This window comes from Olea europaea, chromosome 10, assembly GCF_002742605.1.
Source record: "Olea europaea var. sylvestris chromosome 10, O_europaea_v1, whole genome shotgun sequence".
NCBI lineage: Eukaryota > Viridiplantae > Streptophyta > Magnoliopsida > Lamiales > Oleaceae > Olea > Olea europaea.
In genome coordinates this window covers 27,403,489-27,475,209 of record NC_036246.1, presented here as the reverse complement: position 1 = coordinate 27,475,209, position 71,721 = coordinate 27,403,489, and the positions used below count along the sequence as shown (strand labels likewise).

General features: G+C 34.9%; 6 protein-coding genes and 1 long non-coding RNA gene across 13 annotated transcripts; 5 read left to right on the top strand and 2 right to left on the bottom strand.

The window, feature by feature from the left end:
* The first annotated feature begins 1,106 nt into the window (after positions 1-1,106).
* On the top strand, positions 1,107-3,545 carry LOC111401693. 2 transcript variants are annotated; one of them, XM_023029555.1, is made up of 2 exons: positions 1,107-3,100; positions 3,251-3,545. In XM_023029555.1, exons 1-2 carry the CDS (start codon positions 1,432-1,434, stop codon positions 3,406-3,408), a joined length of 1,827 nt encoding a protein of 608 aa, XP_022885323.1. In that variant the 5' UTR covers positions 1,107-1,431; the 3' UTR covers positions 3,409-3,545. The 2 variants fall into 2 exon arrangements, with proteins under 2 accessions (XP_022885323.1, XP_022885322.1); XM_023029554.1 differs by having other exon boundaries at positions 1,107-3,545.
* A 14,048-nt stretch (positions 3,546-17,593) lies between these two features.
* Positions 17,594-19,089, top strand: LOC111401692 (gibberellin-regulated protein 14-like). Its single transcript, XM_023029553.1, has 4 exons — positions 17,594-17,701; positions 17,777-17,833; positions 17,944-17,986; positions 18,591-19,089. Exons 1-4 carry the CDS (start codon positions 17,645-17,647, stop codon positions 18,869-18,871), a joined length of 438 nt encoding a protein of 145 aa, XP_022885321.1. The 5' UTR covers positions 17,594-17,644; the 3' UTR covers positions 18,872-19,089.
* Positions 19,090-36,058: 16,969 nt separating this feature from the next.
* On the bottom strand, positions 36,059-37,319 carry LOC111400478. The gene is made up of 3 exons (XM_023027892.1): positions 36,777-37,319; positions 36,409-36,675; positions 36,059-36,307 (listed from the first exon to the last, which is right to left on the bottom strand). Exons 1-3 carry the CDS (start codon positions 37,317-37,319, stop codon positions 36,059-36,061), a joined length of 1,059 nt encoding a protein of 352 aa, XP_022883660.1.
* Positions 37,320-41,657: 4,338 nt separating this feature from the next.
* On the top strand, positions 41,658-49,004 carry LOC111401691 (calmodulin-binding protein 60 A-like). Of its 3 annotated transcripts, XM_023029551.1 has the most exons (8): positions 41,658-41,787; positions 41,882-41,970; positions 42,877-42,961; positions 44,312-44,364; positions 44,588-45,075; positions 45,629-45,789; positions 48,034-48,234; positions 48,337-49,004. In XM_023029551.1, exons 2-8 carry the CDS (start codon positions 41,957-41,959, stop codon positions 48,919-48,921), a joined length of 1,587 nt encoding a protein of 528 aa, XP_022885319.1. In that variant the 5' UTR covers positions 41,658-41,787; positions 41,882-41,956; the 3' UTR covers positions 48,922-49,004. The 3 variants fall into 3 exon arrangements, with proteins under 3 accessions (XP_022885319.1, XP_022885320.1, XP_022885318.1); XM_023029552.1 differs by lacking the exon at positions 41,658-41,787 and having other exon boundaries at positions 41,794-41,970; positions 48,424-49,004; XM_023029550.1 differs by lacking the exon at positions 41,658-41,787 and having other exon boundaries at positions 41,794-41,970.
* A 6,487-nt stretch (positions 49,005-55,491) lies between these two features.
* LOC111401690 (uncharacterized protein At5g50100, mitochondrial-like) lies at positions 55,492-58,337 on the bottom strand. Its single transcript, XM_023029549.1, has 8 exons — positions 58,176-58,337; positions 57,442-57,581; positions 57,135-57,242; positions 56,713-56,769; positions 56,457-56,522; positions 56,270-56,330; positions 56,063-56,106; positions 55,492-55,829 (listed from the first exon to the last, which is right to left on the bottom strand). Exons 1-8 carry the CDS (start codon positions 58,315-58,317, stop codon positions 55,791-55,793), a joined length of 657 nt encoding a protein of 218 aa, XP_022885317.1. The 5' UTR covers positions 58,318-58,337; the 3' UTR covers positions 55,492-55,790.
* A 292-nt stretch (positions 58,338-58,629) lies between these two features.
* LOC111401689 lies at positions 58,630-63,217 on the top strand. 4 transcript variants are annotated; one of them, XR_002704081.1, is made up of 4 exons: positions 58,630-58,779; positions 58,909-58,972; positions 60,963-61,082; positions 61,367-63,217. It is a non-coding gene; the product is annotated as an uncharacterized LOC111401689 (long non-coding RNA). The 4 variants fall into 4 exon arrangements; XR_002704080.1 differs by lacking the exon at positions 60,963-61,082 and having other exon boundaries at positions 58,658-58,779; positions 61,367-61,469; positions 62,079-63,217; XR_002704079.1 differs by lacking the exon at positions 60,963-61,082 and having other exon boundaries at positions 58,665-58,779; positions 61,367-61,469; positions 62,579-63,217.
* A 3,276-nt stretch (positions 63,218-66,493) lies between these two features.
* Positions 66,494-70,258, top strand: LOC111401688 (LIM domain-containing protein WLIM1-like). Its single transcript, XM_023029547.1, has 4 exons — positions 66,494-66,848; positions 68,792-68,888; positions 68,977-69,107; positions 69,748-70,258. Exons 1-4 carry the CDS (start codon positions 66,711-66,713, stop codon positions 69,946-69,948), a joined length of 567 nt encoding a protein of 188 aa, XP_022885315.1. The 5' UTR covers positions 66,494-66,710; the 3' UTR covers positions 69,949-70,258.
* Positions 70,259-71,721: the final 1,463 nt, after the last annotated feature.

The following is a 71,721-nucleotide window of genomic DNA, read 5'->3' as shown; positions in this document are numbered from 1 at the left end:
CAAATTACAATTAATATCTATAATTTCATCATAGGTGAAATATGTCACATGTCACACTGCACAGCAATGAGGTCACAAATTAGCAAACCAAGTTACAGATAATTATGGATAAGACTATCACAAGTCGGGTCACAGATTGGTATCATTCAGACTACATAGTTGACAAGGAGGGTCACATATGCTCGAAACGAATGACGAAATGTTTAATTTCTCCAGTAATTTTTTTTTATGGAATCGACACCGATCTCTGTGACCCGATAGAAGAATGAAATCAACCAATTTTCAGTAAAATCAATCGGCAACATCAATTTCGTTGCCATGCATAATGAAATCCGATATATTTTTTTGAATTTTGGTCACAGAGACATTTGAATTTTCAATCATTATTGGGGGGGTTTTGATTTGGGGTATTCTATACCCCTGAAACGTGATTTTTTCCCATTTTTAATTTCAACCTCGAAATTCAACCTAAACTCAATTTCTAATTTCATCTCTTCAAATTGTTAGACCTTGCTTTTGCGGTTTATTTTTTATAATAAAGATGTTTACCGTCTTCTCTTAATTCAACACACTTCCACTGTAGTGTATGTGGCAATTCTGCCAAAATCTCTTTCTTAGTTCGGGAAAGAATCCGCACGAATCGGATTATTTGAGCAACAAATTGAGAGTAGCATTGGAGCCGTGGTGAATGGAGGGTTGTTTGATTTGTGTAGCCTTGAGTTCTTCTTTATTGGAAGCGAAAGGAATAGAACGTGAAATGGGAGAAAATGGTGATACAACATTTTTAAGAATTCAAATATATTTTTTATCTACACATTTTATAGAACCATAAAATAACAAATTTAGTATTCATACATATCGCAGGACCTAATTTTTATAAGCACTTAAAATTATTACAAAAAAACCATTTGGTCCATTGGGAGACATAGCGGCACATAACTAATAGGCCGGGATTTGTACCAAAGAAAGAGACCGGAGACCAATTTTTTTAAATAGTTTGAGGACTAACACTGCAATTTGCCTTTTATAAACCAAACATTGCAGTTCTTCTTCCAATAAATATGGTTACTACACTTTTTTCATCAAAAGGAAAAAGAGATATTTGCGTTTCACCATTCTCATAAACACTCACCAAACATAAAAAAATAACTACTCTCAATCCCCGCCACCAACATCGCCGTTAACAACACCTCCACCACCACCATCACCATCACCTCCTCCTCCTCCTCCCGATTACCCATGCATTTTTCAAAACTCTAATAAAAAACTCAGATTATGTAGCTTCTCACCATTTCATGTACGCATAAATCAGACCCACAAAATTTTCGAGAATTGAAGCATCAAAGTTATACAACAACCCATTTTCCGTTAATTTTTTTATTTTGGTTTTGGATTGGTTTTGAGGAGAAGGGTCCGCTAATGTGATCGTTCATGGCGGACATAGTGAAACAAATCTTAGTTAAACCAATTCAATTGGCCGATCAGGTGATAAAAGCCTCCGGCGACACCATCTCTTTCCGGCAGGAATGCCTCGAAATCAAGGTGAAAACCGAGAAACTCGCAGGGCTGCTCCGGCAAGCCGCCAGGGCCAGCGGCGACCTGTATGAGCGCCCGACCCGGCGGATTATCGACGATACTGAGCAAGTACTCGATAAGGCCTTAACCCTCGTGTTCAAAAGCCGGGCCAATGGATTAAGAAAGGTTTTCACAATTATCCCCACAGCAGCATTCAGGAAAACCTCACAACAATTGGAGAATTCCATAGGTGATGTTTCATGGCTTCTTCGAGTCTCAACCCCGGCTGATGATCGGGCCGATGAGTATCTCGGGCTGCCCCCTATCGCGTCGAACGAGCCGATTCTGTGCTTGATATGGGAGCAGATTGCGATTTTATGTTCAGGTTCGTTAGAGGAACGTTCTGATGCGGCTGCTTCACTTGTTTCCCTGGCTCGAGACAATGATAGGTACGGAAAATTGATCATTGAGGAAGGTGGGGTTGCACCATTGTTGAAATTGGCCAAGGAAGGAAGAATGGAGGCTCAAGAAAATGCTGCAAGGGCAATAGGGCTATTAGGCAGGGACCCTGAATGTGTAGAACCCATTGTTAATGCTGGTGTTTGTTCAGTCTTTGCTAAAATACTCAAAGAAGGGCATATGAAAGTTCAGGTTGTGGTGGCTTGGGCCGTATCGGAATTGGCTGCGCATCATCCGAAATGCCAGGATCATTTTGCTCAGGATAACACAATAAGATTGCTTGTTAGCCATCTAGCATTCGAGACGATTCAAGAACATAGCAAGTATGCCATTGCGAGCAACAAACAAGCCATGTCGATTCACACGGTTGTGATGGCTAATTCCAACTCGATAGACCAGACGAGTAGTAATAGGAACGAGGATGAGTTTCAAAGCACGATTTCTCATCCGACTGGGAATGACACGACAAGCCAAATGCACAACGTTGTGGCGAATACTATGGCTATGAAATCGAACGTGCCTTCAAAAGGGAACGTGCAGCTTCAAGCTAACAATCCCAAGGCAAATCATAAGAACACGAAAACAAATCAAAACCAGGTGCACCACCAGAATCAGCAGCAGCAGAAGCACCAAGTTGCCTTGACAGGAACTAGCATTAAGGGTAGGGAATTTGAAGACCCTACTACTAAGGCAGAAATGAAGGCAATGGCTGCTAGGGCCCTTAGATACCTCTGTGCTGGGAACATTACTATTTGTCATAGTATAACCGAATCCCGAGCGCTTTTATGCTTTGCGGTTTTGTTGGAGAAAGGCCCTGATGAAGTTCAATACAATTCCGCCATGGCATTGATGGAGATTACAGCAGTAGCCGAGAAAAACGAAGAATTGAGACGTTCAGCTTTCAAACCTACTGCACCGGCTGCTAAAGCAGTAGTCGACCAGTTCTTGCGAATCATCGACAAAGCAGACTCGGAACTCCTCATTCCAAGCATTATATCTATTGGGAATTTGGCCAGAACTTTCCGAGCAACAGAAACAAGAATTATTGGTCCATTGGTGCATCTCCTCGATGATAGGGAACCCGAGGTTACAAGTGAGGCAGCGATCGCATTGAGCAAGTTCGCATGTACGGATAATTTTCTCCATGTCAATCATTCTAAGTCCATAATTGATGCAGGAGGCGCTAAGCACCTAATCCCATCTATATACTTTGGTGAGCAAATGGTACAAATTCCTTCATTTATATTACTATGTTACCTTGCATTGCATGTACCAGATAGCGAGGCGTTAGCCAATGAAGATGTGCTCATCGTGTTGGAATGGGCAACGAAGCAGAATCATTTGATGCAGGATTCGATGATCGAGAACTTAGTTTCTGAAGGGAAAAAGAGATTGGAACTCTACCAATCCAGAGGCTCCAAAGGGTACCTCTGATTTAATCACATTGTATAAATTTTGGATTCTTTAATGTCATGTTTTGTCATTCTCATAAACCAATCGTGCAGCATAGTATTTATCATTCTTGTGGTTATTGAATACATTCTTTGTTTGAAACAATTTGTCAACTTCAAATTCCATCACGTTGTTTTCAATGCTATTGCAGGTTTTTTCCTGAAATGAAAGAGATCTTCATTCAATCAAGTCGCCCCGAACACTAGGCGATAAAAGTAAAGAAATACAACTTATTCAATGAACTAAATACATATCAAATTTAGCAAACAACGTGAGAATAGGATTATTGCAAGTTTATGTAGCGCATGTAAAATTTTGCCAGTCGTCCAAGCCCAAATAGCCCGCCCCTGCTCATATTTGGCAATTTATTGGGAAAATGACCGTCACGGTTCCAAACCTTTCACTTAGTTACATCTGTAGGGAAAATTCCAAGTTTCACCAGTTCGGTCGATCGAACTTTTCTGAAATTCGGTAAGTTTATGAAAAATGAGGAATCCGGTATTCTCAATTTCAATACCGTCTATGCCTTTTGTCCGATAAGATGATATATAACAGCAAGTTACAGTCGTACAACTAATTGAATAATAACAGAATGAACAACAAATCAATTATTGAATTTACTGCAATAAATAACAGAACGAATAATTGAAATTGCAGGAAATGAAATTTCAAACCGAGGCCTGTGTGACACACAATTTCCTTAAAACAGATTCGCCCCCTCACCGTCCGTGCTTGAGATTTAAAACGAGCGTCCGTTTCCCAGGATACAACGGTAAAATCAGTAGCTTCCGAGCACCCCAGAAACCACTCCGACGAATTGAACTAGTGCTTGAACTACACCACCACCAAGACAGAAATGCAGAAAAGACAGAACTCTATGCAAATGAATTTTTTGTGTATTCTAAATTTGAAAGATTTTGCTTTGGTGTATTGAAATGAGGAAAATGAGCCACTATTTATAGGTTAGGCTACCATTAATGGCAATGACCTTTGGAGTTTCTCATCTTTTTCCTATGTGGGACACATTCATTTTTCCTACATAAACTCCCTTTTGAGTGGCACACTTTGAGCCTCAATTTCTCATTCACCCGAGCATCATCTTTGATAAGTAAGTATATGATTTCAATGTACTCACGGAGGAGAACACAAATCAACTTTCATCTTCTAAATTGAACAACCGGGTCCCACTCAAAACTCGTGCCAAAGTCGGCCCATAACTTAGTTTTTTTTCCAACAATCCTCCACATGAATGAAAATTGGGAACAACTCATGCATGTGACACATGATGACTTGTGAATGTGACACATGACGACTTGGTGATATAGTTTAACAGTTGAAACATGCATAGGATAGGTAGGTGTTACCCTTTGAACCTTCCCTTGTGAAAGCATATTTACTTCACTGGCTGATCAGTAGATGCGATGTCCTTGAACTGTTCTGCCGTTTATGTAAACGATGATACACTTCACACGGGATTCTTCCTAACACATTTCAGTTCTCATTACTATGTTCGTTTTGGCCATGAACGTACGCTTGGTTCTGTGAGAGTTCACAAGAATTGTGCCCCACACAATTCCCTTAGAAGCGGCCCCACTTCTCTATCACATAGGTGATTTCTTATTACAAGTAACCTGAATTATTTGGCTCGATTTTCAACGCATAAGAATCATTAAAAGCCTATTGCTTATCCTCCATCTTTACGGGTATCACTGTCGCATCACAGGAATGGACAGGAGGTAATATCCCCCACAGTGATCCTATCAAGTCTTTACAATTAGGTTTTCCCTTTGAACCTAGAACCTGGGATCTCCAGTCAACTAGGTTGGGTTTTCCTTTGTATTAACTTATCCATTCAAGGGCTTAAGTCCCATTCCTCTCGATGGTTTCTCAACTAACTCTCTATTTAACCATTTGGTTAGCGGATCCGCAATGTTATCATTTGACTTTACATAATCAATAGTGATAACTCCAGTTGAGAGTAGTTACCTAGTGGTATTATGTCTACGACGTATATGTCTAGACTTACCATTATACATGTTGCTCTGTGCCCTTCCAATTGCCGATTGACTATCACAATATATGCAAATTGTTGGCACAGGCTTTGACTATCTTGGAATATCCTCTAAGAAGTTGCGTAACCACTCAGCCTCTTCACCACTTTTATCTAGAGCTATAAACTCAGATTCCATAGTGGATCTAGCTATCACTGTTTGTTTAGAAGATTTCCATGATATAACTGCACCTGCCAGTGTGAACACAAATCCACTCGTGGATTTTGAGTTTTTTTATGTCGGATATCCAATTAGCATCACTATATCCTTCAATGACCGCTGGATATCTGCTATAGTGCAGTCCAAAATTACGAGTATATCTCAAGTACCTTAGTACTCTTACTATTCCTTTCCAGTGATCAGCTCCTGGATTACTCGTGTATCTACTCAGTTTGCTCACTGAGTAGACTATGTCTAGTCTTGTACAACTCATTAAGTACATCAGACTTCCAATAATTCTCGAGTATTCTACTTGAGACACACTTTCACCTTTGTTCTTAGATAGATGTTGACTCGTATCTATCGGGGTTCTAGCCATTTTAGTATCATCCTTACTGAACTTTCCTAAGATTTTGTCCACATAATATGACTGGTTTAGAACAAGACCATCCGATGTTCTTGAAATTTTGATTCCAAGTATAACATCAGCTAGACCCATGTCTTTCATGTTAAATCTCGAATTCAACATTGTTTTAGTGGATTTGATCACCTTATCGTTGCCGCCAACAATAAGCATGTCATCAACGTAAAGACATAAAATGACATAGTCATTTTCAGTGTCTTTAACATAAACACATTTATCACATTCGTTGATCTTAAATCCACTCTCTATCATGACACTGTCAAATTTCTCATGCCATTGTTTTGGTGCTTGTTTGAAGCCATACAATGACTTCACTAATTTACACACCTTCTTTTCCTGCCTTGGAAACAAAAACCCTTCGAGTTGTTCCATTATAGATTTTTTCATCTAAATCTCTGTTCAAGAAGACAGTCTTAACATCCATTTGATGTATTTCAAGATTTCGCAAAGCAACAATCCCAAGTATCATTCTAATGGATGTTATTGTGACGCCCCGAACTTAAGTTTCGAGTGTCACGTACAAAACATAATAGCTTCTGCTTTTGGTACATGTAAATACTCTTAAATAGAAGTATTACTTGTTAGAAACTTATTTTCAACTTGGTAAAATGTCTCTAATAAATTTTTAATGGCCCGTAGAAGCGCATGTCGACAAGAAATTATACTTTACATATACGGACTCTGCACTGCCACGGTTAGTTGCGGCAGCAAGTTCGACTATTTTTATAAAATTCATCCCAACTCCGTTTTCTATGAAATTCACGACATTAGAAAGATATTTTCAAGTAGTTTTCTAGGTTAAAATATAAAAATTTCCAAGATCATATAATATGGGCGTTTTACTGAAAATAGTGAGGTATTGCACAGAAATTCATATCTTAGGCTACAGTTATCCAAATTGAGTGATTCTTGTGCCCATATTAAGATAACTCAATGAGGAACGCAGTAATATTTTCAGATTCTAAAATGAACGTTTATAGAGTCAAAAATAATGTGTTGAAGTTGACCCAAAAACTGTCCCATTTCTGCCTTTTGTCACTTGCAAGGAGAAGTTTTTAAAAAAAGGTCTCTTAACACAACATAGAAGATATAATTGCATAATTTACTTCCGGTACCATATTACATCATGTCTCATATATGTTTTTATACAATACCATAAGAAAACATATGGAAAGCAGTCGGACAAAACATGCAAAAACAAAACTTCGATGTAAAACAACCTTGTCCTTAACCCATCATCGATTATGCCGACTGACTTCCACCAACTCCGCAATTATGAATCTGAGAATTTAGTATAGAACACTATGAGTATAAAGAATACTCAATAAGATACCATGCTTGGATTTTAACATGTTAATACTATACAAAAGAATGCAATCAAACACATACTTGCACATTCCGGCTTGCCGGTGCCTTTCGGACTTGTCCTAAGGCATAAATAGATTTCTAACTTTGTGGACTTGTCCACCACATTCATATTATGGTTTTTCATGTATAGCTTAAGCATAAATATTATCATGAAATCATACCACTTAAGCATAGAAAGTATCTTACAATAAAACTTGAAGAAATCTTAGTTGAAAATGAATTGAGAAATGCTAGGCTAGTCCTCTTCTTCCCTCACGTTTTCTGCCCTTTTATAAACAAGTGTTAAGTTGTTTTTCATGTAAGGGAAATAAAGGGCAGCAACACATCTATTTATAGGTGAGAAAAATGATAAATTTTGGGTGACTCTTCAACCAATTCTACACGTGGGCAGCATGAAAGAAAATCTTAACTTCAATTAAACACCTATGCATGCCTTAGCCACCACATGCTTAAGTTAAAACATCTCATGCATGCCTTAGCCACTTCATGCTTAAATTTAAACAATTCATGCATTGGCAAGTCACCTCATGCTTAAATTTAAAACACCTCATGCATATATGTTTCATCAATTTTCGGCCAAGTTGGAGAAACAATGTTTAACTTTAGTAATTAGGTGTAAAATGGACATTTATCCCAAACCCCTAATTAACAAATTATTTGGAAAAACTTTTAATAAATCAGCCAATGCAAAATTTGGCAATCATAAATAATTTTTTGGTCATACTAAATTTTGAAAAGTTAAATTGCTATTCTAAAAGTTAAAGGAGCACAAGATTCAGAGTATTACAGTTATTCTCGTTACTGGAGAATATGTATAAAAGTAATCAAGGCCTTCCCATTGTCGGTAACCTTTTATTACCAACCTGGCCTTATACTTTTCAATAGTTCCATCTGCTTTCATTTTTCGTTTGAAAATCCACTTGTAGCCTAGTGGTTTACTTCCTAGTGGAAGATCCACTAGCTCCCATGTATGATTTTGCAGGATAGAATCTATTTCACTTTTAATGGCCTCTTTCCATTGAGGTCATTCCGAGGAGTTCACAGTCTCTTGATAGCTTTGAGGTTCGCTTTTTAGCATATAGGTCAGAAAATCCAGACCATAAGATTTTTTTGTCATTTTCCTTATGCTACGTCTAGGTTCAACCTCAACCTTCTCTTCTGGTTCTTGGTCCTGACTATGTTCAGTCATAGTCTCATACGTCCGTTTAGAAGAACTTGCCTCTTCTTGGGACCTGCATAGAAACACATGTTCAAAGAACGAAGCGTTTCTCGACTCCATTATCGTGTTTCTGTGTATATCTTGGAATACACGAGAAATCGATAAGCACTACTGTTATGTGCATATCCAATGAATATGCAGTCTACAGTTTTCGGGCCTATCTTCACCTTCTTTGGTGTTGGGACAACCACTTTAGCAAGACACCCCCATACTCGTAAGTATTTATAGGAAGGCATTTTTCCTTTCCATAACTCATAAGGGGTCTTCTCCATTTTCTTTCGTGGCACCTTATTCAAAAGGTAATTTGCTAATAATACAGCATCCCCCACATGTTCTGAGATAATCTAGAACTTACTAGCATCGCATTCATCATCTCCTTTAAGGTGCAATTTTTCCTTTCAGCAACACCATTTTGTTGCGGTGAATACGGTGCGATGATTTCATGTATGATTCCGTGTTGTGCACAGAATTCAACAAACGGTGCTTCATACTCACCACCTCGATCGCTTCTTAGCACCTTAATTTTCTTGTTAAGTTGATTTTCAATTTCATTCTTATAGAGAATAAATTTCTCTATCGCTTCATCCTTGCTTTTTAGCAAATACACATAGCAGTATTTCGTGCTATTGTCGACAAAAGTAATGAAATACTTGTTGCCACATCTTGTTTGTACAAATTTTAAATCACATAAATCACTGTGAATTAAATCAAGTGATTCCGTATTTCGTTCAATTGACTTAAAGGACGACCTAGTCAATTTTGCTTCAACACAAGTCTCACACTTATGTTTGGAATCAACATGGAATACTGGTATGCATTTCAAGTTAACTAGCCTACGTAAAGTATCATAATTAATATGTCCTAGTCTACCATTCCACACATTGGAAGACTCAAGCAAGTAAACAAAAGCATTCACTTTATTATTCATTTTTGGTTTAACAACCATTACATTGAGTTTAAACATTCCATCGAAAACATAACCTTTTCCGACAAACATTCCACTTTTCGACAATATGACCTTGTCTGACTCAAACACAATGCGGAAACCATGCTTATTCAAAAGCGACTTGTACACAAGGTTCTTGCGGATTTTCGGTACATACAGCACGTTGTTGAGAGTCAGCTCTTTTCCCGAAGTCATCTTCAGAACTACTTTCCTTGGCCCTTGATTTCAGAAGTTGCTGAATTTTCCATGAACAACTTCTTTCCATTCTCAACTGCTTCAAAATCAGTAAATAACTTTTTATCAGAGCACACGTCTCGTAGCTCCAGTATCAATCCACCATTCTTTTGGGTTAGAACCCACCATGTTTACTTCAGAAATAACTGCTGTGAGACTCATCTCCGACACATCATGTGCCATGTAGTCAACCACATTTGCTTCTTTCTTCTTCTTTGACAATTTGCACTCCGAAAATTTGTGGCCTACTTTGTCACAGTTGAAGCACTTCCCTTGAAATTTCTTCTTAGGAATGCCCCCTTTTGGTCCCAGCTTGATCCCTTTTTCCACCGGATGACCCAGCTTTGGTTTTGTAGTTCTTACTAACTTGACCATGTTCAACAATATTGGCCTTAGCTGCACCATGATTAAACCACTTCTTTTCGGAACTCTTGTTGTCTTCTTCAATTCGAAGTCTAACAGTCAGTTCTTCAACGTTCATTTCATTTCGCTTGTGTTTCAGATAATTCTTGAAATCTTTCCACGCGGGAGACAATTTTTCAATGATTGCAGCCACTTGGAAAGTTTCACTCAGAATCATCCCTTCGACATGAATTTCGTAAAGAATCACTTGGAGTTCTTGCACTTGACTGATTACAGTTTTGGAGTCCACCATCTTATAGTCTAAGAATCGGCCAACAATAAATTTCTTAGCCCTGGCATCCTCAGTCTTATATTTCCGATTCAAAGACTCCCACAACTCTTTAACAGTTTTCATGGTGCTATACACGTTGTATAGCGAATCTGCCAAATTGTTCATAACGTAATTTCGGCATAAGAAGTCTGAGTGGTTCCAAGCATCAACAGCACTGATTGCTTGAACATCCACCTCACCCTCTTGGAGTTTTGGAGCACTTTCAGTCAAGAATCTCGAAGATTCAAGGTGGTCAGATAGAACAGCATTTTCTGCCGCCACCTCTTGAAATTCAAGCCGTTGAATTTCTCCGGCTTTTCCCCATGGTTAACCGATACATTAACCGGAACATTAGCCACATGTTGGCTCACAACACGACTTGGCACTTAAGCCGCAGTTTGAGCCATAACAGAGCTAGGCCCTGCAGCCATATCTGTACCCATAGTGGAACTAGGCCCTGCACCCATCGTAAAACCCACAGCCTGAGTTTGGGTACCTACAGCTTGGGATACATCCATGCTGGAATCCATGTTGGTGGAATCGGTTGCCATTTCGTCTTCTGAAAGAACCAAACAACAAATTAATATCCACAATATAACAAATATAAAAAACTAATCAGTTCAGAAATAATCAATATAAGAACCCAATTTTTCCTTTCTGAGAATTTGTTTTAAGCTTGTAGGGAAAATCCCAAGTTTTACCAGTTCGGTCGATCGAACTTTTCTGAAATCTGGTAAGTTTATGAAAAATGAGGAATCCGGTATTCTCGATTTCAATACCGCATATGCCTTTTGTCCGGTAAGATGATATATAACAGCAAGTTATAGTCGTACAGCTAATTGGATAATAACAAAATGAACAGCAAATCAACTATTGAATTTACTGCAATAAATAACAGAACGAATAATTGAAATTGCAGGAAATGAAATTTCAAATCGAGGCCTGTGTTACACACAGTTTCCTTAAAACAAATTCGCCCCCTCACCGTCCGTGCTTGAGGTTTAAAACGAGCGTCCGTTTCCCAGGATATAACGGTAAAACCAGTAGCTTCCGAGCACCACAGAAACCACTCCGGTGAACTGAACTAGTGCCTAGACTACACCACTACCAAGACAGAAATGCAGAAAAGACAGAATTCTATGCAAATGAATTTCTTGTGTATTCTAAATTTGAAAGCTTTTGCTTTGGTGTATTGAAATGAGAAAAATGAGCCACAATTTATAGGCTAGGCTACCATTAATGGCAATGACCTTTGGAGTCTTTCATCTTTTTCCTATGTGGGATAAATTCATTTTTCCCACATAAACTCCCTTTTGAGTGGTACACTTTGAGCCTCAATTTCTCATTCACCTGAGCATCATATTTGGCAAGTGAGTATATGATTTCGATGTACTCACGGAGGATAACACAAATCAACTTTCATCTTTCAAATTGAACAACCGGGCCCCACTCAAAACTCGTGCCAAAGTCGGCTCATAACTCAGCTTTTTTTTTTTTTTTTTCAACATCTTTAACCCCCTAATATTTTATTTATGGTACAGTCCAAAACCTTTAAAGTTGATTACAATTAGAGGAAATTTTTTCCATCCAGTTGACCATCGTTAACTATGGAAATAAAATTCTCATCCCTTTTGACCAATTTTAGAAGGGTAATATTGTATGGATAGCTCAAAAAAACTTGTTAAACCCAATATATACAACTATGTGAAGCCTTGTCTTTAATGGAGTGAGAATTAAACGGAGCAGGGATCGTTGCCCCGAAATGGGGATAGAGCGAGTATGGGAATCATGATCCGCCAACTGCCAGTCACGTTTAAAGTCTATTTTAAATTTTATTTTTTTATCAAACAAAATAAAGAGTTACATCATTCTTCTTAAAGGGAACATGGGCTGTTATTAACAAATTGGGGAAAAAAAGCAATGATTTATTAAAAAAAATTAAAAACAATAAACAGGGCAGTAATTCTTCCTCATGATAATATCATCTGAATTATGTTTCATGCATATTAAATCCTTTAGGAATAACATTAATAGTCATGTCAAAGTGTTGATTATAACATATTTCAAATTTCATTTATCATCAAGATAACATGGTATGGATTCTTGATTCCATCCATCATGATCTTTGGCGAATTCATTATGGGGGTGTCTGGAAGCACTTATTTTCAAATTATAATCAGAATTTCATCCGTTATCTACAGGAAAGGAGGCCCACATGGTTGCAGCAATTGTTGACTACACCAATCGGTCAATTATAAATTATATTGAAAAAATCATGGTGTCCCTACACTTTTTAAATTCAATACAATCACAAGGATAATTTTGACATTTCAAAGAAGAGGTGAATGACGGGTGTAGCTTTTGTCCCTTTTTTTGCCAGAATTCTTGCAGATGTGGGGCCCATTAACCTTGAGTAACGGTCAAATTTTCCATAAAAATTGTTCCCAGACACACGCTATGTTGAGAGACGTGCATTACATATTATGACCTCATTTTTCTTATGTGCTTTTCGTGTAACTTTAGATTTTTGGACTGCATGTCCAGAAATTTCAGGTTTTTCTAGTAAATTCAATTTATGATTCTATTCCTTTTATTTTGCCAATCATTATTTTAATCGATATATTTCGGCACATTTATTTTGATTCCTTGCCGTATGATGCAGTACATTATGTGCAAAATTATTGTCAACAAATTTTTCATTTTCAATTCTATTTTTTTTATAATGACATAACTTTTTGAGATATCTTAATTTTCAATGTATCATATACCCAAATCACTTCTAGGATTTACATTTTGTTATGTCTATATACTTTCCAAAAGTATACGCATTTTGTTTTATGTCCCATTTCTTGTTTTAAGATCTTTGTTTTAGAATCGAATGTCCTCATACTTCAAACGTGTCATAAATTTATTAAATATAATATTAGCTAATTGTCCTTCAGAACGTTAATTCCAATTGCAGCTCTTAAAACTGGTGTGTAAGATATTGTTGATGTTTTTGGTCAATAAATGCATCTAAATAAATCATCATTCGAACTTCTGGTTCAAATTATCTTTTACGAGAATTTAGATAATGATACATTTGTACATTATTTTCAACTTCTTAATTCATTTATCTAATATTGAGAGAATTATCCAATCAAATTAACAATTAGCAAATCGTTTTATAAAATATCACTCATTAGAATTTGATATATTGTTTTAGGTTTCAAACTATTCAATTATTTTCGATATTCTCTACTTTTCATCTCAGTGCATTTTGGTGGATCAATTTTGCATATACTGTACGATTAAATAATTTGATGAAAATTAGACTCTAATCATAAGCCAATTACAATAGGAAGAATTATGATATTGACATGATGCATAATAGCATTTCCAACACAAAAAAAATGGGAAGTACTTTATTTTCAATTAAATCAATTGGAGACATTTAACAAGAAAGAGTGTTAAACCATTTATTGACATTTCAACTCACACTTATTGAAAACTTGAGATTTAGGATCACAAGCATTAATAATATAAACTATTTTGATTGTATAATTTCAAAATTATACTTACAATTTAAATCTTGAACAGTACTCTGTACACTTCAAGTTTCAAATATCATGCAATCATTTAATATATGTATCAAATCTATTAAATAAAAATAATATTTAGATGGTCAATGTGGATGGCGGGCTCCATTATCACCCTAATTAAATTTCAGAAATATAAAGTATTCAGTCCCTATTTTAGTTAGTGATAGTTAATGATCAATTTTTACGAAAATTTTATGAAAAAGAACAAACGTCATATATAATTTCATCAAATTGAAATTTTTTCTAGTTCTTCATTGATTATTTGAATTCTCAATTTTCACATTATTATTGATCTAGATGTTTTAATCGATCGTGTCAAATAATAAAATCAAATTGAACTTATGGTTCAATATTAGATACAATTCAATTATACTAATTAAAATACAGACTTTAGTTTCTTTTATATTTAGTGAAGAATAAAATAGTAAAATACTAATATAAAATTTTTCTCCACTTTATTACTTAAAATTGACTATTCGGAGATTTCAAAAAATTCTCATAAAAATATCAAATCAAATATTTGTTTGATATTCTTCTAAAATGATCATAATTGATTAGCGTTATAGTCTTCTTAAAAAACAATAAAAATAAAATTCTTTTTTAGCATTGATTTGTTTAATTGATTCAAACAGTTCAGTAATATTCTTCTAGAATATTTAAATCTTAGAATATTGATTATTCTTCTAGTATATTAATTTAATATAAAAGTATGATTCTTCTAGAGTAATATGTTAATATTCTTTTAAAATATTTAAACTGTAATGTCAAGTTCTTTTGGAGCATATGGTATTCTTTGAGACTATTGAAACACTGAATGTTATACTCTTTAAGAACGATAATTTAATATTCTTTTTCAATATTAATTAAATAGAATATTATTTTCCTTTGAAAATTACAATCTAATATTGAGTAATTTAATTTATGTTTCTTTATGAATACAAGAAGATATTCGTACAAAAGTGTGATAATTTAAGAGCAAGTTATATTTTATTATTGCTTTATGAAAAGCAATAAGTTACTATTCTTCTTGAATATTGAAATTTTAATGTCAAATTCTTATAACACATTATTATTTAAATTATAAATTAAGTAAAGATTTATTCTTCACGAGCTATAATAATAATTTATGCTACATCAATATTATTATCCTCTTCACGAGCAATTGATATTCTTTTAGAATATTGATAATATTTTGTTACTCAAGAATACCTGCAAATTATTATTTTACAATACTAACTTTTTAGGAGTATGTTTTATAACAGAATATTATATTCAAAGAGTTGTGCTTCTTTAGGAGCAACAACACGATATATTATTAATTTAAAATTTATAAAAAAAATCTACAAATATTTAATCAAGTTAAAGACATAAAAATTATTTAATAATCATTATAAACGTATAATATAATTTCATTTGATCATTGATTAGTGGAAAAATCATGATGTTCAAATCCAAAGTATTTACCTATATAAAAAATATTTTATAAATCATGATTAATGCAAACAATATTTTAATCCAAAGTTTATTTTTATTAAGACACGTGACTCTAAATCATGATTAATTTTATAATGCACACAAAACTAAAAAAGGTGTGATAATTTCTGAAAAGGTATTTATAGTGCTCCAATTACAATTGCAGACCAATTTTGGAGTACCACAATTATCTTGGAGATCGTGAAACTAAAAGAACATTACCTTAGGTCATAGTGTTTTCCTGACAATAATTGTACCAAAGAATCAAACTTTATTGTCGATATTTTTAACATATTTGTTGGTTGGAAAAAATTTGTAAAAAAATAATTTGATAGCATTGTCGACTTTTTTAAACGGTTCGATAAATGTCTGCCACATGGACATTCTGTCATCCAAAATGTTAATATAGCATGATTGTCTTTTAAAATACTTGCCTAGCACAGGGCAAGGCATAAACAAGCTTTAGTTCCACCTATCCTTCAAATTAATTTGTTATTATTATGTTGATAACGTGTTATGAAAAGAGATAAAAAGAGAAGAGAATGAGTCAATAGATTTATGTGTTTTATTAAGAACCAAAATCTCGTACATGTAAGAAAGAAATAAGGATACAATGATAATAAAATCTAGGGTTATATGGATATAATTATCATTTACAAATACTAGATTTACAATATTGGATAATTTTTCTTATAATTAATCATCAATAGTGCAAAGTGTACAATTTATTTATTGACAATTATCCAGCTGGCTATAATTAAACGTCGCAGACTGGTCCATATTTTTGTCACAGTTTCGTAGTACAAACTGGTAGGTGCAACATCTGTTGGTGCATAATAAAGGTCATGTTGAGTAAATGGGCTGGTACAGAAAACAACCGGAGTTTTTTTGTTTTTTTTTTAAGTTGAATCCCAACCTTGAGGACTTCTACCGCCTCGTTCCTAAAACTTTGTGAATGAGGTAAATTGTGGGATATGCCCCAACAGGATAGGGAACAAGAGCTCTCTGTACACTGCGCTTACAAGGAGTCCAATTCCATGGCTTATGAATCGAACCCCCAAACTGCGGTAGATAATCTCACTTTTGTCTTTTGCACCATTTGGCTATACCCGGAGGGCAACAATTGGAGTTTTTCACAAGATATTTTGCCTGTTTGTTTATAAAAATGAATAATGTTATTTAAAACTACTAACATTGACACATTAATCTAATGTTAGTATGCTTTTGTTTGGATTTTATTAAAATTAACTTTTTGAACAAAATGTGATTGAGATAGTGATTTTTTGAAAAATGTGTGATTAAGAATTTTTTTTTTAAAATTTATGTATAATATTATTTTATTAAAAAATATGTATTTAAAAAGAAAAGAGAAAAAAAATTCATTTTTAATAAAATGAACCCCAAAGAGATTATATTATTGATTCTATTAACTAGGTCATATATATAATTGAATCTATATTTAATATTACCATACTGTCACATCATAAAAATGGTTTAAATGAGTTGGACAGCTCAGTCAGTACCATTGTCCATTGACTTAACCCTTATGGAGGGTTGGCCTTTATGTCGTCGAGTCGTCTGAAGGGTAGTTAGGTAGTAGCATCTAATTTACAACGCTTGCCTTTTCACTCTTTCTTTGATACCAAGTCCTTGTTTGAAACCTCTAAAAAATTTGATTGAAATATGAATTAAAGTCATCAATTAATTTCATAGGGCCCAAAACTTTTAACTACATATTTTATCAATTTTTATCAAAATTTATTAAAAATTTGATTTTAATCTCCACCGAACATGAGCTAAAATTTGTTGATATGTCCAACTCAGTACACATTTACAGTTTGTCTGGGAGTGATTTTTTCTCAAAAAAATTGATTTTTTAACCGTTATTTCACTATTTTAATCGTCATGTTTGACTTCTTCTCTCACAGATGGACCCCCATTTTTTTACTAATGGTCAAAAAATCAACTCTCAAAATCTCTCCCAAACAGCTCTTGGCTACTATTCAAGGGCAATTTTGGAAACAACGAAATAAAATTTCCTCTATTAAAGAGCTGGACTTTCCTCAGCACAATACAACTGCACTACAATCATGGCTGCTACACGAGTGATTCTTACACTGCTTCTTTCTCTCTTCTGTGTTTCCCTGGTATAAATCTCATAAGGACTCTCTTTTAATCACCACAAATGTAAATTTATTATGATTTAACGGTGTAACTTGCAGGCTTCGTCCGATTTAAAGATTGATGAAGGAAAAAAACATCACAGCGAGGCATTTCGTGTAATTTATCTCTTTTCTTTTAGTTTTTTGTTTCCTCTTAAGTGTTTGATGAAATGCCATTGTGGGTTTTGTTCCTCAATCTTTTCTTTTTGTGTGTCTGTGTTTTTCAGGTGTTTTCCAGAGGCACAGACAGAAATCTCATGCAGGATACGGGTGAGTGATCATTTAGATTTTTTAACCTAGTTGTGTAAATTTGGGGCTTTTATCTTGATCCGTTTTTTAATAATGATAAGACTTAGCGCCTGCTTGTCTACGTTTAAAATAAAACTCTTTAGAGCCTGTTTTAGAGCATGTTTAGGAATGATTCTGGGAATTGATTTTTTGATAAAATGAGGTTGATTGAAGAAGTCAAATATGACGGTTGAAATAATGAAATAACAGTAAAAAAAAAAAAAAAATCAATTTTTTGGGGGTAAAAAAACACTCCCAAACAGCCTCTTAAATTTTCATTTTCATTTTCGACTGTATGTTCACTTGATAAAATATTTTACACATGAACTCAAAAAAATTTCCTACTTTTCACAGCATATTCTTCAAAAAAATCGATATTCAACACATCATTTTTTTTTCTCAAAATAATGGCCATCGAACAAGGGCTTAGTGTATCGTTGTAGCGTTTTATTTATAACACATTGGCGCTGCCCATAATGTAGTAAGTGCATGTTTGGCAAAGCTTAGAGGACGCATAACTATATTATCAACTTATTATATACACATGATGATGTGGGACTAACAATTTATGACCCTCCCAAACAAGCGCCAAAAATGATCACGAAATACTTGGACACTGGTGCTCCTGCTCCGGCTCTGGCTCCGGTTCCGCCTCCAGCTCCGACCCCAGCTCACGGCATCGACTGTGGTGGGCTGTGCAAGTACAGGTGCAGCCAGCACTCCAGGCAAAATTTGTGTATAAGGGCATGTGGGACTTGTTGTGTGAGGTGCAAGTGTGTGCCACCAGGAACCTCCGGCAATAGAGAGATGTGTGGAAAATGTTATACTGATATGACCACCCATCGCAACAAGACCAAGTGTCCTTAGGCCAAGTATTTAGATTGAAACTCTTTTGGGTGTGTTTGTCTTTATCTATGTTAGAACAAATGGGCGTGTTTGGTTCGATCTTATAATATTGGGCAATATTGAAAAATTAAAAATTTCGTATTGTCTCTAATTCAGTACTAAATATCAAGTATGGATAGTTTTATATAATTATCTATCAAGTCATTTGTGGTAAATAAATCTATTCCTTTTCTACTTTATATTGTTGATTTGATGCTTGTTTGGCAAGAGGTTCTTTGAAAAACATTTTTCCTTGGACGCACATTTGACTTGCAACCTTTTTCACTTTTTAACTACATACCTTTTTTCATTAAAAAAAAAAAATAAATATTCATTTTTCTCTTGGACATATCTGTGCCATTTTTTTTTTCCTTTTCTTCTGTGACTGAAAAAAGTGGCCACTTGAAGCCCTAATGCATCTCCATTTCTATTTGTTTCATTATTTTTGAGTCCATCCAAGTCCAACAATATAAAATATCATAATTTACATCACAATTCATTGAAAAACTCCTATTTTAGAGGATAATTTTTTAGCATTAAATCAGCAATAGATTCGAAGGAGATTTATCGATTCTTCCTCGATTTTCTGTTATCGATAAATCAAAGAAGCGAGGAGGAAAAATTGTATTGATTAATTATATAGGGATTTATAAGTATGTTTATACAAGTAGCTAAACGTTTTGCTATGCCATAGAAATGATCTCTGGAATGATTAGGCAAACTATGACACCTAGATAAACATCCCATTATCTGTAATTCCAAAATGTTGATTCAAACTCTTGGTAGTTACATAAAAGACGTTACTTCTATGAAGGTTGAACCCTAATTTTGAGGGTTCTTATCGTTCCGTCTCTAGAGTTTTGTGAGTAGTAAATTTTGGGATGTGCCCCAACAGGTCAGGGAACAAGAGCTGCGTGTACATTGCGTCTACAAGGAGTCAAATTTCATGTCTTAGAAATCGAATCCTCACATTGCAAAAGACGTTACTTCTATGCTTACGCGCTACAATGCGTTATATATTGATATTTTCTTGATAGTTTATCAAGTTTGAGTAAAATTTAGAAAAGTTTATGAAAATTTCAGGACGCCCCTATGTTTTCCCAAATTTTAGTAACTTTCCCTATCAGCAGAAAGTTCCCATTTTACCAGTTTTGCTTATGTTAAATATAAAATTATTGACTATAGAGATTAATAAATTCTCATGCTCTAGCTTTAAATGCTTAATCTCCAATTGATGTCCCAAAAGAACATTTTGTTAGCATTATGACACACTTAAAGCTTGGTGACATTCGTTTCTAAAGATAGAAATTCCCAAATGATAAGGGAAACAAAAAGGAAAGATGGTCAAATTGAGAAGACGTGTACTCTGTTGGAAAAAAGATTCCATCGTATGGGGTCACACATGTATATATAGTGTGGTGCTAATTTTAAGGATTAGTCCGTAAAGTGATCCATTAAGTTTAATTTTGGACTAATGATTATTAAATGTTATGGGAATATAGTGTAGAGATCGAAAAATGTTATTTTGAACTGATGAGGGGCCAATTTGAAATAATACAAAATTAGTAACTTCCAAATTGCAGTTATTTATTATGGGGTCATGGTCTCCAATTGAACGTGAATTAAAAAAGTCCATGGACGTGAATGAGATGAGTAACTTTGGTGTTATATCGATGCTCTATTCCTAGCAGTGAACTCTTATGCTTGAAAATTTTGGACATGCAATCCAAATATCTAGAGATGTAAAGTCAGATTATAAAATGGAAGATTGTGCAAAAAGTAACCGAGTATAATCAAGTCGTAAGATCAAAGCATGACTTGTACTGACAATAATTTTTCCAAAGAACCGATATTGACTATGAAGAGACATTCTTTTGTGGTAGACGCATTTTGTTTGACATCTTGTTAGCTTTACAATAAATTAAATATACGTTAAGCGTCTAACCAATGTGGCTGTAACCAACTAATGTATACTTGAGAACAATATTTATATAAAACTCTGAATGATTTGAAATGCTCGATCAACTTATACAGATCCTTGCATAGATTGCAATCAAGAAGCATGTGATTGTTGATAAAATTTGATGAAGAACAAGAAAAATCCAGCAACAAGATTTTTGTCAAAATAGAAGTTTCAATGGCAAACAGTTTGCAGGAGTAAGCAAGCTTTAATCCAAATTTGAATCAAGCAAATAAAACTTGAAAAAATGAACTTTGAAGAACAATATATAAAACTTGGTTTAATCTTTGATTTTGGATATAATAGAATTAATTTGATTTTTTAATATGTTTTTCAATATGAAAACCATCTATAGATAAAACACTACAATTTCAAAGGTGCAACAATCAAGTCAAAAGGCGTGAAATGCTTCAAAACGACACCAAAAATTCAAAACTTGACGGCCAGAATTTTGTACCGGGCGATTTTATACAAACAGGGGAATCACCCAATTTATCAGTTAAGCCACTATTTTGTTTTACACAAGCCGGGTGATCAAGGTGTATTTATCCTTTTTTTTTTGGTAAATTACATAATACCAAGTGTTTAAACATCACAATTCTAAAATCAAGGTTGGAGTTTCATTATGCATAAATAAGGTATCAATATAATAATTAAATATTAAATATATCCACCTACCCCCACTGCCCAAACCCTTGGTATTGAATCACAGCTTCCTTCCCTCTCTCTCTATATCTCTCTCCCTTTTCACTTCTTTTTCACTGATCAACGCTATCTCCGACACTAAGCCTTCTCTCTTCGCTCTCTAGCCGTCAAGTCACCACCATTTACGTGGACAATTTCACAGTGGTATATCACCGTGGGAGATCACTGGCGATTCTCACATTTAGGTCGGCAATTTCAGGTGTATGAAAACAACACACCCCTCTCTATTCACACATTTTCTCTCTTTACTCACATACTTCCTACAATGTCCAAACCACCACTACCGGCTCTGATAATAGCAAAATAAAGTAAGGAATGCGCGGCTTTGTACGATATGTTGCGATTTTATGTGTGGTGTATGCGATGACTTTGCGGTGACAGTGTGGTGATGGTGATGTGGTGGATCTAGGTAGGACTACGTTGGTGGTGATGTAACGATGGTGCTTGTGTTGGCACTTGGCAGTGATGATTTAGGTGGCGTTGGGAGATGGTGTGTTGTTGGGTGTGTTTGGTGGTTGTTCTGGTTGTGGCTGTGGTTGTTCCTGACAGTGGAGACGTTATGGGTTAGATATTGTTGGTGTGTTTGGTGGTGGCGGTCATGGTGGTTTTTGGCAGCGGTGGAGATGGTTATTAGTGGTTGGAGAGTTGATGGAGTCGATTGTCATGGTTTTTGTTGGCAGCTGATTGGATCTGGTGGTGGTGATTGTTATTGGTGGTGATGTTGTGATGTTGGTGGCGACGGTGACAAGGTGAAAGTGGCGGTGGTTGCAGTTGTAGGTGTTGGTAGTGTGATCGCCACCTGTTTTATGTGGAAGTGTATTGGTGTGGTGTTTAGATATTTGTTGGCTTTTGGAGTGGTGGTGGATGCGATGGCGGTGCCGGATGGTAGTGGTGGCAGTTGGGTGGCCTGCTTGGCTTACTGCAATGGCTGTTGTTGAGGTATTTTAGTTAGGGTTGTCGTTTTTTGGAGTAGTGGTGATGGTGATGTGGCAGGGTGAGATAGTGTTTGTGACCAAGTATTGTGGTGGATTAGGATCGGGGCGTTTGGTGTCCGTGACCAGCTATTTGGTCTCCCTATGACTAACTATTAAATTGTGCCTTAAAATTCGATCATTTGTAACTTAAAAAAGGTAATTCGTGACCATCAAATTTGAAAATATGTGACCCATAATTTTTTGAATTTGTAAATTGTGACCTTAAAATTAGATCATTTGTGGCTTTGAAAAAAGTAATATGTGACTATAAAATTTGAAAATATGTGACCTTTGACCTATAATTTGTCACAAATTATGTTATGGTCACAAATTAAAAATTTTATAGGTCACAATTTATGTCATCAATTAATTTAATAATATGTGACCAATAAATAAATTGTAACCTATAATTATATTCATGTGACCATTAATTGTATAAATGTGATCTCATTATATTTAATTAATAAATATTTTTAATTAATTAGCTAAAACTTGAATTTTGCATTAGTTAAACTTAAAACATGATTTTTGAATTGTGCATAGTTAAAACATGATTTGTGGATCCCCCTTCCTCTTTTGGCTCCAAATGGTTTTCTCATGGTTGATCCACTTTCATCATTTTCAAATCACTCATAATATATGTTGAAAAATATTCCAACAATAATAAGATCAAATCAACATATATTCGTCCAAATAACGGCAAAAATGATCACATTTACACGTCTTTATAAAGAAACATGGATAAGAGTATTCATTAAATTCAAAATTATTGCAACTCTTGGTGAGTTTTCAAAGGTAGTAGAATACTCGAAGTCCTAAAACAATTTTAAACGGATTTGTATGAGTAGAAAGATTTTAAAAATGTTAAAGTTTTGCTTCACTTTGCACATCAAGCATCGGTAGGGATGTCAATGAATCAAATCGAAGTAAAAATGGTACGAGCATTTTTTGGCCCAAGTCGATCCGAGCTTTTGTTCAGCAAAAAAATCTAGCCTCGACTCTTAGCGAGCCAAGCCGGCTCACTCCACTCTTTTTTTCATATCCTTGTTAAGGTAGCACACACTGGTTTTTTCTTTTTTTAAGTTTTAGAGATTTTTCTTATTTATTTTTTAGGTTTGGCTTGTGTGACTTGTCGAGCCACACGGGTTGGCTCAAGCTCGAGTCGACGTCCCAAAATGGTGCTTGGCTCGAGCCTTAGTTCGAGTCTATTGAACTACGAGTAGGGTTGACGGGAGCTTTTCCTGCGCCAAGCCATTGGCCCCCCGAGCCAACGAGTCAAATTGAGACCCCTCGAGCAAGGCCAATAAAAATCTTGTTCATTAGTCAATTTATACCAAAAAAAAAAACAAAAAAAAATCCTAAAACAATTCTAAATAAAAAATGCACATCTTTTTACCTTGAAAGTATATGACAAATTTTTTTGATCATATTACACTGTATCTTACTAATATTACATGGCTTGATATAGCATTTTTCATAAACAAGAATATCACTTCTCAAGCCTGACCTTAAGTTAAATGAAACATATATTTTGTTATCTCCAAAAAATGATTGACGTTGACTTATCTTGTGGTATATTTATATGATGCAGGTTCCTATTTAGACATGATTAAAAGATAAGTCTATACAGTAACGGTATTTAATTAGGAAATTTAGTTGGATAGCTGACCCTCTTAGTTCGTTCTTTTCTTTTCTTCTGTTCCGTTGATACTTGTTCATAGAGCTCGATTTCAAGCAAGTTATTTATGCAAGTATGTCGAGGCCCATCGAGAAAGGCATAACTAAAACAACATTTGAGATGTTGATACACAAAGTTGGCACGAATGATTTAATGATATCAAGTGATGTTACTATGAGAAGGAATAAATACACACAATATTCCTTTTTTCTTAATCGACGATTTGTATCATTAGATTTTTCTAATAAGGTTTTTAATGAATCAACTCTTGTTACGTATACCAAAGAATGACGCAATCATTTTTTTCATTAATGTTTTCCCACATAGTTTTCCACAGTAATATCTTAATGAGGCATATTATTTATTAATAGACATTTCAAGAGGGAAGTGTTTCTAAATATTATGTTGACATCCGAAAATGGCCAACATGTGTCGTTAGAAGATAGTGTACACATGGATATATTTCACAGTATGTGAACTATTAATAATATATTTTATAGAAGGAGATGAACAGTAGGCAATGAAAATATATTGTATTCTCTTGTCTATATTTCCAAGATACCTTTAACTGATACAAGAATTGCTTATTTATAGTGATTAGGCCGATTGGTCAGCATTGGATTGGATCCATGTGGTCTAATCTACCGACCCTAGTTTCACATCAACTCCATTACATATTAATTACATTGATAAACTTTTGACAAGAGGTCAACTGCCCTACAAACCTAGGTTGACATTCCTGACACTCACTAACTACGTGCGTCACATCAGCTCACATCAGTCAACTCTGAAAACATGCTTGCTCGAACCTCCTTTGGTTATGAAGGACTTTGGATACTCCAGGAGTTCAGTAGTGAAAGGTAAATCACCTTGGAAGGACTTAGTGCAACGACCCCTACGCATCTTGTAACAACCTTGGATGTTGATCCCTTCTACCCCAATTCTTGGGTGCTTGCCATGTGTATGAAAATCAGGTTTTCACGTGGACGGTTCTGCATTGATCAGCAACATATTATATTATATATTACATATATCCCCATATTAATTCCATTTAATGTATTGAATTGTGTCATAAACCCATCTCTATTCTTACTTGTAAACCTATATGAGTTACTTTCGTAGGATTTATTACCTTGTCATAAAAGTGTGAAACGCTTCAAAATGGCATAAAAAATTCAAAACTCGACAGCTAGAATTTTGTACAAACAGTCAATTAAGCTGCTATTTTGTTTTACCCAGGCCCGGTGATCAGGGCTTATTTAATTTTTTTTTTCATTCTTTCTTTTGGCTCCAATTGGTTTTCCCATGGTTGATTCACTTTCATAATTTTCAAATCACTCTCATAATTTATATTGAACAATATTCCAACAGTTATATGATCAAATCAATATATATTCGTTGAAAGAACAGTAAAAATGATCATAATTACAAGTCATTATAAAGAAACATGAATATGAGAATTTATTAATTTAAAAATTATTGCAACTCTTGGTGAGTTTTCAAAGGTAGTAGAATACTCGAAGTCCTAAAATAGTTCTAAATGGATCTGTATAAAGTTGAAAGATTTTTAAAATTTTAAGTTTTGCTTCGTCTTGCACATCAAGCATGGCTAGGGATCTCAATGAATAGAGCCGAAACTCGAAGGGCGGGTTCAGATCGAGTAAAAATAGTTTGAGCTTTTTTTGGTCCAAGTCTAGCTGAGCTTTTGCTCGACTAAAAAAATCTAGGATTGACCCGAGCTTTCGGCTTGAGTCTTAGCGAGCCGAGCTAACCCAACTCGCTCCTCTCTTTTTTAATAGAGGCAGCACACATAGACCTCAATAAGCAACTAAATAATTTTTTTTTTGTTTTGCTGATTTTTTATTTTTTTAGGCTCAGCTCGTTAAAGGTAGAAAATAGTTCGTGTGACTTGTCGAGCCACATAGGTTGGCTCGAAACGAGCCTTGGCTCGATTCTACCGAGCTACTAGCAGGGTGCTTGAGCTTTTCCTGGGCCAAGCCATGGTCACCTGAGCTAATGAACTAAATTGACACCCCTGAGCATGGCCAATAAAAATCTTGTTCATTAGTCAACATATATATATACCTAAAACAATTCTAAATGAAAAATGCACATCTATTTACCTTGAAAGTATATGACAAAATTTTTGTACTTAGTGAAATAGATATACTACTTTATCTTACTAATATTACATGGCTTGATATAACATTTTTCATAAACAAGAATATCTCTTCTCAAGCCCGACCTTAAGTTAAATTAAACACATATTTTGTTAGTGGAAATTACAGGTAACCATACATTAAAAATCCAATTATCTAAAATCAGGCCGAACCTTTACTTATTCATAAATCAGATTTTTTTTTAAAAAAAATATTTTTTCAATTAGATAAATCATGCATAACTGTATCCCGTTAATTTAGAGATTTAAAAAAGAAAAACTGCCGTGCATTTCCATACGTCCAGTCTAATCCTACACCACGTCCATATTTTCTTCATCGATTTTCGCGAATTTTCAGCACCCACCTCCAGTCTCCGGCCAAAATCTCCGACGTAGTGGTGAAAACCTTCGACATTCTATATACTTCCATTAAAGTAACACCTTTCGATTTTCCACCCATCTTTGTGTAAGCGGCTTCCGATAAATACAAAAAAATGACCCGTTCGAGCAGTGCAAATCGAGCGAAGAAATCGGAAGGCGAGTCTTCGGGTAGTGCAGGTAAACGAAAAGCTGAACAAATACGCGAAGATTCTCCTTCCAAACGGCATAAACCATCAGGATCAGTCCTATCAAAGAATGCGAAAAAGGTTTGTTTTTTAAGTTCAGCGGAATTTTTCTTCAGTTAGAGCATGCATCTGAACATTGAAATGGATGGGTAAGAATTATGTTAGACGAATTTTTTGTTTGGTGACAGACCATGCTATCTATTTTTTGGGACATTTTTATTCTATTCAAAATGTATAATAATTTAAAAGCATAGTATTGTTGTGTTATTCTGAGGGTTGAGTCATGAAGCCTATAAGGGGATTTATGACCTATTAGTCATTGTTGTGGCCTGTGTGTTCATCGGTGACCAAGTATTTTTTTTATCTATGACCAATGCTTAGGCATTGATATACATTTGGAGGGAAATTTTTGCAGTTGTTTGTGTAAATCTCCTTTTCAAGTTCATATTCATGTCGTGACCTTTATACCAATTACTTATTTTGTGTTGTGACCAATGCGCAGGCATGGAGATTCATCATACTAGAGAATAGTTGGTTTCCCGATAAAATCACGATTACACCCACGAAGGGTGTGCTGTCAAATTTCAAAGCCAACCTTAATGAAGACCAACGGCGTATATTGCAGAACACATGTGTTGCACACTTCATGGAATGCGATGAAATTGCTGTACAGTCACAGTTGATACACTATTTCCTGTTGAGGCAAGTTCGGTAGCCCAATGAGAATGAAATGTGGCTCAACATAGCTGGGAGGTTTGTAAGATTCTCTGTGTCGGAGTTTTGTTTGGTGACTGGTCTTAGATACTTTGGTGATGTGGATATGTTGGTGATGTGGATATGAATCGGTTGGAGAAGACTCCCTCGCGTTTGAAAAGGAGATACTTTAGTAACTTGAAGGTGGTGACACATGCGGATGTAAAGGAAAGATTTCTTTTTGCGGGTGACATTCCAGATGAGGGTGTTTCAAGACTTGGTGCGTTGTATTTCATTACTTCGTACATGTATCCAAGAGACTATAAGAAGGTAGTTGGACACTATATGTTTGTTCTAGTAGAGGATTTTAATCCGATGGACTCGTTCTCATGGGGTAAGTCACTCTTTGAGAAACTAATTAACTGAACTCCAAACTGAGAATCGTCGGATGAGTGTGGCAATCGATGCTATAAAGTTAGAGATATCGTCGCTCAAGCATGATCAGCAAACAGAGATATCATCCCTCAAGCATGATCAGCAAAACAAATTGAACACTATTGTCCACATGCAAGGTGAAATCCGTACAGACTTGATCGACATTAGACTGAACATGCAGTTTATGACCGAATCCATCACCGCCTTGATTTCTAGTTCCATGGAAGCAATCCTGACCAAATTCAGAGAGAAATCTGGGTTAAACATTGTCAGAGATTATGAACCTTTGGACAAGGTAACCAACATACCATGTGATCTCTTAAAATGATATATGTTCATTTGTCGTATGAACTTTAACTATGATTATACATTTTATGTTACAGGTTGGAGATGCGGAAATAACAGTTGATTCTAAAGGTAAGGGTAAGATGGAAACTGTCGTTGACGTTGAATTTCCATATAGCCTACAACCTCCATCCTTCGATCTGGGTATTTGTTTCACGCAACCAACACCCATAGATCCAACGAAATCGAAAAAGGTGGAAACGTATGTTGAGTCTGTCATATATGATGTTCTGAAGGACACGAAATCTGCTGAGAAGGTGGTAAGCCCAGATAATTCTGTCAGATATGTAAACTACTGTACGTTGCATGTTACAGCAAGTCACAGTCCATATCAAATTAATATGCAGGAGTCTCCTGTTTTTGCGCCAAGTTCTGGATTGCCCGTTAAGAGGGCTCCTAGGCCGGCTAAAGCACTTCAATCTCTATATGTTCATGAAGGGAAGCAAATCAAGCATTCGAGTAATGTTGTAATCTTCCAACACTACAATCAGTCTGCGGACCATGCCGATATTGCTGACTTTCAAAATTGCATGGCTGAGATACTCTTCGAATCGTACCATTCGTCTCTTCGATCTCCTCGAATCAAAGAGTGCACAAAAAAGAAGGTTCATTTATCTTAAAACCCTTACTAAATTACATGGATGAGATATTCTTCTCACCCATCCTTCCAACCTGTGTAGGGATGACACACGGCTTATTACACATCATCATTAACAAATCGGAATATGGCAACACTGCTATCTTAGTATCCCGAAAAAATTTCAATCCCAGAATTAGCTTGAAATCATCTATCTAAAATGAAGATAAATTTGTCCTTCCCTCGAAAGGACCTACTTTGATCAACACCGATTTCGCTACTCCAACTATTGGTTGAGCGACGGAGTTAATTGCTTTGACTTTCCACTACCCTTTTCCAGAACAAGTCCAAGCCACTCTATTTCGGTACATGCAAAGTAGTTGTGGCTAGCACCAGTATCCACCATAGCCCTGATTGGCTTCCCGTTGATTTTCACATCGATGTACATTAAGCCTTTAGCCTTATAAATTCGAGCCTTCGCTTCTTCCATCTTTGCCTCTTTCAATGGGATATCATCCTTTTCAGTAACCCGATGTGACAGTGTGTTGCACTGATGTGAAAATGCCCCAACTACGTCCTCATCCTCTTCGGAGTCGGTCTCACTATGACAATTAGCCTGTGGGGCCTCTTGTTTTGAACTTGACCCGCCACTTGCTAGCTGACAACATGCATTTACGATTCGCTTCTGAGGACATTCAGACACCCGATGAGGTCCTTCGCACAAAAAACACTTCAATTTGGGAGTGGCATCAGTTCGGCCCTCCGTTGCTTTTCCTTTGTTCCAGTTGTTACTGTTGCTACCATTAAAATTCCTTGACAGCTATTATGATAGTTTCCCTGAAAGCCACGGGTGCTTTGATAGGCTCCTTCTTTATTCTGAGAGTAACGCTCTCTCCCATTTGGGTTCGAGCTGGGTCTGTAAGGTCTGTTACCACCTCCAATTGCTTGATTACTCCCTGAAGGTCTATCTTTTCTAGATTCCGTTTGGTAGTCGCTCAAGCATTCGGCGGCTCCCATGGCCATTAGTAACTTTCTAACTTTGAAGTTCCGTGCGTGTCCACGGTTTCAACCCTTCCATAAAGGTGAAGAGCTTTTCATTTTTCGACATATCTCGAATATTCAGCATATGCCCTGAAAAGGATTTCATATACTTCTTGATAGAGCTTGTGTGTTTCAGGTCTCGGAGTGCCCGTCGAGCCTGATACTCGACATTTTTCGAAAAAAATTGCGATCTGATCGCTTCCTTGAGGAGATCCCAAGAATCTATTCGAACCATATTGGCCTGAATGTCAGCATATTTGGTTCGCCACCATAGTTTTGCATCTCCACCTAGATACATGGTAGCTGTGGTTACCTTTCTAGCTTCGTCTTCGATCGAAGCTCTGAGAAAGTACTGTTCCACGTCAAACAAGAAGTTTTCAACTTCTTTTGCATCACATACCCCTCCGTAGGTACACGGTTCAGGAATTCTGAGTCTAGGAGCATACTCAGGTACGGGAGCTTGCCCATTGCCCACCGCATGTTGGAGTACCCGCAATTGAGCTCTCAATGATTCCATTACATCCTGCAGATCAGGAATGATTGCAGTAGCTTCAGTTATTGCTGCGCAAGCCCTTTGGCTTTCATCTAATTGGATGTGTAATCCACGAATCTCGGATTTGGCCATCTTGACTTTTTCCTCGAGACCGTCCAAGGCATAACACAACCTAGTAGTTGTCTCATTAAGCGCATCCACGCACTGTTTAGTAGTACTCTTCTTTTGAGGCTCTTCTACTTCAGTAGTGTGGGATGTAATTGGATCCATAGCTTTCTTATCGAGGGTCGTGAGCCGCAACTTTAATACCAACTTTCACAGGGTACCTTTCTTCTAGGCACAGAAAGGGACACCGTGCGACATTAGTCTGTTCTGCTAGACTACCTTTCGCCTTTTCTCGGTCGCGTTGGGACGAAAGAAAATTTGATTACAATTTTGTAGAAAGCCTACAATAGAGAATTTGAATGCATTGAAAGTAAATTGAACATTGATTGATGAAAACTGAACATTATAATTGACGAAAGCAGAAAATTACAATTGCTGGTGCAGGGGGCGGACACCATTGAGTTTGAAAGATTTTTGAATGACTAATACCCTCTATAATAGCATTCTAAACAAAAACCTAAGTGATAGGAGTAGACGTTTAAAAGACGAGGAATCATACTAAACTTTTACTAATATCAGAGCTATTTTACAACTGAAATAACTATTACAATGAAAAGAAAATTACAACTCAAACTTGAAGTAATATTTACAATGTGCGGCTGAAGTTGGGCAAACTGCGGCTGCGATAGTGTCAAGGGGCTAAGTAAAGCTGCGGTCCTTGACATCTGGACCCATTAGACATGGAAATGGCAATGCCGTACATGTATGAAATGTAATATATCAAGCCTGTCCAACCTAAACGTTCACGTGGGAGAAGAGAAAGGGGGGTATGGTGGAGAAATCAGCTCATTCTGTCGAGGCAACTAGAAAGTCGAGTTACTTGAGTGTAAAAGCATCTACGCCACTGCTTATGATTACGGATGCCTCTTGACGATGGTGATGACGATTTTGTTGACATCCCACCCAGATGGCAGGGAACAACGTTCCATGCAAATTCGTCTAGTAGGGAGGATCAGTCGGCACCAAACGATGTAAGTTGTTAAATAATGTTAGTTGTGGGTCACATGTCACATTTTCTAGCTCACGCTTTTTCTGTCAATTCATTACGGGTCACATGTTATTCCACCTTTGCTATTTTCATAAGTCGTCGTGTGCACACGTCACATGTATTAGAAACAGGTCACAAAACAGGTCACGTGTCACTGATTATGTCACATTCAGTTATTATTCTTAGTGCAACATCATAGTTAGGTTCTAGGTCATTGATCTGTCAGATCATTACGGGTCGCAGGCATCTGGACTATAGAGGTTTTCACCATTTTCTTGCCACTGATAATGGGTAGTCATATGGTGCAAGTGGTTGACGAAATGTGAAAACAGTTTTTGAAACAATTAACTGAACTCCAAACTGAGAATCTTCGGATGAGTGTGGCAATCGATGTTATGAAGTCAGAGATATCGTCGCTCAAGCACGATCAGCAAATAGAGATATCGCATCTCAAGCATGATCGGCAAAACAAATTAAACACTATTGTCCACATGCAAGGTGAAATCCGTACAAACTTGATGGACATCAGATCGAACATGCAGTACGTGATCAGCAAAACAAATTAAACACTATTGTCCACATGCAAAGTGAAATCCGTACAGACTTGATCGACATCAGATCGAACATGTAGTTTATGACCGAATCCATCGCCGCCTTGATTTCTAGTTCCAAGGAAGAAATCTTGACCAAATTCAGAGAGAAATCTGGGTTAAACATTGTCGGAGATTATGAAACTTTGGACAAGGTAATCAACATACCATGTGATCTCATAAAATGATATATGTTCATTTGTCGTATGAACTTTAACTATGATTATACATTTTATGTTACAGGTTGGAGATGCGGAAATAACAGTTGATTCTAAAGGTAAGGGTAAGATGGAAACCGTCGTTGACGTTGAATTTTCATATAGCTTACAACCTCCATCCTTCAATCTGGGTGTTTGTTTCACGCAACCAACACCCATAGAACCAACGAAATCGAAAAAGATGGAAACGTATGTTGAGTTTGTCGTATATGATGTTCTGAAGGATACGAAATCTGCTGAGAAGGTGGTAAGCCCAGATAATTCTGTCAGATATGTAAACTACTGTACGTTGCATGTTACAGCAAGTCACAGTCCATATCAAATTAATATGCAGGAGTCTCCTGTTTCTTCGCCATGTTCTGGATTGTCCGTTAAGAGGGCTCCTAGGCAGGCTAAAGCACTTCAATCTCTGCATGTTCATGAAGGGAAGCAAATTAAGCATTCAAGTAATGTCGTAATCTTCCAACACTACAATCAGTCTGCGAACCATGCCGATATTGCTAACTTTCAGAATTGGTTCCAGAGAGGATATAAGCCACATAACAAGTATGAATTATTTTTTGCATATCATTATAATTAGTTTGTTTATGAATAGCCAATTAAGTTTTCTTTGCAGGAAAAAGTTTAATGACCGAGATGATCATATTTGTCCACCTTTTCTTGTTGGTCAGTTTGTTGTCAGAAATAAAACATGGTGGTACGAACTTGTGTCTAGGGATGTGTCACTGAGTAGTTCGGTATGAATCCTTTTGTAAGTCTCAATTCATAAGAGTAGGTCATAGATTCTATGGTCATGGTCACAGCCAAGTACCTATATGTCACTGCCCACCTCCCTCTTACATTTCAGTGTCTATAAAGTTCGCAATGCCATGCGCATGGTTCATATGTCCCAATGCTGGTCACATTTTTTGTATGCATAACAGTTCACATGTAATGGTCACAGATAAAGGTGAATAGGTCACAATTAATATACAAAGTGCACTCAAGCATATTTTCTGGTCACATTTCACCCTGCACAATTTAAAAGATGGTGGTACGAACTTGTGTCTAGATATGGGTCATTGAGTTGTTCGGTATGTATCTCTTTAGAAGTCTCAATTCATATGAGTATGTCATAGATTCCATGGTCATGGTCACAACCAACTACCTATATGTCACTGCCCACATCCCTCCCTCTTACATTCCAGTGTCTATAAAGTTCGCAATGCCATACGCATGGTTCGTATGTCCCAATGTAGGTCACATTTTTTGTATGCATAACAGGTCACATGTAATGGTCACAGATCATTTGAGGTTGGTCATAGATAAAGGTGAATAGGTCACAGTCAATTTATAGAGTGCACTCAAGCATATTTTCTGGTCACATTTCACCCTGCACAATTTATATTTTAATTCAATCTTACAGTTTTCCATTTTTTTAGCATATGAATGTGTGCTTCTACTACATACGTCAGTTAGCAAGTAGTGGTAAAAACATCAAAGTCATCGCCACCACGACCGACACGTTGTTTCAAGCCAAGCTGAAGAAAATGTACCACAAATTCAAGCAAGATCCAGAGGTCATTGTCACGGATGAGAGACTCATTGCCGGCATCACAAGTGTACGAATTCCACTGAGCAAACCTTGGGCAGAAGTGGACCTTGTGTTCATGCCCATTCTGCCTACAAACAAAGGGCATTGGATGCTTGCAGTGCTTGATATTAAAAAGCAGACCTTACTTGTATTAAATTCGGTAAGGAAGACATACAATAACACCAAGGTCCTTATTGGAATTGATCCTTTCGTCAAAATAATCCCTCACCTCATGGACCGTATTAGAATTTGGAGAAAGGATTCGGATCCATCTGCTGACGATTCCAAGGAGTTGAAGGTGGTGTTTAATTCCTCCGTTCCACAACAGAATAACGGGTAATTTTTGTCACCGAGAATTTAAACATACTGTTATATTATGATTCTACACATAATGGACTGTAATTTTTTTCATTTTGCAGGCATAACTGTGGCATATATGTGATTAAATATGCCAAGTACATGCTGCATGACGATTTAGGATCAATGCCGATGAAATTTGATGCGGCTAGAGCACGGCTAGATGTTGCATCATTGTTATTCAAGCACCGTGAAATCAGTACAGAGAGAAAGACGTTCCTGCCAACCGGTGGAGATAGTATAGTTATTGAGTGACATTTGGGGTGTAGTCTGAAAATGCAGTAGAATGGAATGGAATGTAAAGTGTGGTAATGGATAATTTTTTTGTTTGCTTTGAACAAGGGTATTTTGTTCTGGGGATACTCTTTTGTATTGGATTTAAGCAACATTAATTAAACAATTGTTTGAGTTTTTGATTTCATGTGTCTTGAAATTATGTTTTGAATGTATTATTTGGCATGAGATATGTGTAACGTGTTCCATATTATTTTAACTGGATAACATGTCGCAACAAATGTCAAAGGATTCCATGATTTAGTTAGATCCTATTGTGAACAGGTCACACCAAAGGTCACATGTTGCAGAAAATGTCACGAAAAAGATCACATATCGTACAGTAGGTCTCAGTTATTTCTTGTTCTTATTGCAACATCACAGTTCATTTCAAAGGTCACTGACCAGGTCACAGTTTAATGTATATTGTTCATATCACAAACAACTGAAAATAGGTTACAGCAGAGATCACATGTTCCAATTCCTTATGCACAGTGTCTTGCGAACGGGTCACATGTCACATAAAAAGTCATTGAACATGTCACAATAAGTATAATATTCTTTGTGTACAATCATAATTCGTTGCAAAGGTCACAGGCAACTAGAAACATGTCATAGCAGAGATCACATGTTCCAATTCCTTATGCACAGTGTCTTGCGAATGGGTCACAGTACGGGTGACATGTCTCATAAAAAGTCACCGAACATATCATAATAAGTATAATATTCTTTGTGCACAACCATAGTTCGTTGCAAAGGTCACATGTCAATGTTTCAGGTTCACATAACAGCTAACAGACCATTTTTTACATGTGACACCCCACACTCGTTTGTAATGAAGTGAATGTAACACCCCCCCTGGTGACAGGTCGCACTATAATGGTCACAACACACGTCACAGGTTCTTTCAGGCTATACCCAATCCCTACCTGTCATGTTTGCCTGTATTTAAAAATGTGTTCATGTGGAAAGAACATTACAAGTACAATAGTAAAACATCCTTATTATAAGGTTTGAACTTGGAAATGTTGTTATTAAATGAATATTTGTGTCCTCTCACAAATTGTGTCCGATATTATTTTCAAACACTGAATGAAAAAGTAAACCAACTGTCTTAACGGAACCAAACCGTTGCAAGTTCTGTGATATGTATCATCAATTGACTTCCTTAACTTTTCTTTATTTTTTCGATTGAATCTGATTAAATGGAACCAAACCGCAGCAAGTTCTGCGATTGTGACCACTTTCACCGCAATGATTGCATTTGACAGTTATGTTATCTTCAACTGCTGATCTAAACCTCTTCTCAATAGGCCTTTCGCAACTTCACTTTTGATTAGGTGGTAACACAACTATGTTCTCGAAGTCTTTGGGCACTATCTATTCACTTGGATTTCCAACAGGGAAAACAGTTTCGTTGTAAGTATTCTTGTATGCTTCTTTCGTGTAATAATATGAACAAAACTCATATGAATCCCTCTTCACACTTGCAATCACAGCCAGAGCGTGTGGATACGGTAGTTGATCAACTTGAAGCATCCTACACATGCATGTACGCCCTTTTATATCAACAACAAAAGTTAAATTTTCACAGCTGGCTGAGAACATTGCCTGATTAATACGCGTAACCTACAACCAAAAAATAATATAACAAATGTCACTAAGAAGTTGACCACAACGAACAAGTTACAGGTCACAGATAACATTTCAGGCACAAATGTTGACATTACCCTCAAGTTTCTCATATCCGTGCTCATTTCCCTCATTTGCTTCTCATACTTGTTTGACAAGGTTGTGAAAGTGGCTTGCACGATTTCTCGATGTCTACAAAACCACGACTGTATGGTTTGTTGCAATAACTCCAACAAAGCTACGATGGAATAGTTCTTGACAGATTTTGTGACCGCATTAACCGACTCTACTATATTCGATGTCATTGTAGAACATCGATTCGTTGGCATGTGGAATCGTGACCATTTAGTAGGCCCAACACCGTCCTACAAACATAAACATGATTATCTGTTAATGATATATTTCACAATACCGTAATAAATGTATGCACAAGAATATAATTTGGTGGTAATATGTAATGTATTACCAGGTAACCCCTTATCTTTCCATTAATCGCGTCGAGCTGTTGCATGTTATATTTGTATTCTGACAACGTGTAGGCATGAACAACTGAATTAAATGTTTGTGTTATATTGTTACTTGATTTTTCATAACGTGACTTTAGATTTTGAAGGAGATGATTCGAACAAATTCCATGACATGTTCCTAGATACACCTTCTCAATAGCATTTTTGATGCTATTATGGTGATTCGATACAAAGCACAACCCTTCTCTATAGCCATACGCCTTCCTCAAGTTTTCGGAGAACCATGTCCACGAGGCATCATTCTCATTATCCCCAATCCCAAAAGCAAGTATGTATATGTTGTTATTTACATCCTGTGTACATGCTATAAATAACGTCCCACCATAGTGTCCATTTAAGTGCGTGCCATCAACCACAACAACCGGCCTACAATGTCCCCAACCTCGAATTGATGAGCTTAGCGCTATGAAGCAATATTTGAACCTACTGTTACCATCAAGCTCCAGATCTGTGACCGTTCCAGGATTTGTATGTTGCAACATGGCAAAGAATCTTGGTATATTATAAAAGAATCTGCCGGATCACCCCTAATTAGTTTCAAAGTTTCCTCCCGAGACCTCCACGTTTCACATAGTTCAACGATACTCCATACGTATGCAACACGTCATTACGTATATCATTCGGGGTATACAGAGCGTGTGACGATGTGTACTTGTATTTTATGCAGTGCAACACAAGTGCTTTTGTTACTTGCCTATGAGAACCAAGTACAATGTTAGAAGCACATCTGTGACCTTCTACAATATGCCTAATTTTAAACAACTCTGTTCTGGCCATCCTAGATACTCTACATATCCAATCACACTCGTCATGTGAACACTTGATAAGATAGTCCTTCTTATTTGACCGAACAACTACATATTCAAACATGTTTTGGATCGCATAAAAGGAAAAGCTCAGCTTCATGATCTCTTTGTTACGAAAAGCCCTTCCCATCTCTACGTCCTTAGCGTTGGCGACCGATACAACCGTGACCTCATGCTCATAATTGTCACACAACGGTTCTATTATCACCCCGCATATATTTGATGACATATCCATCAATGAAAATTTCGGTCCACTGGGTTGCACACCAAATGGTAACATTGCATTATTCTGTTGGCTATTTTCTTTCGTGACCTCAATGATATTGGATATTTGGATGGGTCACGATCCATATCTTTCAACGCCATGTATGACATCACATTATTGTCATTCTTGATCACAATTGGAGGCAGTTCACTATTCAAAACATACTTCATTGTGATTGCGACTTTAGTGGGATCCAATCCAATCTCAGCTATAACTGTATCCACCAGTTACATATACCCGCAATTACGATCGATTAAGACCAACGAAGGCTCTGAGCCATTCAATAAGCAAACGTGTATGTATCCCATTTCTGCAACACCAACTAGAATAATGTCAACCACAAAACAAGGTTTAGGTTACAACAAATGAATATCGCAGATTAGGACATGGAGTCACAATTTGCGGATAACAACAAATTCGTCGCAATTTCATTGCAAATCGTGAACAGGTCACGGCATCATGTCACATATCTGTCAAAGATTCAAATGGAGTACAATACGGTTATTACAGCAAATAAGTCAAAGTTTCAAATGCAAATGGAGAACAGATCAGAGCATTATGTCACAGATATTGAAAAGGAGTCGCAATACGCAGACGACAGCAAATGCGTCACCAATTCTAATGCAATTAAGATCACAGTCATAATTCACATATCACAGCGAGCGATTACATCACAGTGAATGCGTCGCATTTTGGACTGCAAGCTGTATATTATGACATACTAACCGTGGGTCAAAGGAAACGCGTCACAGTATTCAGTTCGTGTTAGGTGCTGACACTATGTACGACATGTATTCATTTTGTGAATGCAGAGCACAAGAGCCCACAAGCCACAGCATTAGAAATGCACATTACAATATACAGACTGCAGGTTACAACAAATGCGTGACAACTTTTATTTCACGTTACATATTGAGTAAATACAGCTCACACAGTCGTACCCGATAAAAATCGAAACCTCTGAATTCGACGACGGTTGCTAAATTAGATGCTGTTCAGACGAATCCGTTAGTCAATCTGCTGTTAAGCGATCGTCTTTTCCCAACTGTGACCTGGATTATGCGATCGACGTCAATCGAAGGAATTCCGTGAACAATAAAAAAGCAATTTCAATTTTTTTGTCGTCAGCTTGGAGATGAAACATTTTATTTTAGGGATGTGAATCTGTTATGATACAGACTAGCGTTGATGGAGATACGTTCCTAGTTTTTAGGACACTGATTTGGAAAGAGATTTTGACATACAGTTTTATATGATATCTGATTTCAGAAAATGTAAACCTGTTACCTTATTTTTGAATTGTGCCAAAGTTAGTATCGGTATTATGAAATTTTCCCTATTTTGTTATCTCCAAAAATGATTGACATTGACTTATCTTGGTATATTGATATGATGCACACAAAGCTCGATCTTAAGCAAGTTATTTATGCATGAATGTCGGGGCCCATCGAGAAAGGCATAATTATAGCAACATTGAAGATGTCGATACACAAAGTTGGTATGAATGATTTAATGATATCAACTGATGTTACTATAAGAGGGAGTAAATACACACAATATTCATTTTTTCTTGATCGATGATTTGTCTTATTAGATCTTTCTGATAATGTTTTTAATGAATCAATTCTCGTAAACGTATCCCAAAGAATGATGTAATCATTTTTTCTTTAATGCTTTTTCCACATAGTTTTTCATAGTAATATTTTAATGAGGCATATTATTTATAAATAGACCTTCAATAGGGAAGTGTTTCTAAATATTATATTATATATTACATGATCCATATTAATTCCATTTAAAGTATTCAATTTATCATAAACCCATCTTTATTCTTACTTGTAACCTATATGAGTTACTTTTGTAGGATTCATTATCTTGTAACTCATGAGGAATTGTAATTAGCTTATAAATAGTTTTTGAGCAAGGATGAATAATACAAGTGAAAATATTTTCTATACTCTTTCCTTTTTTATTTTTTTATCTTTCCTTATATATATATATAGTACTTGCTTTATTTTTCAACGATTTTTTTACTAATTTTCAATATTTATTGTTATTTTTTGTACTACAACAATAACATTTCAAACTCAATATAGAGTTATTGTGTAGGTATGACAAAATTTCTTGTCCTATCATGTCCTGCATTGCCTCACCTTGATTATTATTTATTTTATATTTTTAAAGTAAATTATATTTTAAAAAATAAAATAATAAAGTGGTGGTCCCTGTCTACTTTGCTGTCACCTCGTTCCCACCCAGTGTCCAAAAATTCTTGGCAAGGCAGACGGCGAGGATCCTTGCCCTGGCTTGCCCATCCTATTACTATGTCTACAACTATTACGAGTACAAAAATAAAATTCAAAGAAATTATGATTTTATTCAAACATTATTACATAAATTTAATAATATTTTTATTTTATCTAAAAGTATCGTTAGCATTTAAACAAGAAATATTCAGAAATGAGAAAAAAGGACAAACAAGTATAGTAAAATTTCATTCAATTAGAGCTAAAAATTAAATTATAAATAACTAAGGATATAATAAATAAATAAAATGCTTTGGCTAATTATTGAAAACAAAACCTTATGGGATGTTTCTGTAATTTTTAAAACTATAAGGATGTCTCCGAAATTATCATAAATCTCAAGGAGGTTTATGATCGACATTTGCCCAAAATTATAATTGATAGCTAAGAAAATAAAAATTGTAGATTCTACAAAATGTATGAATAAAAATAGGGTTTAATCAAATTAGAAGCAATTATAATTTTTGACAAACATGAGCTAAATTCTCCCAATTATATAGCATCCAATACTCAAAAATAATTGTATCTCAACCTTTTAAATTTTTTAATGAAACAAGCTATACATTTATAATTGTGTGCGCATTAACATATAGCGAAAAAAATGAACCTAACATATACATGAGAATATACATTCAAGATGAAATTGAAATAAACAAATATATCTCTTTTTCAACTGTTTAAAACTTTTTGATGAGATTATTTAAGACTTCGTCTTTTTTCATACTCGATATCAAACCACCTAAACAAAAATATTGTAATAAAAATTCTTATGATAAATCCATATACATGAGAATATACATTCAAGATGAAATTGAAATAAACAAATATATCTCTTTTTCAACTGTTTAAAACTTTTTGATGAGATTATTTAAGACTTGTCGTTTTTTCATTCTCGATGTCAAACCAACTAAAAAAAAATATTGCAATAAAATTCTTATGATATATTAAGTTGGCTTTGAACATATCTATTTCTAAAATATATTCTCCTTGATTGTTTTGTCCACAATAACAAGACTTTATATACAATTCAATACTCCAAAATTAGTTTGGTGAAGATACCATATTCGTTATGTACTCGAAGCTCGTATGATCATATTTATTTATAATGTCAGTTCTCTTTATTTTGTTCTTAACGCATAACAAGCATTTGTTTGTAACTCAAAACTCGAAAATTAATTTTATGCACATTCCATACTTGTCACGAAATCTGACTCATTTCTAATATATTTCTATGATATATGCTCTTCTTTTGACCTTAACTAATGACAAGTCTCTAAACCCGCGTGAACTATGTCTCAATCAGTACTAAAATCATCTTGATTTGCCTATATATTACCCATACGTATTTAGAGAGGAAAAAGTGAAAAAATTGACTTCTGAAAACGAGTAACAAATTTGACAAAATGAATTTTTGGATAGACGACAAGGACAAATCCAATCCCAGCACCTCCACAAAATTAGTGTTGTGGTGTGTGTCCCCGTATAGATTATTATGTTACGAGTTAACCATGAAAACACGCATTTCTGGGCCCCAATCAATGTTATTTAAGAACTTTCGAAAACAAGAATTCTAGTTAAGTCTTATAGTCTATACTCTATAGATACAAACTATTATTTGCTATCATTAAGCTTTATCTTCTAATCAAGATTGGGTGGGGAAAATGCAGCTTAATCTACAGATAGAGGGCCCTCATAACGGTGAATCAGAACAGGGAAACAGTTCTGATGATGAGCGAATAGTTATGACTTTAAGAAAGTAAGTCAATGGATGTTCTGTTTTGATTTCGTTCGTAGAGCTTTTCAAGTTATATGCATTTCTTGGCTTATTTTGGTAAATTAAGTCGAGAATTGATATGGGTACTTCTTAATTGCTTTGGATTTTCGTTGAATTTGCTTAATTGTTTGGTATTGATGTTGATTGTTTCTTGTTCTCAATTTTCCTAGTATATCTTTTCGAATTATAAGCATTTCTTGGCTGAGGCATCTCCAGTGCTACACCAAAACACCATTTGGTGAAGCTCTCCGGCACCAAAGTAAAGTCAAATTTGTCCTTTTTTCCCATTTGCCAAAGTAATCAATGGAGGGCATTTGTATCCACTGTGTTAGATATTTTTTAATAATAATAATAATTTATTATTATTATTATTGTTATAGTTGTTGTAGTTGTTTGATTTAATATTTTCATTTTTTTAATGGTATGATTTAATGTTTTCATTTTTGTAGTGTTTCTACTAATTGTACTATGTTTGTTTTATATTTATTAATGAATTTAATCTTTTCCTTAATTTAATGTAATTATTTATTTAGTAATTTATGCATTTTTAAAATAAATAAATAAGTAAATTCTCAAATAATTTAAATTATTAAGAATAAAAAAAGAGAAAAAACTAATTAAACATTACTCATTTGGTGTAAGTTTTGGTGTAATGGTTAGAGATAATTTTTAGTCTGATGCAAGATTTGATACAAAATGGTGCAAATTTTGGTGCAAGGTTGGAGATGGCTTGAATTTGGAAAATAAAGTTCAGAACTGATATGGGTTCTGCTTATTTGCTTTAAATCGTCGTTGAAATTTCTGTGTTTGGTATTTATGTTGATGGTTCCTTGTTCTTAATATAAATTTCCTCTTTGCTATCTTTGTTTTTCTCTCTCTTGGTTTTAGGATGAAAAAGGAAGTGGAGGTGATGGTGATCCATACGGTTCAGCAAGTTATAAGGCCTATTTTTGAGGATATGATTCGGAAAGTGGTGAGTGCAAACAATGAATCTTCTGATCATATCTAGCATGTTTTTGTGTGATTTTTTCTGAACATTTATGTTTTCATGCTCAAATGGTTGTTTCCTTGCAATTCGGTTGTTTTTGTAAGAACTAATTATTTTTGTATGATTCTTGTGAATAGATGATCCATATCGGTTTTTGTACTGGGGAAGGGATGGAGATTTTCGGTTGTGCTACATGTTTTTAATGGCTTCCATACAATGATGTGGTGATATGATTGTGTCAGGATTTCTTCACAAAAAAAATAATAATAATAAATAAATAAATAAAAAATAATAATAATAATAAAAAATTTCCCTACTTTTTTTGACACCTAATCTCTATGTAAACCATTATGTAACTCCATTATATACAAATAGCATTATTCGGGGACTCTTGATGTATAATTCTAGCATTATATTTGATGTTCTATCCTATTAATCACGTAAAGGTTGTACAACTTTAAACCATTCAACTAATTACATTGGTTGAAGCCAATTTGTTTAGACAATTGACATTTCAATTATTGTATTGCACTCTACAGTTCGATCCGAAAATAACAAACTAAGCCTTTTTCTCAATAAATTTCAAGTCTAATATTTTTTGATTGTCGTGTTCGTTTCATTGCTAAATCTAGAGAGAGATTTAAAACAACCGAATCCTTAGCAACTGCCACATATCACATTAGGTTTGTTCTACACCCAAGTATTCTGTCATGTTCTAGCTACATTGCTTGATTCTTATGAACAAGATCCTTGCAAAGTATGTTTCAACTTCTTATTAGTTTTATATAAATGGAAATTAGAAATTATGGGTAATGCTAAATTCCAGTGTGTTTAGAGCCATATTTGTGTAGCAGTTAGGTGTATTAGCTGAGTACCGTAGGTGTTCATTCAGTTATTCTTTGTTGACATGTCCAATAAATCTTATCCGTTTGACTAGTTTTCTTATCCAAGCGACCCGACTAAGATTTGATAATATGGGCGGATCAATAAAAAATTGACATTATTTGGTGAAAATTTTCTTACTGTGGCACTACATGTTGTGTTACTGAAAATGAGGCTCTTATATGAATATGTGTGTTGGGCAAGATCGTGGAAAAACAAAGAGCATAATATTTGTAGTACCTTGGTTATCCTATACATGACTTGGTGGACTATGTAGCATGGTTTAAGTACCACCATCAAGATCTGTCATAACCAGTTTGCTTTCTTCATAATTGTGAAAGTGACTTGTGATCTATCTTCCTTTGACCTTGAATTAAGGCAAATCTTTGTGCTAATAATTGCTTTCTGTAATTCTGGTGGTTTGACAATTAATAAATTTTTCATTCTCTGCAGGTAAAAGAGCAAATTCAATTGGCACAGGAAAAGTTCTTGACTGACCAGAATCAGTGAGGACTTATGTTACAGATTTGATCATTTTTCCGAGAAAATGATGGAGCCGAAAGCACATACCTATATAAAAAGAATCTATATAAGGCCCCCTTTATATACATATACATAATACATGTGTGTGTGTGTGTGTGCATGTGCATGTGCGTGCGTGTGTGTGTGCGTGCGTGCGCGCCACAGTTCTTATAATCATTGCCAACAAATCTCTTGTGTCATATTCAGGAACTCTTTGGACAAGGCTATTACGCCAAGACCAAGAAATTTAGAGCTGAAATTCTTAGACGAAGTGTCTGATCCAGTTTTGACAGGGAAGGAAATTAAAGGACAAGAAGGGACTCACATTCAAGTTTCTCTAGTTGATAATGTAACTGGGCTTCGTGTCATCTCTGGGCCTGAAGCCTCAGCAAAGGTGGAGATATTAGTTCTCGAGGCTGGTCCTAATGATTATGCACTCAATGGGAGTCTTAAAGACTTCAGTAATAGCATCATTAGAGAAAATGAGAAGACAAAGCCCCATTTTCCTAAACCTGTTTATATATGTCTCAAGAAAGGCATTGGTATTTTGTCTGATGTCAGGTTAGGACATGATGCACGCTGGATGAAGAATTGCAAATGCAGACTAGGGGCAAGAGTTGTGGATATATTTGATGGATGTACTGTGAAAGAAGCATGGACAAAGTCATTTATGGTCCAAGATAGCCGCGGCAAATGTAGGTAGCACTTACTCTGATAAGTCTTCTGGTTTCCTTAAGAATTTATTATGTGCTATAACATAGACAACATATTCGGTACATAGTATTAAATAGGATTCAACTCGACTATACAATAGATGAGATTTTTAACTTGTTTTAGTTTTCGAATCCAATTCACCTTATGTTATCTCATTCATAAATGCATATATCAATAATGTGCTTGTCTGTGTCCTTTATAGTCTCCTTATAATTTAAATTCAAAGTCAAAAAATAAATTTAACCGTACATTCATAACTACTATCCACTTATTATCCACTAAATTCGTGGGACCCATTACTCCTCTTCATTATAATCACATTTTAAAATATTCCAAACAAGCACTTAGTCTTTTTCTCCTAGCAATCTAACCAGGTCGTTGCCCTGCTAGTCTCCTCTTTATTTGTGTAGCTAGATCTATCAAAATATAAGCAAGACTTGGTGGGGGTAAATCATCGAAATTCCATGGCATTTGATTGACATTTCATAAATGAGGATAAAGAAATCAGTATAACTGCTGGTTTCTGTTTTGCAGTGTATGAGAAGCACTACCTACCATCTCTTTCTGATCCTGTATGGAGATTAGACAACATTGGTAAATACGGAGCTCCATATAAGCGTCTGTGTCAGGCAAATATTTCCACAGTACAGGAATTTTTGTTTTTACTCTCAGTTGATCGTCAAAGGCTCCAAAAGGTATTGATCAATACACTATCCCCTTTTGTTTAACCTTGCAATGCTTTTTACTCATGCAGTCAGCTTTTGCTTATTCTATTTGCACATATTGAGTAAAAAGCACTTAATATTAGTTGCTTGTTTTGGATATATAAGTTTGTTTACATTTGAACCTATCAAACACCAATCTGTTTGTTTTGGTCATCCTCTCTATAGAAGCAATGAGGCAGTTAACTTGCCCCTTATTGATAGATTCATGGCCAAATTTTTACTCATTTATGATGTCTCCACGTATGCACGTGTTTTATTTACTTAAAATACACGTATTTCGAATTTTTTGCATAGTCTTTTTTGGTAATCTATTGTAGAATATTAGTATAGTCCCTGTTTGGTTCTGATACTAATCAGATTAGTATCAGAATCTGATAGTTTGAAAGTGGAATTTGAATTAAAAAATTGTGTCCAAGAAAAGTCAGACGGTTGAAGGACAACCCATCATTCACGCTTCCTTTCATTACCCATTCTATGCTTGTGCTGTGAGCGTGGAAGTAAATTATTTTTTCCAAAGGATAAAACAGTCTTTGAACACAATTAGTGCATGATGACATGGAAGAAAGATATCCATTTTGTCATAATTGGTCTGCCGAGAAATTATATTTAATTGTTTAAGGGCCCACGAATTGGTGACAAAAAATCTTGCAAAATTGGGCATCAGAAAAAGGCAGTCTCTAGCAAGATAATTGAGGGCTTGTTTGAGCACCATTTTTTCAAAGAATAGGCCATTGTTTGGTGGGGATTAAAATTAGATTTTTAATAGATTTTGATAAGAGTTGATGAAATGCATGGTTGGAAAGTTGTGGGTCCTATGAACGATGTGGTTAAAATTAATCTTTGTCTTTGATTTAGATTGAAATCTATATTTTAATCCTTACTATACAGGGACTAGATTTTGTAATAGCAATTTTTTGGAGAACATGTGATTAAAAATTAGAGAGATGTTTTAAGTTTACGCGTAAAATTATTTTATTGAGAGAATGTGTGATTAGAAATTAGTTTTTTATAAAAAAAAAATGAGCTTTAAAGTAATAGGGCTCAGACGAAGGCTGAATAAGAAAGGAAATGAATATTTGTCATCTATTATTGATAGTAGGAATAAAGATGCATTGTCATGTACTTAGATTTTACAACTAACAAAGGAGGTCCTGAAAAAAGTATTATGCATATAACTAAATTGAGTTGATTGAAATGGAGAAGTGTTAAACAGACTCTACGTGATAGGTACATCCCTGTAAGATTAAAGGGCAAATTCTTCCAAACAATTATCATACGCATTATGCTTTATGATATTTCATATAGGTAAACAAAATGTCCATAGGATAAACACATCAGAAAGGAAATCTTAAGATAATAAATTATTATATGCGCCAATAACTAGAGTTGATACTTGACATTGATTAAGGATAAATTAAGGGAACAACGTCTTAGGCCGTTAGTATTTGTTTTGCTTGGACTTAGAAGCTTCCATTCACAAGAGCAGTGCAAATCTAGTAGAATAAGTTAGAAAAGAGAGGGTGCAACAACCTAGTTGTTCGTGTGAATCCCCCAAGCTTGCGATATCGTTGACAAGTAATAGTAATATTAGTGAGTTAGTATTGTCCTACACCAAAAAAACCTTAAATTGAATTTTATTAATCCGTTATCAAATTCGAATGTATGTGACAAAAGAGATTTATTTTAGTTATTTTAAATTAATATACTAATTAATTAAGATTATATTTATCTAAAATATGAGATGAATGTGTTGAAATTTGAATCCACCTATTATTATCATATTTCAATTCTCGACCTATATAATTTAGTGTGATTTGTGTATTCATGACAATCAATCATTCAATTTTCATTTAACTATATCTCCCGAGGTAAGTTAAACATGTTCTAAGCTCCATCCATTCCTATACCGACGAATCAAAGGAAGTATTAAACAAGGATTCTTGCAGCTAATCCTAAAGTGGTCGAGTACAAGGTGTAGGTTGTTTTATATGAAAATTTATGACTTCCAAATTTTCTCTTGATTACGATTGAAGTGACGATTATAGTCTTAATATAATTAGGAAATTATACATTACATTGTAGCTTAGACTATTAATTTCATATTATTTCTCTGAATTTATTTCTTTCATATATTATCAATTTAAATTATACATCTGAATTGACTCTCTATAATTTGGAATAATAGTCGAATAAATTTTTTCGAGATGCGTACAGATAATTGGTGCAGGTTCTAAGACATGGAAGACCATTGTAGATCATGCTCTTCGATGCACCATTGACGATAGAAGGATATACTTCTACAACTCTTCAGCTGAATATAAAAAAGGTGTAGTTTCTGATACTGTGGGACAACTGAAAGGGGTACTACGTAACTGCCAGTTTGTTCCCATTAAAAGTGCATGTGAGGCTGAAAAGGTCTGCCTTTCTCCAATCATTTGCTTGCTCTTTCTTTGTAGGGTAACAAATGTTTTCTCCCTAACAGTCTGATTCTAATGAGTTAAGAGTCATATTTTATAGGCTGAGGCACAGAAGTTACTAGCATCTGCTTTTGAAAATCGGATGGATGTAATCTCTTTCGATGATGAAACTTCTTTTTTGCATCAGTTTCCATGCATATCAAACGATAACAATGTCAACTCCTCTGGGCTGGACGGTCTTGATGGCTGTAGTTGCAGCGTCATTGAAAATAATGATCGAAACGATCCTACACTGCCAGTTACCTCATCTCAGGGAATCGGTCCATCTATCATTCATTCTAATATTTCCTGTAATTTTGGCTCGGCCAGCTCCAAAAATGTTGAATACTCACATGAACTGCCTCTAGGGGCTCCAGGGGAGGGCCCAAGTTGCTCAATGTTGGATTTTGATCATCTGTTGGAAAATTTTGGGGACAATGAACCTCTATTATCTCTTATTTTCAGCAATAACAACGTTCCCGAGATCCCTAGGGTTGAATCGCATCCTGATCAACAAAGTACTGCTGGAAGTATTGGCTTTGTTGGTGCTGTTATTACTCTACAATGGTTGTTTCGTGTAAGAAAAAAGGTTGCGTCTCTAGGAGATTGTCAGGTTCGGAAAAGGCAGAGGCTAGGTTGCATTTGAAGGTTCTTTTAGAAGGTTAAATATATTGGTGTTGACTAAACTCTTAGTGAAATTTCATGTTGACGACTAAATTTCATTTTGTTTCTAGTTGGTCACTAACTTGAATTTTTTTTCTAGTTGGTCGCTATATAGTTTTGTCGATCTGACTGCTGGAAAATGTGACGTGGCAGTTTAGTTATTTGCCAACGAGCCTACCACATCAGCTTTTCCAGTTGTCAAACTAAGGGCAATGGATAGAATCACCAAATTGTAACCAATGTTTAACCAACTTGAGAAAAAGTTCAAAAAAAGTGACCAATTTGGAAACCAATATAGTTCAATGACAACATGAAGTTTTATTAAGTTCAGTGACCACCAGTGTTTCTAGCCTTCTTTTTTGCAACATTTGCAATTGAAGAAAAGCAACAAACTTTGGAATTGGATTTGCATCAAATGCATATAGATATACACGTTGGAGGTCAATAAGTCTTTTATCTCATAAGCCATGAAAGAAAAAATGCACTTCGGGTTAGAGACTTTACCAACGATGGGAAACTTGCAAGTTTTTTCTCGTTCTTTCCCATTAAATGGAGTGTGTTCTTGGAGATATTTATATTATGCAAATGCTAGAGGGGAATGGCTATGAGAAAGTTGAATTGGACTTGTAATGGAAACTAGTTCGTGCTCTATGAGATGACAATTGCTGGAATTCTTCCTGTGTCGAACTTGGCATGCAAAGTCGATTCAAGAAAGAATTCTTAGCTTCAATTAGCCTCTTCATTTCTAAGTGCTTTAGGTTTTTATGTGCCTGATATAGTTCCAAGGCAACTTTTTGTGGGAGTTGGGATGGAAGATTGTACGGAAATGCCTAGCAAGTTGATTCAGTAGATGTTCAGTACACAATTAGTGCATGATGTAAAGAGGAGGTTCCACAATATTAGATTTAATCAACAATGAAAATACAGTAATGAATGTATTAAAACACAAAATCGGAGATCTCATTAAAGGTGCCCTAAGGCAGTAACAAGATGAAGATTCGGCTAATGAATAAGATGCTTCTTCCACCATCAGACCACTGCGAGTGTTAATCACACACCAAGGCTTAGAAATTAGGATGTTTTCGCACTCAGACCAAAGATCACCCAAGATCATAGAAGATACAATCTTCTCACTTCACAAATCGGTTCACCCAAGAACACAGTACACTTCTCAGTGATAATCACTCAAGATTACAAAAACAGTTTTGAGCAAGTGTTGAAAATCAAGGAGATCGATGATTTTCAGAGAGGAAGAAGGAGATGAACTCGAACGGCCAGAGTAAAAATGAAGAGTCTAGAAGAATGAAAAAAATATATAGAGTCTCAAACCCTAGGACTCTCTTTTATATGAGTCACCAAATGGTCAATCATCCAATGGACATGGAGTTGACACATGGCATCATCATGAGGGTCCAAAGGAGAAACACGGTTTTGCAAATTAAAAGTGCGTTTTTTAAGGGACTAGCTAACACGTTCAAAAACAGCAAATAAAAGTCAGCTGATCAACTCACACTACATCATTGTGCCACACCCTTTCAATCTCCACCTTGGTACAATGATTCGCATACACTCAACAGTGGGGTTGCTTCCAGTTTTGAACATCAATTGCACTCATGTTAGATACTCAAATCAGCATGCAGTGATGTTTAACATGTTCAAGCAGTCCAAGAACTTGTTAAGGGGTAGCAACTTTGTACCTGCATCAGCGGGGTTAAAATTAGTAAAAATTTTTTCAATTTTCACAACTCCTTGTGAAATTATATCCCTTATAAAGTGAAATCTAACATCAACATGTTTAGATCTATTATGTAAAACTGGATTTCTACTTAAATGAATGGCTGACTGACTATCAGAATAAAGAACTACTTCTTTAACAAAACCAAATTCATTTAATAACCCTTTCAGCCATATTCCTTCTTTTATAGCATCTGTTGCAGCAATATATTCAGTTTCAGTAGATGATAATGCAACAATCTTTTGAAGCTGTGATTTCCAGCTAATGCAAGAATTACATAAAGTATACATATAGGCTGAAGTTGACTTCCTATTGTCCCTATCACCAGCATAGTCTGAATCAGTGTATCCTCTCAAAACAACACCTTCAGTTTGTTTTCTAAACTGAGTACCTAAATCTGATGTACCTTTAATATATCTAAGAAGCCATTTCATGGCTTCCCAATGAGCTTCACCTGGATTTGACATATATCTACTCAAAACACTTATAGAATATGCTAAATCAGGCCTAGAACAAACCATAAGGTACATGACAGACCCAATTGCATTAGAATATGGCACTCTTGCCATCCTTTCAAATTCTTCTTTAGATTTAGGACATTGTTCACTTGAGAGTTTAAAGTGATTTGCTCCACCTCAATTTCAACCCCCTTTTCCACATTTTCATCTCGATTCAAGGGCTCTATTTTATCTTCAGATTTAGGGCAGGGTAGATCATCTTCATTAAATATCACATATCTACTGATTATGATCTTATAGCCTTTGTTTTCCCTTACCCATAGCCTATACCCCTTCACTATAGCCCAAGAATACACATTTAAGGGCCCTGGGTTCTAATTTTCCTTCAGATTAGTGTGCAAAAGCTGCACAACCAAATACCCTCAAGTTACTGAAGTCAACAGGTTTTCCATTCCACATTTCTTCAGGGGTTTTAAAGTGTATAGCACTAGAAGGGCTTCTATTAATCAAATAACTAGCAGTTTTAACAGCTTTCCCCCAGAAAATCTTAGGTTGAACTCAAGAGCATACATCTCACTTTCTCAAGAATTGTACTATTCATTCTTTCGGCCAAACCATTTTGTTGTGGGGTGTGTGCTACTGTACGATGTCTTAATATACCAAAAAGTTTGCACAACTCATCAAATTCAAAATTGCAGAATTCCAAACCATTATCAGTTCTTAATACCTTAATATTTTTGTCAGTTTAGTTTTCAATCAAAGTTTCCAGTTCTTGAACATACCAAAAGTATCAGATTTTGATTTTAAAAGAAAAGTCCAATTTTTTCTAGAAAAATCATCAATAACTGACAAAAAATATTTAAAATCAGTATGAGTTGTTACAGAAGCTGGTCCCCAAAGACCAGCATGCAAATATTCAAGTATAGACACAGATTTATGCATTACAGGTCAGAAAGGTAATCTATTATGTTTTCCAAGAATGTAATAGTCACAAAAACTAAGTTTTTCTATGTTATCCTTTCCAAAGGCACTCTGTTTATTCAAAATCTGTAGCCCTTTGTCACTAATATGGCCCAGTCTTTTATGCCATATATGTGACTTGTCATTTTGGACTGAGATTGCTGCTGATGTGGACTCCAAAAAAATTTCAGTTTGTAAAATGTACAGGCCATGTCTCTTGTGAACCCCTCAAGATTTTAATGTATCCCTTATTAATCAATATGTCATAGTTTAGGTCATCTAGAACCCCTAAGGAAATTAGATTTCTTTGCAAATCAGGAACATATCTAGTCTTTTCCAAAACCAGGTTATTATTTCCTTTTACTTTCAAGGTAATTGTTCCTATTCCTTTAACCTGACATGTCATATGATTACCCATTAAAACCTTACCACCCTTTACATTATCAAACTCTGTAAACCATTTTTTGTTTGGACACATATGGTAGGTGCAGCTAGAGTCAAGAATCTACTCTTGACAAGGTGAACTGCTTACAGCCACACAGACTTCATCAATTAAGGTCTCATTATTGTAGGCTAAGGTTGCACCACCATCATCTTTAGATTGGTTTTTGAAATCACTAATTCTTTTGGGACAATTTTTGATAAAATGACCCTCATTTAGACAATATAAACACTTCTTTCCTTTAGTCTTCATTTTCATTTTATCCTTCGGATTTGTCTTTTTCTTATGTCCAGGTTTTTTGTTAAAGTTCATAGTCTTAGGATTAGATCTAGTCTTGGCCATCAAGTTCTCCCCTTTGATAGATTCTTTCCTATCACCACCATCATCTTTAGATTGGTTTTTGAAATCACTAATTCTTTTGGGACAATTTTTGATAAAATGACCCTCATTTAGACAATAGAAACACTTCTTTCCTTTAGTCTTCATTTTCATTTTATCCTCCGGATTTGTCTTTTTCTTATGTCCAGGTTTTTTGTTAAAGTTCATAGTCTTAGGATTAGATCTAGTCTTGGCCATCAAGTTCTCCCCATTGATAGATTCTTTCCTATGAGACTTTAACTCTAACTCCTTATTTCTTAAAGCATTAATAATCACATCAGTGGTTAGAGTTTCTCTCCCATATTCAATTGCATTTTTAACATTTTTATACTTATCACTAATTGAAGTTAACAAGACCACAGCCAACTGATCTTTTGAGAGTTTCTCATCACAGTCGGCTAGGTCACGGGATAGTCTATTAAATCTATCAATATTAGCCTCAAGGTCAAGAGATGAGTCAAGTTTAAAACCAAAGAACTGTTTCAGAAGATACACCTTATTTGGCATAGATTTAGTCAAGTATGTATCTTCCAACTTTTTCCACAACTCAGCAGCAGTATTAGTCTCGCCAATTTCTCTTAATACATTATTAGATAAATGCAGAAAAATTGAAATCCAGGCAGTTTCATCAAGTTCAATTTTCTTGGTTTCTTCTAAATCATCAAGCCATGTTTCATCAATGGCTTTAGCACACTTTTGTTGTAACAAAATTGTCCTCATTTTCTGGCGCTACAGACTGAAGTCTCCTTTGCCATTAAAAACATCCAATTCAAATTTTGTATTTGTCATTTTAGAAAGATTTGAATGTAGTTCCAGAATGTACAGACCAAATAGACACTTCACAGTTATTTACAACTGAAAATCAATTCAAGTATCACCACTCAAGGGACATGAATATACAGTAATCATAAGTTGTAAAGTACTTCAGTTATTTCACAGGAATTGTTCAAAGTCTAAGAGTCACAACGTGTTTTTCACAACACAAATCACATTTGAGCAGCAAGAACCAAGATTATATGCTAATCAGTATCACAGCAGTGTTAAGATCAAGACCTTTGACTTATGTCAAGGTAACCCTCAGATTCCAGAGAACTCTTAGGGTTTCTGGACAAAGGAATTACCGAGGCAGTCGCAGATCACAAGATTAAATCACAGTAGCAGCAGCTCAAAAATTTATACAATTAATTTGTAGTAGTAATCGAAAACTAGAACAATCTCACCAAATCCCTTCAATAGGGTTTCAAGAAATAACGAAGGTTAGCTAAAGCAAGTGTCACAGTTTTAGATCTACACGAGTTAGAGTCAAGAACCTCCGTCCGAAAGCTCTGATACCACTGTAAAGAGGAGGTTCCATAATATTAGATTTAATCAACAATAAAAATACAGTAATGAATGTATTAAAATACAAAATCGGAGATCTCATTAAAGGTGCCCTAAGGCAGTAACAAGATGAAGATTCGGCCAATGAATAAGATGCTTCTTCCACCATCAGACCACTGCGAGTGTTAATCACACACCAAGGCTTAGAAATTAGGATGTTTTCGCGCTCAGACCAAAGATCACCCAAGATCATAGAAGATACAATCTTCTCACTTCACAAATCGATTCACCCAAGAACACAGTACACTTTTCAGTGATAATCACTCAAGATTATAAAAACAGTTTTGAGCAAGTGTTGAAAATCAAGGAGCTCGATGATTTTCAGAGAGGAAGAAGGAGATGAACTCGAACGGCCAGAGTAAAAATGAAGAGTCTAGAAGAATGAAAAAAATATATCGAGTCTCAAACCCTAGGACTCTCTTTTATATGAGTCACCAAATGGTCAATCATCCAATGGACATGGAGTTGACACATAGCATCATCATGAGGGTCCAAAGGAGAAACACGGTTTTGCAAATTAAAAGTGCGTTTTTTAAGGGACCAGCTAACACGTTCAAAAACAGCAAATAAAAGTCAGCTGATCAACTCACACTACATCATTGTGCCACCCCCTTTCAATAACGAACACGAAGTTAGCATTCATAAGTAATTCTTAAGCTGATGGAAATGGTGATCGGTCCATTTTGGATGGAAATTGATGCTGTGGTACAGGCTTGTAGTTTTTGCTATGATTAAGAAGGTAGAATTCGGAGGATTTCTTGTACTCATTTCTTTGTATGGTAATAATCAGATTAACTGACCCAAATTTATCAGGAAAAAGCTCAATTTGTTGTTATATAGTAAATTGCTGTTACTTATTTAAAACTGACTCTTGCCTTAACTTATTATTCACTTTAGACCAATCAAAACAATTATAAGTTTTAGAACTTTGATACTTATAAGTAAACTTTTTAAGCTTTGCCAAACACGAGGAGGGGTTGAATGTTTGCTGCACGTTTCCATGACCTCTGTCTTTCTAACAAGTGTTTTTCCCCATCTATGAGTAAATTTAAATGATGTTTTTTTTGCTTTTTATCCCCATTGCAAGGTGAATCTCAAAAGAATGCGAAAAAGGCCACTAAATATCACTTCTTAGAGCACATGCATTATCAAATTCTACTGCAAAAATCTGATCCGAACAGGCATTTCAAGTGCAAAATCTTTAGACCCCTGAATGAAGTACTGGCCTCAAATAGCTTTTCATTTAACAAATAAGTATATCAAGAATATGTATAAATCCATACAAACCGACACGTACATAGTATAATCGAGCAACATTACTGTTGATACATTGAGAAATTGTCCATTAAAGATAATTCTTACGAAGAAATTGTCATGTCTATCATGTTCTCGTAGGACATGAGCTGTAGGTGAGACGTAAAGTCGAACACAGAAGCCATAACCACGGAGTGATCCATCTTCATGATCCATGTCCTAGATGATTTTATCATGGAACATTTCTACATTTTACAAGCCTTGGTATTGTCGCATATTTCTCCCTATGAAGTAAGAAAGTAACACATTAGAGAATTTCTCTGTTATCTCAAGCTCAAGGATTTCAAAGAGAACTGTGTATCAAAAATGCACTACGGTGAAAAACGAGAAAGAACACACTGATGTGATTTATCAGGAAGCAAATTTGCTCGTCTTATTAAAGAGCAAAACGTCCTGAGAATATGTTCACTTTCTAGTACGTATAGAAAATGAAGAAAAGTGAAGACTAAATTCAGACCTTTTTCCTCCGCGCCTCCAAAACTTCTTCTAGAGGAGGTCGACCTGTAAGAAGAGGGCCGTCTGATGAAAACTATTACAGGAATGTGATGCCTATGAACTTTATGCTTATGAGAACATGTAAATAGACAAGATTTTAGTTTTATCTTTTTCTTTAACATCGTGCAATGTTTTATAATCCAGGAGAAAACAAGAAAAAAATTTCCACCTGTAACTTGAAGACGATATTTAGCCCACACGCCATAAACTGCATCAGCTATGGTCGCAACCTGTCGACGTCACACTTTCTTATTATGTAGAATTTATGCGTACGAAGTCGATAAGTTTCAAAATATGGAAAAGGTATGCCAGAAACACCCACTTAAATACCAATCGAACATAAAAATTCTGCTTACCGGTTCATATTTGGTTATAGCATACACCCAGCCCAAATCGACAGCTTCATAGAGTTTTCTGAATGCCTGCATATGCACAATTCCATAACGCTAGCTCTCAATTTTCAGAAACTAGTTCTTGCTAGAGTAAGAGGAAAATTTGACCAGGTATTTAAAAACATTCTTAAGATATTACTTTCCAGCAGCATGTATCATAGTAAGAACAAAAAACGTAGAGATTTGTCAAGTTTTTAAACATTTATTCTTATAATTGTACCTCAATATCCGTCACAACGGTCCCGTCTGATTGAATTGCATGAATTCTTCCCATAACCTAACAACTATGGGAACGTTAGCAATGCATTAAAGAAACATGGACGCGTGTATGTAATTATGATCTTAATAGACAGGGAATTCTATAATGTTTGAGAAAGCTTTACGCTAACTATGAACCTTCTTTGAATAAAGTCAGTCATACTGGCTAAAAAATAGGGATTTAGAGACAGACTAATTTGGCAGAAAGTGATTGGCTATCTGTTTTAAAATTTTTCAAAGTGTCCAATCATGTTTCGAAACGTGTCTAACCTATTTTTTTACCTTGTTTTTGAGCCTGTCCCTGTAGCATTATTGTTTACCAAAACACGAATTCTTGCAAAAGACTATAAAATTATTAAATTCCAAACTGTAGAGGCAACATACGGTTTTATAATCAAGTCCTTCATTCTCCTCGGGAGTGTATTCTTCTGAACTTATGTCGACAAATTTGATTGTTCCATAACTTTTGTTCCTCTCTCTCAGCATGTTCACCTACGAGAAGTAGATAAAACTCCGGTTCAAATAACATCAAACTAACTTAAAAGTTCTCTCAAGGTAAAAATCGAGTACAATATCGGGAGAAAGGAGCATGTATGGTACATAGCACTAGTCAGAACAGAACATTAAAAAACATTAACTACTTCTTGGTACCGTTCACTACCATCTAATCGAAATCATCAAATAGGAATACCTCGCGCATACACAGTGGGCATTCCCCATCATAAAGCATTTTAATCTTCCAATTCTGTGATGATTCTTCCCCATTTTGTTTCTTGGATACTATAGGATCCACAGATGTTCCACTTACAGCCCTAATCGAATATTTTAATCCTGGGAAAAAGAGATGCGTAGATATTAAACAGATGGAATAAAGACAAAAACACTTGTAACCATGGCCATGTCAGACCCATATTCTCAGCTAGGTAACTATATGGAAACAATTTTCTACTGAAAGTAGCGCCTCCCAAACGAGGGTCATCCCCATAAGGGCTGATCCGATTCCAACTGTAACAATCACATTGGTAGGGTATAGCTTACCTTTAAAACCGGCTCGTAAGGGGACGAACTGTGCCTTAGCCCAGCGGCTTGTTATACGATTGGGATCAGCAGAGTATATGTGGCTTGTTAAACATATTTTTTTATCGACACATCTTGTAGATCACAACTTATTGCTCATTTATGAGCACTTAAAATCACTATCAAATTATTTCCCTCCCCTGAAAGGGGGGAAAAGAAAATAATAATAATAATAACAACAACAATAAACAAACAACCTGAACAGGTGAAAACAAACAAACCCAGATTCTCCTCACCAGAATATTTCAATCCGTCTAAGTTCAAACGAGCAATTGAAATTTAAGACAAAATATATAATTATTAAATCACGAGCCCAGTAAAAATATAGGTATGATGAGTAACATGTACCTGTTTGATTATGTGAAATTGGATTTAATCTTCTACGTGGGGTTGAAGCAGAAACTTTATATATCGTTTGAAGATAACAAGGAATTGTAAACAGAGATGAATTGGCTTGTCTTCCAACACGAATTGCTCCTCGTAATGCCATTTTCTTGATAATAATTTTGCTTTTCTTTCTTTTATTTGTGTCTAACGAAACGAAACTGTCGACGTGGCGAAACGTGCTTCATCAGAATGATTGGCAGTTATTAACGTTGAAAGGAAATACGTTTAGAACACCTAAAAAATTTATTTGGTGCTATTTATGTCAATATCACTTTTTACAAACGGGTCCAAGTAATGAGGCTTTGGGTTGATCAGCTTAATGGACTGTTCTCGATCCAAAGGGTCCAAAGACCTACGACGTCGTTTTAAATTATGGATTGAATAGAATGTGGGAAAAGAATAGGGACCAATTTGTAAAATGTTAAATCTTCTGACTCACTGAGTTATCATTATTCAGTTTTTCTACCCAATTATGGCATTTCAGCTGAGACTCTCTCTCTCTCTCTAAAGATATGGCTTTTTACTTAAGAAAACTGCACTCTCTACACTTCGATTGCATTCACAGGTATATACATACGCGTTACGTAATGCATATATTATTCTGTGTAGACTGTGGTTTATGCTAATCGTTTATTATATATGCGTTTTTAACGTGGTAATGGATTTATTTATTTATTTGTGGAATTTACCGCAGAAACCTGTGATTCGTTAATGTTATCATGGCGTGGATTTCATATCGAACCTGGAACTCGTGAGATGTGAGTATTAGAGTTTTTCTCTTTCCGTTTGACTGATTTTATTATTATTTATTATTATTATTATTATTATTATTATTATTATTATTATTATTATTATTATTATTATTATCTAGAATAAGTTTTACGTGCTTCGAATAAGCTTTATTTATTTATTTTATCTAATTTCATAAGTTATAGTCGTTCAGATCTGAACATATATATCAACTTAATGAACAGAATTGTTTTTTGAGTAGTCTGAAGAGAAGGAGGATTGCTAATTTGATATATGGATTTCTTGTAAATTTGATTGCTGCATGTTATGTTCATTTGAGATAAATGATGTTTTTTGTTAAATTGATCAGGCGATAATGAGACTAATCAAGTTGTAGGCTTCTTATATAATTTTCTTGCTTAGCTGGACAGGGGTTTTGAATTTAAGAGCTAGATTGCATTTTGTGGATTGAAAATCTAGCTATGAAATTGTAGTCAGAAAATTTCAGATTTTGAAGTCAAATTTGAATTTATTTATTTTTTCTAATTTTTCTTACTGAAGTTCCTCTATGCAATGCTGGAAACATAAATTTGGGTTTTTTTTTTAACAATTCCATTTACAAAGGTTACTTGTCAATGTACTTCATCACATTTAAGACCTTGTTTTTTTTTTTTTAAAAAAATAAAAAATTACTTCCCATCTATGGAGATCAATGAGATACCTTAACAGGAAGCATAGTGTTTCTTATGCTTAAGGACTCGAGCATTAGGCAAGGCCTTCATTGCCCCAGTTGATGTAGGCAAATTCCGTTGATGAGGTTTTCCATAATCATTTTCCTTTTATTCATTTACATTTTTGTGGGAATGTGGTAAGCAGAGATGGCAATGGGGCAGGTCGAAATTTTCTTGCCCCATACCCGGCCCATTAACCGTTTAAGGTGGGGTGAGTCGGGGGGCAGGGTGGGGCGTTTGCCCCGTTTATGTACCCTTCTTTTAAGTTTTTGATAATTTATTTTATTGCTCCCATTTATTAAAGTGAGACAATAATGTAGTTATTAAATTTTTTAATTAATTAATTAATTTTTAAAAGTTAAATTATTAGAATATATTTGATAAACTAAGGGCCTTATTGTTTATCATAGATTCATATTCCTTAGATAATCTTATCGTCATTTTCTATTAGAATTAATGAAATTTTGGTGGAGATTTCCATTTAAATTATCGAATTCTTAAAAAATCCGTCATACACCATTGTAGAAATTAAAGAAAAATAAATAAATGAAACTATTAAATGGAATGGGTTGATTTTAAATAAATAGCCCATTTAATTTCATTAAAGCATAAAATTCTACCAAGTAAATGAAACCTCACATCCATACAGCCTTTAATTATTGAGTCACTCAAATGGAACTAAGCTGGGATGATTCATTAACTGCGAGTCTTGTAATGACAAAGCCAAGACCATGCAAGAAATGTTGTCCATTAGGCCCCTAGAGCAGGGCCTGACAAGACCAGCTGAAGGGGCGGGACGGGCTTATATGTTTAACAAGTACTCGCCTCGTCCCCAACCTGATTACCTGATTAAGCAGGCCTCGTGGGTATTGGATATGACGGATTTTTTTGCCACCCTAGGCAAGCTTGCTCCAATAAGTTGGGAAAATTGGAATAATCTATTTGATCTCAGGACGTCAAAGTTTAGAGATGCACCACTTGACTATGAACATTATAATTTAGTTTATATTGATGTACATGGCATTGTTTTAACCCCTCAATCTCCTACATAATCATAATCATAATCATAATCATAATCATTATCTGCCTTGGCAAACTTCTTATTAACCTCTTATAGTGTTCATTTATATAAAGATTTGTGGTTTGCTCCTTTAATCTTTTTTCATTAGTTTTCTGCTCTATTGGCTCATTTGTTAATGAAGATAAACTTTATTAGTTGATGGTCAGCATGATATATTTTTTTTAAACTTTATTTATTTATTTATTTATTTTTTGCTGTTAAAATCAGTCTCAAAACTTCATATGTAGCATCTGAACATATATTTGCTGCACGATTCTTCTGGGTGGTGACATATCAAAGGATAGTCCATCCACAGGTCCTTTCCACCCAGATGATCATACAAATTAGGTATGAAGCATTTCAGAGAATTTTTTTGTCAGTTGAAAGGATCTTGTTTGAACCTATTGCATGGCTCTAATTGTATTCATGGGAACGTTCATGTTCCAAGCCTTAGTAGATATTATTTATTCTTCTCTCTGTCTCTCTGTGGAATTAAATGAACATATCTGGAGAAGTGTGGCAGGTGTACTTGATTTTTCTTCATAGACACCTTTGTCTTTATGTTCATGAACTCAAGTAGGTGATTTCTTGTCCTCTTGCATTGGTTCTGAAATAAGCTTATTGTCTTCCAGCTCTTAGCTGAGGATCCAGCACTAAAGCGCTTCAAATCACATAAGACAAGCGTTCGGCGATTAAAAGTAGTAGGAGATGCTCTTACAGTGCTAGTTGTAGCTGGTATGCCAATCTCTTCACCACAAATTATAATTGATTCTATCAACTTTATATTTGCTCAATGACTAACAGGGGTGCAATACAAAACCTAGTGGGGTGTCATGTGATCATTTTTGTTTAGCTAATTTCTGTTTATTGCTAATAGACCTGCAACACATAAAACCTAAGAGCTGTGGGGTAAAAGAGCCATAAAATGCATTGTGGATGTTGGGAATTGGGATGACCTATATTCTTTGAGTTGGTATAAGAATAATCTGATTATTCACTTGATTTATTGACTGGTGATCTATTGACTGGTTAGTTAGGAAATCAAGAATGACAATAATGAACAGTTCATATAATCTCTGCATATGTTAGTAAAGGTTCATATCACCACTTAGGGCTTGTATCTGATTGTTTATTCTGGACGGTGACATTTAGAGAGACTTTCTTTGCTGGAATCTTAGGTGATGTAGAAATACATTGTCTGTTATATAAGTCTGTCACAAATAAATTCAACTTCTCTTCTCTTCCATGCAATCTTGTTTCACTGGGATACTTGTCTTTTACTCTATTCTATCAAGGATTAATCCCGCTGTTACTTGTATTGCTCGTCTCCCTTATTACCATTAGGTCATGGCTGAAGTGAAACGTGAATACTGGGTCACACATCTGATAGTTGAATATATCTGTGGAAGGCCAAGAGCTTCTATGTCTTGCACTGTCCTGTCCAGTTTCTGCAACAGTCGGACTTCTGTTCTGTTGTGTTCTATCATGTTTGAGAATGATGTTTCATATTACTTTCCCAAGAGGCACAATTGTGTCTCTAGTCGCACCTTCAAATGACATTTTGGAATTTTTTTTTCATTTTTGGGGTTCGTGACGAGGCATAGATTTGACTGATAGATTACTTTCAACTTGTTTACTATGTGAATGAACATGATATACTTTTTAGGACTGGTTTGTTTGCAGTATTTGTTAGGATTGGACAGTAAAATTGACAAAATTCAACCTTTTCTTCTCTGCTACTGTTCCTAACTGTACAATCAACTCTACCAAAGAAGCCATTAAGGTCAAATTTCTCGTTATTAATAAACTGGTTTCTACCTTGCTATCCTTCACCTTTGTTACAGGATGCTGCTACGAGATTTATATTAAAGCGGAAATTCGAGAAGAAGCCTGTAATCAAGCGAAAGAGAGTGCATAACTTTGGAAGCCCCAACATTAACACCGTTTTCCATCCTCTAAAGAGGGGGATAGATTTTTCGCCTATAGGTGTTCCACGCTGTCATGCAAAATATTAACTGAGCAAGGGAAATGGACATTATGATGATATGGTACAACAGACATTTTTCCGGGACCCTAATGATTGACGGACACAGAGACTTTGAGTTAGTGGGACACGATCAAATTGTTTATCTTAATATGGTCAACCTTGTTAAGAGGAGTAGTTTAAGATCTTTTTAAATTGGTCAATATTTCGGTATTTAACCGATGTGAAATTTTTATCCCGTGAATCAGCCGAAAAAAGAGGACCAGATTCTACAGCAGAATTATGCACATCAGCACCTACCTATACTGCCAAGAAAAGAGGTTCAGATTAGGATAAGATTCTAGTACAGAATTATCTCAACTTTCTTTTGAATTAGAGTGGAATATTGTAACAATATATGCTAGTCAGTCTCCTAAGGTAACTCAGTTCAGTTGGTGTAAATGTCTATATAAACTTATTCAATGCATACGTTTGGGATTAAGCCAAACAATTCAAAGTCTGTGTGCTTCTTCAATAAAGTTTTACACAAATTTGCATAAAAGTGACAGGGGATTGGGGGGCAATACTTGACAGCATTTAAAAGGAAAGATTAACAAACGCACGGCATTATTACAATTTTAATAAATCACATATTCACAAATCATAAACCTCAAATCATAAATTATCACAAATCAAGAACCCCAAATCACAATAATAAATCTGTAAATCACCAATCAATAAATTTTATTATCTTAATTGTATATCTAGATCCAACCGATGTTAATCCATACACCAGAGTAAAACAAGATATCGGCAAATACGAACATAAGATTCCCAAACACTCAATAAAACAATCTCCAAGCAGTATGTCACAAATTCCTTCAACAGGTTTTCAAACCCATTTGTCGGCCTCCCCACTCCAGTAAAGACTTCTAAAGAAAAGAAAAATATCTCTAAGAGACACCATACCATTGGAAAAAGCTTTATTCTTCAAGAAATCTACATGAAGCCTAATGGGGGTAGGGGCTTCGCTTTGTTGATTGGGGGCGCACAGCGGAAGGTAAAAATTGGTTTTGTCTGTGATATGTTAAATTGTTAAGGAGGCAATCATTACAATACAAAGTTTCAAGCCTTTGGATATGGGCCGATTTATAGAAAAAAAAAGCCCAAAGTAAGAAGTCCACAATTTTTTTAAAAAAAAATGAAAGCCTAAAACCATTTTCCTATTTCAAGCTTCCGGTAGCTTCAACATTCAACAATGATGACTGGATTGTAATTGCATGGGTTCATATTAAATTTAAAAAAAGAAAAATTCAAACCTTGGTGGGTCATGTGACCCACCAGGACCCACCGTGGGTCCGCCCCTGACCCCAATGGCTAGTGATTTTGAAAATAAAGTAGGTTGATATTTTCAAGCAACTCATTGAATTAGCAAACTGTAATGGCAGTTGAGTGGAGCTTGAACTAGTTTTCCAATTTTTATTCAAGTACTTTAGACGAATTCGTTGGTGGTATATCCGAGATAATGTTTGTTATGCTGTACGGGACATGAATGAATAATCTAATGAGCAAAATTTTAGGCTCTTTTTCATTTTTAATTGTGTGAAGTGCTATTTCATCCATATTATTAGTGTTGGATCCTTTCATGGGGCCAGCATTAATCGTTAGCAGTTTCTGTTCATTTTTAGTTCACTCATTCAACTTGCAGATACTATTCTACAATATTTAATAAAATTAAGAGATGAATAAAATTAAACTTTTGAACCGTAAAGTATTCGATAATAGGCCCCTCGAGGAGATTAATTAAAGGGTTATTAGTAGAAAACGTCCTTACCTTTTAATATTATTGTGCAAAACATCAATACCTTTTTTTTTTTTTTACCCTACTTTTACCTTTCATCGCTGAAAAGTTTTTTTCATCCTATTTCTCAATTAAAAAATGTAAAATAACAAATATACCCTCTTATTTAAATAAAATAAATAAAAATTAAAGAACACATTGTAATTATACACCCAAACTTTTTAAAAAACTGTAAATGATCTCAAATAAATTACTATAAGGAAAATTATAACAAAACGTTTATACCTTTCAATATTATTGTGCAAAACGTTCATACTTTTCATTTTTTTTTTTTGACATTTTCACTATTATTTTTACGTTTCATTGCGGGAATTATCATTTTTATCCATTTTTTAAAATTAAAAACTATAAAATGACGAATATACCCTCTTATTTAAATAAAACAAAAATAAAGAACTAATTACAACTATTCTTCCAAATTTTTCAAAAAAATCACTTTCTTTTTTTTAATTATTTATTTGGAATTTACTTCTACCTTTTTTGAAAATTTGGGAGTGTAGTTGCAATTTGGTCTTTATTTTTCTTTTATTTAAATAGGAGGGTATATTCATCATTTTATAATTTTTTATTGAGAACATAAATGAAAATAATGATTTTTACAATATAATATAAAAATAAGGGTGAAAATGCTAAAAAATGAAATGTATGGACGTTTTACATAATAATATTAAAAAATTGAGAGTATAATTGTAATTTGTTCTTTAATTTTTCTTTTCTTTTTTGTTTAATTTTAATAGGAGGGCATATTTATCATTTTATATTGTTTAATTGAAAAATTAGATGAAAATGACATTTTTAAATGTGAAACTAGGAATAAAAATATCAAAAAATGAAAGGTAAGAAATTTTTGCACAATAAACGGTTTGTACTAATTACACATTTATTAAACTATTTTAACACAAGTCATATAGAGGTCATAAATGTGGCTGGTCTTCTGAACTAAAACAAAGGGAGGGAAATTAATGAAATAAAAATATTTAAACTGCCAAAGTAACTTTTTCATGAATATAAAACAAAAAGCAAGTGCTATTCAAGAATTTGAAAAGCATTATGAGTTGTACATTATTCAAGCGCCCGCCCTACCTTAGCTACCTATGCGTCTCACATGATGTGGTGACAAAAATAAAATTAAAATCACACCTAATCATGACTAAGCTTGACTTTTTCAAAAATGAAAATGGCAGTTATTTTTCACCCATTTAAAACAAGTATACAAAATTATTTACTTTCACTTTCAAAAAATATGGAAAAAGAATTATTCTGATTCTTGATTTGGTTACTATTTTATGAAATTATTGTTGATATTTGAATATTTATACCGTAATAGAATCCTAAATAATGCATGACAACTTAGAAAATTTTGTATTAAGTTCCTATTTGATAGAAATTATAATTTAAATTTTTATCAAAATCAAAGTTAAAAATTTATTTTAACAAAATATTTCATGGGACTTACAATTTTTCAACGCAATTCAACTTTAATTTATATTTTAAATTTAGATTTGGCCATCCTTGTACAAATGCGTTTTCATCTTAGAGCGGAAAAAGAAAATAAAAATTATCTGGTTGTCACTTGACCAATGCTTACATTTTCATCTTGTACATGTTGCAATGTGTTAAATATTTCATACATCAACAAGGCATAATTATGTACGAAATTATTATTTCAAAATTAAATATTACATATAACATTATCATAAGAAAATTACACAACAATTCTAAAGCAGAAATATACATAGTTACAAAAAATGAGTCAAAATTAAGCTTTCCAATAATTAACGGTTGAATTTGTCTAAACTTGAAACTATAGAGTCTTTTTACCACAATTGAAAAATGGTAAACATTTGAAAAAACGAAAGAAAGAAAAAAAAATCATTGGTTAGTTTATTTATTTTATATTACTAAATGCCCTTAATGTGGACAGCTAAATTTTGTCAAATTTGTCAAAGGTGGCTTCTTGGCTGTGCTGTGATGAACACATGGTAATCTGCACTACTACTCTGACTGGCTGACCTGTAAAAACTCAAAAACAAAACCCTTTTCAGAAGAAAGAGAAATCAGTTGTCTTGCATCAATTTCTGTAAAAACTGATTTTGATTTGCGGATTTTTGGGTATTTTCAAGAATCAAGATCTAAGCACAGAGAAAGGGATATGGCAACTTTTGCAGGGACAACCCAAAAATGTAAGGCCTGTGAAAAGACTGTGTATTTGGTGGATCAACTTGCTGCTGACAACAAGGTTTATCACAAAGCTTGTTTTAGATGCCACCACTGTAAGGGTACCCTCAAGGTCTGATTTTTCACTTCTTTGCTTTTATATTGAACTTTACTTGCATATAATTATATAAATAGAGATATATAGATACATATACACACAACTTGGTACGTGTACAGATTATGTTGTTTCTCGAACTGTTATTGTTTGAATGAATTAATCAGTCATCGGTTGAAGGATTGGGATTGATTGTTGATGTCAATGGCTGCTTGGTTCTTGATTGTTGGAATTCTGATTTTCCCAGTATATAAGATTGGATATTGGATGTTGATTCTTCTTAATGTGGGTAATTAATACAACGGTTTCCTATAATTTGATTATAAGTCAATTTCATATGCTGTTTCTCGACTGAACTGTTCGACCGGAAGGTATCTTGTGTTAGGTGTTTCAATTTGAATGCTAGTAGTTTTAATCAAATGGATTTAACTATGTTTGTTTTGATTTTCCCAGTATATAAGATTGGATATTGGATGTTTATTCTTCTTAATGTGGGTAATTAATACGAGGGTTTCCTATAATTTGATTATAAGTCAAATTCATATGCTGTTTCTCGACTGAACTGTTCGACCGGATGGTATCTTGTGTGTTTCAATTTAAATGCAAGTAGTTTTAATCAAATGGATTTAACTATATTGGACGACAAAGACAAAGGCATTCGTCTATTAGTATTTGATTTCTCATAAGGATCCTCCATTATTAGTATTTGATTTTCCAAACTGTTGTACACTTTAGCAGTAAATTATGGTTCCAATTCATACTGTACGGTCAAGAAGCAAACTGTTCTCCAGGATGTGATGTGTAATTCCAAGAAACTGTATTTTTTGTCAATAACAGTACATGGATCTCTAGATTGCTCACGGATGTTTTTGAAGAAGCAAACTAGCTGCTTGAACTTTGAAATGACAAGCACAAGGTTTCTCTCTGAGGAATTGGCGATTTGTCTCCTAGCAAACAAAGTTTTCTGCCATATTCTTCTTTTATATCCATTGTTTTTTCTGGAGGTCCATTTCTACTATAGACTACACTGTCCGAGAACATCACATGCACTATCTTTCTTATGTGAAGTGTATACAGTATACATCAACATGAGGGAATGTATTATGTTTACAAACTATACTCAGTTGACTACTTGGCTATGATGTTTTGATTGCAAGGTGAAATAGGCCATTTATTCCACCGTTATATGAAAGAATCCATAAGCCAACTGCATTCATGTGACAAAAGCATCTTCATCTCTCCTGGAATTCTTGTATTAGCAGGCCTCTATGGGCTTTCTTCTATTAAATTTCGTGTTAGTTTCTTCCACTAAGTTGAAGTTTATAACTCCATATGTATTTGTGTACCTCTCCCTCTCAGTATCACACATCTGAAAAGGATTCAGTAGACTAAAATGAACTAGTAAGTTTATGTTTCTGAACTTTAATATTTGAATTCCTCGGCTAAGCTTCTAAAAACGTTCATCATTTTGCTTGAACATCAATCAATGACTATTGACTGTTCATGATTAGCAACTAAAGATACTATTTCTAGGACAACACTGTGAATGGTTCATAAAATGGGTGGACTAATCTTGAAGAAAATATTGTTTATTTTGCCTATAATTGGTTTTAGCGAGTCATTTCTACATGGTTTATGTGATTTGATGTTTATGTCTAGCTAGCCAATTTTCATAAGGAAAGACCATATTATCCTTTCTGTCCATAGATATCTGATGTTCTACACTGCCCTCATTGCAATTATTTGATCTCATATAAGTGAAGTTACTTGAGTGAAAAATTGATGAAGAACTAACCTTCATTTCGCTCTGTAACTTGTGGGACATAAAAGCCCAGATGATCTTATGGTTTACGTTCTCCCTGTTTCCTCTATGCAATCCGTCTTCCGTGTTATATTGGCATATTTAATAAGTTTCTGTCGAGATAACCTTTTTGACCTTCACTTCATTCTCTTTTCTGCAGCTGAGTAATTACTGTTCCTATGAAGGAGTTCTATACTGCAAACCTCACTTTGATCAACTTTTCAAAATGACTGGCAGCTTAGATAAGAGTTTTGAAGGTCGTAGAACCATTGAGTTAATTCTAACCAATTCACATTTTCTGATTTTTTGTGCTTTGGCTAATCCATTTCTATACATTATTTACAGGGGCACCTAAAACTGCTAGGGCTGACCGATCCACTGAGCAGAGCCATACAAGTAGCAAAGTTTCAAGTATGTTTGGAGGAACTCAGGATAAATGTGTTGCTTGCAAGAAAACTGTTTACCCCCTTGAAAAGGTACTCGTAATAAAAAGAACATGCAATAGACACAGATTGGCTAGAATGGATATGAAATGATGAATATTATAGGGAGTTAGCAATCATCAAATTTTAACATAAGAACACCATCCTAGTTGCTTTGGATCATCCTAGTGCTAAAAGGATTCATGTAGCCTACACCAAATTTTTTGATAACATGTTTGACAAAGCTTAGATGGTTCATTTGTAATTAAGCCTCGTGTTTGTCTCCCTTTAAAACAGAACTTTTAATTCTCATACTTATTTTTAACTACACATTCAAGCAATAAAATATATAGCACATAAACCAATGACATTTCCCTACATTTTAATCACACATTCTCTAAAAATTCACTATTCAAAACATTTTTTCAAAATAATGATCATCAAACAAGGGCTAAATAAGTAAGCTTTAAAATAACTGTTTAAAGTTGGAAATAGGCAAGTTATTTATTTTGATAGTAAGTTAATAGTTACTTTCAATGTGTAAGTAATTCTTTTAACTTAAAAATAAGAAAAAACAAGTTATACAAACATGTTTATTGTTTGCATTCCAAGCATCCATCATAGGAACATTTTTCATTCTTCCTCGAGTTTCTGTGAATCGGTTTAAAGCCTCTGATCGATAAAAATTTCATAGGTGGCTGTTGATGGAACTTCATACCATAGGGCTTGTTTCAAGTGTAGCCACGGGGGCTGCGTTATAAGTCCATCAAACTATGTAGCCCACGAGCACCAACTTTACTGCAGGCACCATCATACTCAGCTTTTCAAGCAAAAAGGCAACTTCAGCCAACTGGACAAGCATGAACAAGCTAAAGAGGAAAACGGGACGGACTAAATCGATACTAAGAACCCTGTGTTGTTGCGATAACTGCAGATCGAGAAATGTGGTTTCCTAAGACGAATTCAGACTCAACTGTTAACGGGATGCAACTACAGAAAAAAACTTTGACTGTTTGAGAGTAATTTCTGATTGTTGCTGATTTGAATTGTCTGTATTATGTTATCAATTATCATACTGAGTCAGTTTTTGCCTTAAACTGTGTGTAGAGTGATATATTTGCCATGCTCTTGTTTGAAGCTTGAAATTGGGTTTTGTGACATGGGAATCTGCTTTATTTGAGTACTTGTTTTCATCCTCTTTATCACTTGGAAAGACCTGCTAAATGCCCTCCAAATTTTATTTTTTTTGTCGTTAATGTGGTTGTTCTTGATGCACCATTTCCATGGAATGGGAACGAATATAGCATCTTTGGTACACTTAGGGCATGTTTATGTAGATGTTGTGAAAAAGTATGTTTTGGAGAATATGTAATTAAAAAGTAGGGAATAGTTATAGATTTACATGTAAATTATTTTATTAGGAGAATGTGTGGTTGAAAATGAGTGAAAAAAAGAGTGTTTTAAAAAAAAATTGTACCAAATATGGGCTTAATTGGACTTTGTTCAATTTCATTGTTGTGCTTTGTCACTTTGATGGTCCCTCCAAGTACCAAAAAATTGTTTGTCACTAATGAGGTTGAAGTCACCGATGAATTCTATGGAACCGAGCAAGGGTTTATCTATTTAAAACCCTATTTAAACTGACTATGATCAACGTTACTTCAATCAAAATAAGGGTTATCTATTGAAACTAAAAGTAGTTCGTAGCTTATTAGGAGGCGGCGTTATGGTGGTATCTTATAATTTTATTTTTTTTATTTTTATTTTTTATTTTTATATCCTCCTTTACCTTAAAAGAGAGGATCCCAATATTACTATTCATCTTGATGCAGAGATTTCACACTAAACTGATTCCCTACTATAGTTAAACTCGTTCAGCATTAATTTCACTGAAATCCCTCTTTAATTATTTATACTGTTAATCCATAGAAATGAAATGAATGTGATTGCTTTATTGTTGTTGATCGTCAACTCGTGTACTGTAGTTGCTCGTTTAAAAATATCTTGTCACTGTTCATTCAATTATATCTCTGCTACAATAAAAGAGTGAATGTGACGAGCACTATTCATTCAAGATATATTTTCTGCTTCCCTATTTTACCCTTGAATATCCCATAATATCACACTTCACTTCTGAAATTACGACTAACGATTTTCCTATGTGTGTGTGGTGCTGTTGTTTTGTCTGATTTGAATTTTTACATCCAAAAAAAGAAATAGTTGACGTCATACCACATAATATTTTTTTCTACCACAATAAAAGAGTGAATGTGGTGAGCACTATTCATTCTCGTGTTTTCCTATTTTACTGTTGAATATCTAGTAATATCTCACTTCACTCCTGAAATCACTACTAATGGTCTTCTTACGCGTGTGTGGTGCTGCTGTTTTGCTTTATTTGAATTTTTACATAAAAAAAAAATAGTTGACGTTATATCACATAATATTCTTTTTAAGAAAATGATGTAAATTACATTGAGAAAATTGTCGCAAAAAAAAATAATAAACATTAATAAAATAATTGATTTTTTTTTTTAAGAAAAAAGACGAGTTATATGCATTTTTAACATACACGTTTGATGTACATTTCACTATTTTCGATATTCATTTAGATCATTCGATATATCTATGACATAGTTCTCGAAACGAGTTTTGAGAGAATATAGAA

Bases quoted from the DNA above. Each gene is read 5' to 3' on its own strand.
- LOC111401692 (XM_023029553.1), top strand. From the start codon at position 17,645: ATGGCTGCTACACGAGTGATTCTTACACTGCTTCTTTCTCTCTTCTGT. The intron at 17,834-17,943 runs GTAATTTATCTC...TGTGTTTTTCAG, and splicing joins ATCACAGCGAGGCATTTCGT to GTGTTTTCCAGAGGCACAGA. The intron at 17,987-18,590 runs GTGAGTGATCAT...CTCCCAAACAAG, and splicing joins AAATCTCATGCAGGATACGG to CGCCAAAAATGATCACGAAA.
- LOC111401688 (XM_023029547.1), top strand. From the start codon at position 66,711: ATGGCAACTTTTGCAGGGACAACCCAAAAATGTAAGGCCTGTGAAAAG. The intron at 66,849-68,791 runs GTCTGATTTTTC...TCTTTTCTGCAG, and splicing joins ACTGTAAGGGTACCCTCAAG to CTGAGTAATTACTGTTCCTA. The intron at 69,108-69,747 runs GTACTCGTAATA...AAAATTTCATAG, and splicing joins CTGTTTACCCCCTTGAAAAG to GTGGCTGTTGATGGAACTTC.
- LOC111401690 (XM_023029549.1), bottom strand. From the start codon at position 58,317: ATGGCATTACGAGGAGCAATTCGTGTTGGAAGACAAGCCAATTCATCT. The intron at 56,770-57,134 runs GTATGTTGCCTC...CATAGTTGTTAG, and splicing joins AAGGACTTGATTATAAAACC to GTTATGGGAAGAATTCATGC. The intron at 55,830-56,062 runs GTCTGAATTTAG...CTTACTTCATAG, and splicing joins TGGAGGCGCGGAGGAAAAAG to GGAGAAATATGCGACAATAC.
- LOC111401691 (XM_023029550.1), top strand. From the start codon at position 41,876: ATGCAGCTTAATCTACAGATAGAGGGCCCTCATAACGGTGAATCAGAA. The intron at 45,076-45,628 runs GTAGGTAGCACT...TCTGTTTTGCAG, and splicing joins CCAAGATAGCCGCGGCAAAT to TGTATGAGAAGCACTACCTA. The intron at 48,235-48,336 runs GTCTGCCTTTCT...CATATTTTATAG, and splicing joins GTGCATGTGAGGCTGAAAAG to GCTGAGGCACAGAAGTTACT.
- LOC111400478 (XM_023027892.1), bottom strand. From the start codon at position 37,319: ATGTTGCAACATACAAATCCTGGAACGGTCACAGATCTGGAGCTTGAT. The intron at 36,676-36,776 runs GTAATACATTAC...TTATGTTTGTAG, and splicing joins GAAAGATAAGGGGTTACCTG to GACGGTGTTGGGCCTACTAA. The intron at 36,308-36,408 runs GTAATGTCAACA...TTTTGGTTGTAG, and splicing joins CGGATATGAGAAACTTGAGG to GTTACGCGTATTAATCAGGC.
- LOC111401693 (XM_023029554.1), top strand. From the start codon at position 1,432: ATGGCGGACATAGTGAAACAAATCTTAGTTAAACCAATTCAATTGGCC.